This window comes from Bidens hawaiensis, unplaced genomic scaffold (genome assembly GCF_021521415.1).
Source record: "Bidens hawaiensis isolate Kalapana, Puna unplaced genomic scaffold, B.hawaiensis_p1.1 tig00043157_1, whole genome shotgun sequence".
NCBI classification, from domain to species: domain Eukaryota; kingdom Viridiplantae; phylum Streptophyta; class Magnoliopsida; order Asterales; family Asteraceae; genus Bidens; species Bidens hawaiensis.
In genome coordinates, this window is record NW_027497668.1 from 1 (window position 1) to 51,321 (window position 51,321).

At 41.9% G+C, this 51,321-nt stretch overlaps 2 protein-coding genes and 2 non-coding genes across 4 annotated transcripts; 3 read left to right on the forward strand and 1 right to left on the reverse strand.

The window, feature by feature from the left end:
- Nucleotides 1-18,008: 18,008 nt before the first annotated feature.
- LOC143594156 (small nucleolar RNA snoR1) lies at nucleotides 18,009-18,099 on the forward strand. Its single transcript, XR_013146272.1, has one exon. It is a non-coding gene; the product is annotated as a small nucleolar RNA snoR1 (small nucleolar RNA).
- A 103-nt stretch (nucleotides 18,100-18,202) lies between these two features.
- Nucleotides 18,203-18,328, forward strand: LOC143594157 (small nucleolar RNA snoR77). Its single transcript, XR_013146273.1, has one exon. It is a non-coding gene; the product is annotated as a small nucleolar RNA snoR77 (small nucleolar RNA).
- A 12,582-nt stretch (nucleotides 18,329-30,910) lies between these two features.
- Nucleotides 30,911-31,849, forward strand: LOC143594155 (uncharacterized). The gene is made up of 5 exons (XM_077073538.1): nucleotides 30,911-30,962; nucleotides 31,069-31,135; nucleotides 31,202-31,245; nucleotides 31,340-31,397; nucleotides 31,486-31,849. The coding sequence occupies exons 1-5, from the start codon at nucleotides 30,940-30,942 to the stop codon at nucleotides 31,534-31,536; spliced, it is 243 nt and encodes an 80-aa protein (XP_076929653.1). The 5' UTR covers nucleotides 30,911-30,939; the 3' UTR covers nucleotides 31,537-31,849.
- Nucleotides 31,850-33,081: 1,232 nt separating this feature from the next.
- On the reverse strand, nucleotides 33,082-37,043 carry LOC143594154 (uncharacterized). Its single transcript, XM_077073537.1, has 19 exons — nucleotides 36,587-37,043; nucleotides 36,258-36,512; nucleotides 36,040-36,164; nucleotides 35,907-35,951; nucleotides 35,730-35,811; nucleotides 35,567-35,635; nucleotides 35,309-35,479; nucleotides 35,168-35,233; nucleotides 35,030-35,098; nucleotides 34,828-34,946; nucleotides 34,494-34,727; nucleotides 34,331-34,422; nucleotides 34,134-34,210; nucleotides 33,961-34,038; nucleotides 33,833-33,887; nucleotides 33,712-33,749; nucleotides 33,553-33,611; nucleotides 33,409-33,460; nucleotides 33,082-33,295 (listed from the first exon to the last, which is right to left on the reverse strand). The coding sequence occupies exons 1-19, from the start codon at nucleotides 36,755-36,757 to the stop codon at nucleotides 33,248-33,250; spliced, it is 1,905 nt and encodes a 634-aa protein (XP_076929652.1). The 5' UTR covers nucleotides 36,758-37,043; the 3' UTR covers nucleotides 33,082-33,247.
- Nucleotides 37,044-51,321: the final 14,278 nt, after the last annotated feature.

The window sequence follows — 51,321 nt, forward strand, 5'->3', positions numbered from 1 at the left end:
AAATCCTTGTACATCTTATCAGCGCCAGGATGAACGGAATACCGAGATTTGTGCGCTTCACTCAGGATATCAGTGCGAAGATTCTCATCAAAGGGAATCCAGATGCGATTGAGATAGCAGAGAATCCCACTCAGATTAGGGACAAAATGCGCTTCCGCGCACACGCTAACTCGGCGCGAAGGTTGCCATTGCTGATGGATGCGCGCTGTGCGTCGCGAATGCGTGATTCCAGATTGCTCTGAATCGGCGCAAAGTGAAGCTGCGTGCGCGGCAAGATACAGTTAAGCTGGCAGGGTTTACGGCTGAGCGCATCGGCTACCACATTAGCCTTACCAGGATGATACAGGATCTCACAATCGTAATCGCTGATGAGTTCGTTCCATCGGCGTTGCCTCATGTTAAGTTCCTTCTGATCAAAGATATGCTGAAGGCTTTTATGGTCAGTGTAGAGGATACACTTAGTACCATAAAGGTAGTGTCTCCAGATCTTCAAGGCAAAAACAACTGCGCCTAGTTCGAGGTCGTGAGTTGTATAATTCTTCTCGTGAACCTTGAGTTGCCTCGATGCGTAAGCGATAACCTTGCCTCGTTGCATAAGAACACAACCGAGACCTTGGTTGGAGGCATCGCAGTACACGACAAAATCATCATTACCCTCAGGTAGCGCAAGGACAGGAGCTTCACACAACAAACGCTTGAGCGTTAGAAAGGCTTCTTCTTGCTTCGAGCCCCAAATATACGGTTTACCTTTGTGCGTTAGAGCTGTTAAAGGCAAAGCGATCTTCGAGAAGTTCGAAATTAAGCGCCGGTAATAACCAGCTAAGCCCAGAAAGGAACGGATTTCGGTAGGAGTGGTCGGCGTAATCCAGTTCTTGATTGCTTCAATTTTGGATGGGTCGACATGAATACCCATCTTGTTCACAACATGGCCAAGAAACTGTACTTCATCAGACCAGAATTCACACTTGGAGAGCTTGGCAAAGAGTTGCTCGGTTCGAAGCTTTTGCAATACCAATCGAAGATGTTGCTCATGCTCGGCCTTGGTCTTAGAATAAATCAGAACGTCATCGATAAACACAATCACGAATTTATCCAAGAAAGGCCTACACACCCGATTCATTAGATCCATGAAAACGGCGGGTGCGTTGGTTAAACCGAAGGACATGACCAAGAATTCAAAATGGCCATAACGAGTTCGAAAAGCAGTCTTCGGAACATCTTCATCGCGGATGCGCAACTGGTGATAGCCAGAGCGGAGATCAATCTTGGAAAAACAAGAGGCACCTTGGAGTTGATCAAAGAGGTCGTCAATGCGCGTTAAGGGATACCGGTTCTTAATGGTGAGTTTGTTCAACTCGCGGTAATCAATACACATGCGAAACGATCCATCTTTCTTTTTAACGAACAACACCGGAGCACCCCAGGGCGAAGAGCTAGGGCGGATGAATCCTTTAGCAGTCAACTCTTGAAGTTGGCTTGCCAATTCTTGCATCTCAGCGGGCGCAAGACGGTAAGGAGATTTAGCTACGGGGAAGCACCAGGGACAAGATCAACACGAAACTCGACTTCACGAGCGGGAGGGATACCAGGAAGATCATCAGGAAAAACTTCAGGGAAATCATGCACAACAGGGATATCGCGAAGCTTCTTCTTTCCTTCATCAGGTTTAACCACATGTGCTAAGAATGCAATACACCTTTTCCGCATGAGCCTTCGGGCTTCGGCGCAAGACATAAGTTTAAGACCGCGGGAGGGTTTCTCGCCGTAGATATGAAGATCACCATTTTCTCGAGGTATGCGAATCATCTTCTTGGCGCAAATAACTTCGGCGCGATTATGCGTAAGCCAGTCCATACCAATGATAACATCAAAGCTTCCAAGAGGCATGGGGATGAGGTCGATCAGAAAATCGTTTTCGTTAAGGTTAAGCGTGCAATCTTTAATCACTGAGTTAATTAAAACAGTTTCGCCATTAGCCAATTCAACTGAAAAATTTTCTTTTAAATCGTTGCGCGGTCGCGCAAGCTTCTGCTCAAACGCGCGAGAAATAAAACTTCGATCGACGCCAGTATCAAAAAGTACAGAAGCATAAAATCCGTTAAGCAAAAATGTACCATTAACTACGTTATTATTCGCTTGCGCTTGGTGCGCGGTTATGTTAAAAGCTCGTCCGCGTGTCACTTGGTTCGAAATCTGGTTCACCGGATTCGCTTGCGTAATCTGAACTTGTAGCCTCGGGCATGCGTTCCGGAAATGACTGGGATCACCGCAGTTGAAGCACGATCTGGGTCGTGGGTTTTGGTAGGTTGGTTGTGGGTTCTGCGGGTAGACTGGTGGTGTTGGCGCAATTGGATTGGCGGGAAGGACTCTACAGTTTTTTGCAAGGTGACCAGCGCGGCCACATCGGTTACAAAGTCGACATGGGACTTGAGGTGGGTGGTGGAGTCTACAGGTTGGGCAAAATGGGTGGTTTCCGGTGTAGGGTTTCTTAGTTGGCGGGGCAGGGAGTGCGGGATTGGTTAGGGCATAGTTGTGGACTACAGGGGGAGTTGGGTAGGCTGACAGGGGTTGAGCGGCGTATACTAGAGGTTGGTAGGCGGGTTGCTGGACTATGGGCGGGCTGGTAAGCGCGTAGACTTGTCTGCGCCTACGTTTCTGGTTATGGTTTGAGGGTTCTGGTTTGGTTTCTGCGGGTTCAGGGACAGTTTTGGTGGGTTTGGTCTTCTCAGTTCCCCGCAGGAACAGGGTTCCTGCTCTGACATGGTTGTCGCTGAGCACAGCGGCCAATTCGATGGCGTCAGAGAGGGTAACTGGGTTTCTGGCCCATACAGAATCTTGAATTTCCATGGGGAGACCCCCAAGGAATTTCTCTATGGCTCGGCGGGAAGGGGTAACAAGGTGAGGGACAAGCAGGCTTAGTTCATGGAAGCGCGTCGCGTACTCGCGCGCTTCACCGCTGTATTGCTTAAGATTCCAAAATTCCTCCTCCAGGCGCTTAACTTCGTTGGGAGGGCAGAATTCTCGCGTCAGAATTTCCTTGAATTCCTCCCATGTCATGCTAGAAGCAGCTTCTGCGCCACGCGCATGAGCTACTCCATTCCACCATGTAAGCGCCCTTGCTTCCAGGACACTGGAGGCATATAGGGTTCGTCTGTCTGAGGGGCATTGGGTGTGGAGGAAAGTGTTTTCAATCTTCTCGAGCCATTGGAGCATCACGGTGGCTCCTTCAAGTCCGGTGAATTTCGGAGGATTACCCGCATTAAAGGACTTAATGTTATAACCGGAGGTGTTAGCATTGTTTTGGTTTAAGGCTTGGGCTATTGCGGCGGCCATTTCCTGGGAACGTTGCTGCGATCGTCTGCGCGCGGCTTCTTTCCTCCTAAGATGGCGAGCTGATAGCGGAGGCATTCTATAAAAGTTTTAATTTTTAGTTAATATCTTGGTTTTAGCGCAAAGTATAACCTCGAAAAGCTTGGTTTCGCGGAGTCAGTTACTGTCAAAAGTTAAAGTAAAATAAATGACCCTAAATGCAGACTTAATAAAGGTAACAAATTCGAATCAAGAATCGACAATTCATGTATCACCATGACTTTCCGAATTCCCAATTTAAAATATACGAGCAAACGAGTATTGGAGATTGACGATTCATGTATCACCATGACTTTTCAATCTTCAATATAAAATATACAAGAAAATGAGTATTGGAGGTTGACAATTCATGTATCACCATGACTTTTCAAGTCTCCAACCTCAGAACATAATCGTAAATGGAAATTGAAAATCAACTATTCATGTATCACCATGACTTTTCGGATTTTCAAATCCAACAAACGAATATGTAAGTAAAATCAATAAAAATCGAAATTCAACAAAAATCGAAATATCGCGGAATAAAACATAAAATCATATACTGCGCAGGCGCGAGCATATTCATAAATAACGAGTAATTAACAATAAGCGCGCAAACATGAGATTTCTCTCATGCGCGAGAAGGGACTCTTAGGTATTCTAGGCCGTTACGTCTAACCACCTATCCTAAAGTCAACGGGCTCTGATACCAATCTGTAACACCCCGACCAAAGGTGGATTATACATCGGGGCGCCACATATTGTTTCATTACTCGTGACACTATTGGGTGTCAATATTTAATAAATACATTCATTCGCGCACGCGCAAAGTAGACATAAGATAACATAAATCATCATAAATCAATATATTATAAATCATAATATTCGAACAGCAATAACTTGTCTTGATACATTTTAATCTAGGTCCAAAATAAAGAAAACTTCCTACGTGTCCTCGAGCTCCAAAAACAGCTACTGCAAACCTGAACATGTGTTAAAATAAACGTCAAACACTTGCGTGTTGGTGAGAAATCAAGTTTAATACAATACATAGATAACAATAAATCTGCGCGCAACATGTGTATGTCTGGTTTTCAACAAGGGTGTAATCCGATCGGGACCAACTCTAAGATTCATACTCATAGACTGCCAGTGCTCACGATTGAGCTCACAAACAAGAAAGACTGTGCAAGTGTAAACAAAAGAGAAAATCATAAACGATAGTTCTCCCGTGTTCATCTAATGGTACCATGAGAACTGCGGAATAGACCGACAAGACGGTTAATGATCCACACATACAAATAAACAGCCAAGTCTACGTCCTCAACACATGGGATACTGCGCGACTAAAGTTCATAAACAGATTAAGACTCTAAGTTTGTACGAACACATGAACATCCCAAAACATTAAAATAAAAAGGGATTAGGTACGAGATTACTCACTTGATAAACGATGCGGTGCAAGATAAAGCAAGAACCAACTTTAAACAAGCACAAGTTAACCTATAAATAAGATTATTGTTTCAATGATTTGTTTTAAGTCTTGATTATAAGTTAGCATAATTAATAAGTAAATTATTATATATATATATTACCGGAAAAGCAGGGCAGAACAGGATAGAAGACGAAGGCAAAGAGAGAGGAGACGGCAGAGGAAGAACAACGGCAAGGAGCAAGAGAGAACAGGAGAGTTTAAGTGCTTTGTGTGTGTAGTGTTAGGAAATTAACATTATTATTTATAGGGAAACCCTAGGGAACACAATCCCTAGAAAAGGGGAAAAGATCTCCAAAAAATAAAAGATTCCAAAAGCAAAAGATATCAAAAGATATGGCAGCTGCAGGGGGCAAAGGAAAAGCTGACAGGTAACAGTAAACAGGCATGGGCGGGTCAGATAAAGGTACTGGTCAAGCATGGAAAAGTAGATCTCAAAAGATAATGTCAGCCACTTTTTCTGTCAACCAATGGGGTTGGTGCGCATGCTGCGCCAAAAGTGGCTTTTCAGACATAAGATAGGTCAGGTCAACAGCACAGAAGATAAGACAACACAAAAGTAAACGGCTGGATTAAACAGAAGAAAAGACTCAAGGGTTCAGCGCGAGAAAGCTTGAGCGCGAAGGCAGACACAGAAGGTCAAGAGTGCGCGAGCGCGAAGGCAGACAGAACCAACCTTAACGCGTCGCGGGAAGAACTACATTTCTAAGCGCGCCGCGGGAAGAACTTCAATTCTAAGCGCGTCGCGAGAAGAACTATATTCCTTAGCGCGTCGCGGGAAGAACGGTATCCATAGCGCGCCGCGGGAAGAACTAAAATCCTTAGCGCGCTGCGGGGACAGTTCGTCTCGCGTATCGCAGTAACAGGTGGTCTTCACGCAGGCTTCCTTGTAAGGAGTCTGGCGCGTGGAGCTGCGCAGACAACCTTAGGCGGGAAGGAACAAAGGACAGGGGTTCAAGGCTTAAGGGCGGGACGGCGACAAGAGGGAAAAGAAGGCGGAAAGAGAGAAGAAGAGGGACGTGACGGCGGAAAGAAAGAGAGAGAAAGAGGCGGGAAGGAAAATATATTATTATTATTAAAAGTAAAATATAAGTATAAATAAATATTAAATCATAAAAGAAAGAGATCGGATCAGAGAAACGGGTACCTGGGTCGGGTCGGATCGGGGCAGATGTCACACTTACGGTGTCTGTTTTGCAGGTCTCCTGAAGAACAATTCTCTGCTAGACCTCATCCCCGTGGGAAACATTACTTAACCCCCAGATTATCTATAATCTGTCTGGGGTTCACTTAGTGTTTCTTCATTGGCGCCATCCGTGCATAAAAAGCTAGAACTAATTTGGTTTTTTTTTTCAAAATTTCTGAAGAAATGGTTAACGTTACTCCGGTCCTAAGGCCAGTAACCGACCAAGAAACCCCGGTAACCACAACCCCAGCAACTGGGGGGAACACCGGCGGTTATACAATTCTTACGAACACTACCCCGACTACCCAAGCCGGGGCAAGTGCAGTAAATATTCCACTGGGGTTCACTGATGCCCAGTTGGAAAAACGAAGGATCCCTCGCCAAACACTTGATGAAGTGAAGGCGTGGGCCGAAGCACGTCAAAGAGAGTTCCAAGCTGAATTGGACGAACGCTTGCGTTCAGTTCAACAGGCTGACGAATTCGGCAGTACTCGCCAACACCTCAATATGAACAGTGAGTGCGAGTACTCAGACGACGAAAGGGAAGAATCCGATACCGACGCAAACCCTCGCCATAGGGCGAAAGGGAAGCGTAAGGAAACGGACTTCCAACCAAAAAGGAATTTTGGGGAAGCTTTTAAACCAACAAATGCGGAGAGAAACCCGCGTGACTTCTCCAAAACCTTTAGACCAACTGCTACGAATGCAGGAAAGTCAAAATTTGCAAGGGACATTGCGGAAGCAATCGCCCCGAGAAGTGCCAAACAAATGTCCAACATTGGCACTTATGATGGTCTATCCGACCCAGACGACCATTTGAACAGGTTCATTGCGGGGGCTACCGTCAGTAACTGGACGGAACCCACGTGGTGTTACATGTTCCAGATGACTCTGGTCGGAGCAGCCAGGGCATGGTTCGATCGTTTACCGGTCCACCACATATATGACTGGGCGGACTTTCAGAACAAGTTCAGCCAGCACTTCAGCCAGCAGAGGAAGTATACTGAAGAGCAGTGGACGATCCTCAACTGCGTTAGAGAGGAGGATGAATCTTTACTAGACTTCATCACCCGCTTCAACTCCAAGAAGCTGAGTCTGGGCAACATAAGTGAAGATCTTGTTCGCGCCGCTTTCATCCAGGGCGCCGAGTACCCAGAGCTTATCCGCACATTGACGGGTAAGGACGGCATGCCATCCACATGGGATGCCATCATGACGGCAGCAAAGCGCTTTGCCGAGACGGAGAAGCAGCTGGGAAGAGATCTTCCCCAGAGTACACACCTCTACACACAGAGGACAAGGGAGAACAACGTTAGGATCGCCCGGCAGAACAAAAAGAGGCGGCTAGGTATTTGGCAGTCAAGGGTAAACTTTGACACCTCATCTAGCTCTCGCCCTCTTGTTGGCGGAAGGGACAACACACACCCTTCAAGCCGAAAACACCGGTGGACGCCACTCACCAAGAGCGTCACGGAGATATTTGCCACCGAAAAATTGCCATGGCCGAAACCCACATTGATCCGGCAGCGACCTAATGCGGATCAAAGCAAATCCTGTGATTTCCATGGGACAAAGGGTCATGGTACTGAAGAGTGCACATCCTTGAAGGATATTGTTGAAACATTTGTCAAGGATGGAAGACTTGCACATCTCGTGGCATCAATCAAGAAGGGAGGAAGGAATGACAACCGGTACAGAGGTAACGGACGAAAGCCCGTCGACATCAGCATCAACATGGTTCATGGTAAGGTCAGAGGAAGAAAAAGACGAGTGACAGAACCATGCGCGTGGAAGGAAGCTGAGGTGCGCTTCCCGCGAGTGCCAGGAGGCCCCAGCAAAGAAGGCCCTATCGTCATCAAAAGCCAGCTGGGGCACTACATCACTTCCCGCACTCTTGCTGATAACGGCGCTTCGTCGACAGTGATGTACAGGCAGTTCTTTGACAAGCTGGATGACGAAGACAAAGAACGCTTGGAAACGGTCTACGCTTCAATGGAAGGGTTTGACGGCAGCACAAACACCCCCCTGGGTATCCTGTCTTTCCCTGTTACTCTTACCGATGGGAATCATTCACGCACAGAAGACGTGGATTTTGTCGTGATGAAAAAGCCACACCACACGTACGACATCCTATTCGGAAGAGACGGGATGGCAAGATTCAACGCCGTGGTATCTTCAGTCCACGGCATGATGGGATGGCCAACAGCTGAGGGTGTAGCGATGATCACTGGCATTCCCCAGGTATGCATCGCATCTGTCTCATCTAAACCCAAACCGAAAATGGCTAAACCAACCATCACCGAACCGGAAAAATGGGCCTTCAATGGCAAATACCCCGACCAGGCCGTTACCATTGGCCCAACAATCGTTGATCCCACCCGCACCTTACTCAAACGCTTACTGCAGAAAAACGCTGACATCTTTGCGTGGGCACCAGCTGACATGACTAGTGTACCCCGAAGTAAAGCGGAGCATAAGCTCAAGTGCGATCCGGCTGTTACGCCAGTCGTACAAAAGCGCAGAGTAATGGGGCCTGAACAAACTAACGCGTGTAGAACCCAAGTCAAGGAACTCCTTGACGCAGGCATCGTACGCGTTAGTAGATATCAAACTTGGGTTGCAAATCCCGTAATGGTACCGAAGAATGACAAACAATGGCGCATGTGCATAGATTTCAAAGACTTGAACAAAGCATGCCCCAAAGATTGTTATCCGTTACCAGAAATTGATCTTAAGGTGGATTCGTTGGCACCATTTCACCTTAAATGCTTCTTGGATGCGTATAAGGGGTACCACCAAATCCACATGGCTGTAGATGACCAGGACAAAACCGCATTTCGGACGCCCGATGGTACATTTTGTTATAAAATGATGCCATTCGGACTTAAGAATGCAGGGTCCACGTACCAACGATTGATGGACAAAGAGTTTCATGCCCAAATCGGGAGAAACTTGGAAGTCTATATGGATGATTTGGTCATCAAAAGCCCCGAGCCAGAAGCGATGTTGAAAGACATTGAAGAAACTTTCAACACGCTCAGAAAGATAAACATGAAGCTCAACCCGAGCAAGTGTTCATTTGGGATGGAAGAAGGGAAGTTCTTGGGAGTCATCGTTACTAAAGATGGCTTCAGAGCGAACCCAGAAAAGGTCGAAGCCATTGTTAAAATGGAATCACCTACCACCATTAAACAGGCTCAGACACTGAATGGACGACTAGTCGCACTTAATCGCTTTTTGGCAAACTATGCGGATAAGTCGTTCCCTTTCGTGTCAACATTGAGAAACTGCTTAAAGAAAACGCACTTCCGCTGGACACCAGAAGCGGAAGCAGCTTTTCAGGAGATTCGGTCACGCCTGATCGAACTCCCAACACTTACAGCACCACAAGCGGGAGAAGAGTTAATCCTATACCTTTCCGCAACAGATAGAGCAACCGGGGCAGTCCTGCTAGTAGAACGAAAAGGCATCCAGATGCCAATCTATTATGTTAGCCGTGTACTAACAGACGTAGAAACCCGGTACTCTACCCTCGAAAAATTAGTCTTAGCACTTATACACGCTTCACGCAGGTTAAGACGATATTTCCAGGGTCACCCAATCACCATTCTCACCAACTTCAAACTCTCAAACGTTCTAGGCAAACCCGAATTATCGGGACGTCTAGCCAAATGGGCAATTGAATTGGGAGAATATGCAATTAAGTACAAGCCAAGACCAGCCATAAAAGGCCAGGTCCTGGCCGATTTTGTTGCAGAAGTCCCCGCTTCGCGGGAGAAAGAGTGCCAGGAGGAGGCTCAACCTTCCCCAGCACAGGACATCAATGATGTCTGGCGACTCTACACTGATGGAGCAGCCAGTAACGAGGGTTCAGGCGCAGGGTTAAAATTAACCAACCCAGCAGGCCAAGAATATACTTACGCTATTCGGCTGGATTTTCCAAGTACGAATAACGAAGCCGAATATGAAGCATTCTTGGCCGGATTGAGAATTGCGCGTAAGATGGGAGTGAAAAACTTGGAAGCCCACGTGGATTCCATGCTAGTGGCCAACCAAATAAATGGGACGTACCCGGCTGTGAACGACACAATGGCCCTGTACCTCGCCCAGGCAAAAACCCTTATGCGTGATTTCAATGATTGTAAAGTCATACACGTCAAGCGTAGCGAAAACAAATCTGCGGATGCGTTAAGCAAGCTTGCATCACTAGCCTTCACCCACTTGGGAAAGGACATCCGCATTGAACTCCTCGAAGCACCATCAGTCCCGCACAAGGAAATTTGTGTCATCCAAACCGGTACAGAAACGTGGATGACACCAATAATAAATTACCTTGCAGCAGGAACACTACCAGAGTCAAAAACACAGGCAAGAAAACTACGCTGTAAAGCACTGAATTATCAACTCATCGATGACATCCTTTACAGACGTAACTTTCTTGGCCCACTTTTAAGATGCGTGGACAACCAAGATGCTGACTACCTCCTAAGGGAAGTACACGAAGGCATCTGTGGAGTTCACGCAGGTCCCCGCGCTGTTGTGGCTAAGCTAAACAATGCGGGATACTTTTGGCCGGGGATGCATATGGATGCACTGGCATACACCAGAAAATGCAGGTCTTGCCAGCTTTACGCACCCAACACGCATCGCCCGAAGAATGAACTTGTTCCAGTCACTTCTTCGTGGCCATTTCAGAAGTGGGCCATCGATGTGACAGGCCCATTTCCCACAGCAGCAGGAAATGTTCAGTTCCTAGTGGTAGCCATCGACTACTTCACCAAGTGGATAGAAGCAAAACCTTTAGCCCAAACAACCGCAAAACATATCAAAAAATTTATTTGGGAATTTATTATTTGTCGTTTTGGACTTCCACAGAATTTGGTGAGCGATAACGGCACCAACTTTGCTGACAAGAAGCTACAGCAGTGGCTGAAAGAACTTCAAATCACCCACACCTTTACCTCAGTGGCACACCCGCAAGGTAATGGTGAGGTGGAAAGAGCAAACAAGAGCATCGTCGATGGCATAAAGAAAAGACTCTTGGAACACAGATCCGGCTGGGTGGACGAGCTTCCGCACGTCCTTTGGGCAAACAGAACGCTGAAAAAGGCCAGTACGGGGGAAACCCCGTTCAGTCTCACTTATGGCACTGAAGCCATGGTCCCGGTCGAAATTGGTTTACCCTCACCAAGGGTCTTGATCCAGCCAGAAGACAATGATGCGGAAAGACGGTTAGACCTTATGCTAACCGAGGAACGCAGAGACTTAGCCGCAGTGCGTGAAGAGAGTTACAAACGACAAATGCAAAAGTACTACAACACGCGGGTAAAACTCTGCAACTTCAATGAAGGAGACTACATACTGCGTAACAACGAGGCTTCGAACCAAGAACGCCCAGGAAAGCTGGCCCCGGTCTGGGAAGGGCCATACGTTATCAAACAAGTTCTGGGAAAGGGCGCATACCGGCTCGAAAGGCTCGATGGCACTCCCATCCCAAGAACATGGAATGGAGCTCAATTACGCAAATGTTATATGTAGATCAATTCCAAACTTGTAAAGAAAAGGCCTAAGAGCCACTTCTAATGGAAATGATTCTCCTTTCACAATGTGTTGATAGCCTTACCTTTAACTTATGAACTTCCCATGCGCCGGTATTCACCGCATCAATGTGGGGAGAAGTAAGTAGTTGCGTGTGGAAGGCGGCAAAACCCGCATAAACACAACGCTAAAAATGTTAAAAAGTTCTAAGGAAAACCTACACGCAGGTCAGATGTAAGTAAAGTTTAGCCATCCTTGTAAGTGCAAGTGACGGTCTTACCCGCACAATCACGAACAAGGAAGCAAAACTTCAACCTATCATCTAACACGTTCAAAGGTTAACTTATTCTGAACACTTAGAAAATTTCAAAGGAAAAGATGAGGTAAACTTCCACGCAGGTTAAATGTAAGTTTAGCCATCCTACTAAGTGCAAGTGACGGTCCTATCCGCACAATCATGAAAGAGGAAGCAAAATAAACTTATAATTTACCACGTCAAAAAGTTAACTTATCTAAGTACTAAAGAAATTGCTAAGTTTAAACATGCGTAAAATAAACAAGGAGAAGGACAAACACATTCTTTATTTCATCGAAACTCAAATATTACAAACATTGCTGGGTGTATACCCGCATACAAAAGAAATACAAAAGCAAATATCTACGCTAGTGGTGGAAAGGGATCTTCTGGATCATGCTTCAGGACCACTTCCACTTGGACCCGCACCATCAGCAGAGTGTGGCGGTTCAAGAAAAGCTCTAAGGACAGTAAGCCCATCATCAGCAGCAGCGACTTCGTTCACCTTCTCCACCACCGGATGCGGGAAGGCGGCATACTGATTCACTGCTTGGTCATAAGCAGCTTCAGTGTCTACATCAAACAAAGGGAAGTTGGAAGGCGGGATGCCTTTCTCAACGAACCCTAGACCAAGCAGGAAGCCGGCCTTTTCCCCATCCTCATGAGAAGTGTTGAGGGCTGCGCTCATAGCATCGTCATAAGACGTCTCTGAAAAGACCCGATGCACAACCTACAAAAAATGTACAAGTATAAGAAACACTTCTATTTTACAAAGGAAAGCGTGAAGACATAAAGCTAAAATACCTGAGACAACGCTTCTCGAAGAAGCCATTCCTGGGCAACCAGAGCTTCTTGAAGGGCGGCTTGAGCTTGGGTGCAGGCGCGTTCGGCTTCGCTTTTATTAAGATCGGCGAGAAGCACATCCTTTGCAGCGGCCTCTTCAACGCCCTTAAGCTTCCGCTCGGTGTGGGCAAGCACGCCCCTCTGGTCCAGGATCTCTTGAAGCTTCTTCGCATCCTCCATAGCCAAGGCATCATGAGCCTGTTGAAGAGCCTCTAATTTGGCTTTAAGTTCTTCATTCTCCAGGCGGAGAGGCTCAGCAACAGCTTCAGCCTTGGTGGCCCTCTCGGTCGCGTTCCTCGCAGTCTCCTTAGCCAGCCGAAGCTGTTCATTAACAGCTTGTGCAGCCTTGGAACGGGCCTCGAGTCGAGCTTGAACTTCAACCTCGAGGGCCTTGAAGGCCTTCTCCTTCTCCGCAGCAACTGCGGTTAATTTTTGGTTCTCCTCCCGGAGAGCCCGCGCTTGAGATACTTCCTTCGCGCGAACTGCTTTTAACTTGTCGTTTTCACGACAAAGCAGCTCGACGCGCGGCTGCATCCGGGCCAGGAGAACCCGAAGCTCATTGGTTAGCCTACCCTCCTGGTAGCTAGCCATGGCTTTCCCCAACGCACCGCTGGGAGCTGCGTGACGAGCCCATTCCACGCACTCCACAGGGGTACGAAAGGTTGTTCCTCGGCGGATGTTCCATCGCGGAACATACACTTCATTGGAATCCGACACTGCAAAAGAAACAAAGCAGTTAGGAAAAGATGATAAAAAATATAAGGGCCAAAAGAACCCTACGCACCTGTAGGGTCAATGACAGGCCGATAGCCGCCAAACCCATCACCTGAACCTAAAGGAAATCCGTCCAAGAGGCCAGGCAGATGGGAAGGTGACAAAGATCGGCGAGAAGCCCCGCGCGTACCTGATGGACCGGCCGTCGTTGCCGGTGGCGGGGGCATAGTAGCAGCCGCCGTGGTCGCCGCCGTGGTCGCCGCCGCGGTCGCCATCGCGGAATCCGCGGCAATAGTAACCGCCGGCTCGGTGAAGGATGCTGTAAAAATTGCACTCACCGCCGGCGGTGACGTCATCTCGGCTGAAACAGTTGGCTCGGAGGGAGCGACTGAACCAGCGGAAGCAGGCGCAGGCGCCTGGGTCGACGCCTCAGGTAGGCTGACCGAGCCTACTGTCATCAGCGGAGTACTCCTCGCTCCACCCTGGAATGCGTCAACATCCACGCCTGCACAAGAAGATAAGTGTTTCAATAAATTTATGAAGTATGATAAATCTACAAAGATAAGGATGTTTGTACTTACGGGTTTTCTTGAGCCTGAACGTACGGACGGGCGGGGACGAACCCGATGGAGCCGCTCTCTTGATGCCGGTCACCGTCGTTGTAATTGGTTCTCCGGAGGTAACAGTCGTACCCTCCGGAGCAGTGGTCTTCTCACCACCGGGGTTCCCCGCCACCTCTTCACTATCTGACTCAGTGTCAGATAGAAGCACTGGATCGGCTGCGGAGGCCGCCTTCTCCTTCCCTTTTCCGCCGGCGGCCTTCTTCTTCCGCACCAACGGAGGACCATCTGCGGATTCCTCAGAAGAAAACGGGATGTCAGGAATTCCAACAGCGGGTACAGCATTGAGGGGTTGAGGATAGAATAACGCCTTACCTGGCCGCTGGTGGCTCAGGATCTCGTGGCCTAAGGGATAGACCTCTACGAACCGATCCGCCATTTGTTCCAGGATGGGCAACTCGTTCTCGTCTAGAGCACGAGTACCCATCCGCGCGGGACCGTCAGCTTCCCGCGGGTACAGGAGCGACTCCAAGTCGTTCCCCTCTGAAAGAAAATAAACAGTTAGAAGATAAACTCGTATAAGCAAAAAGAAACGGAGCATACCGTAAGGGATAGAGTTCGAACCGTATTCGAGGACGATTGGGATTTTTTGCGCATCCGCCTCTTTCCACACTCGGCTCATCCACAACATCACCATCCCGGACTCCGGAAACCGGAAAACCGGAGATTGGACCCGGGATATCTTCGAGAACCATTCCGCCTCCTGGTAGTTGGTGGCGTGAATGCTCGGAATTGCTTGGCCATTTTTAAACTTCCACGAACGGAGACTGCGCTCGGTTGCACAAATCTTCAAACCCTTTATACGGGTTGTCAGGGTATACCACCCCTGGATGCACCTCCAAGTGTAGAAGGTCATCAGGCGGTCAACATGGGGCTCGAGGCCCAAAATCCGGCACACCCACTCGAAGTGGCGAATCTTGGCGATCGCCATGGGGTGCAACTCGGTCAGATGAACACCGTGCCTCTCAAGGACACGGTAAACAAACTTTGTCAATGGGAACCTAAGATTCCCATAGACAAAGAATGCTGCATAAACCCCGATCTTGCCTCTGGGGGCATCGTACACGGTCTGATGGGGTTCAGGAAACTCAGGCTCGAAAGGATCGAGCATGAACTTCCTAACAACATACCGGTACTGATCGCCGGGCAGAGCACACTGGCACTCACCAGCAGTACTCTTGTCATCGGCCGAAGACTCAAGATCACGTGAAGACATTTTGCAGAAAGAAGAAAGCGATTTCGGGAAAATGCTTGCCTGAAAAGGGGAGTATTTGCCGGAAATCGCTAAGAAGAAGAAGAGAAGGGTGAAAGTGTGGATTGCAAAGAGCCCCCTCCCCCTTTATATACTAATCGCAATTAATGCGATGAATTTAATGCGGAGGAGAGAGAAATCGAAGGTGCAATGAAACTATGACACGTGGCAAAAAGCAAGCTGGCAACAGCTGTTGACAGGACGCGTACCACTAATTTCGCGGCCACGCGCCCGAAAAATCGAGCCCACGCGCCTGAAAAAGCGTCTGGAATGACCATGTACTGTCACGTCACCATAACTTCCTGCACGTCCTGACACAGTCAGAAGAAACCGTCGAACGACGTTTCAGAGGTTTGGACTGTTCTTATCTTTCCACCAACCTTTCGAATTTCAAAATTCAAAATTTAAAAATATTAAAAAGTGAGCGGGAAAATACCCCTTACCTTGGCGAACAAGTAACCATAAGCCGGGTGCGGGTACAGTGTTAAGGCAAAACCCTTCACATACCTAGCACCCGCAGGGAATTGAAGCCAAGAATACCTTGGCAACCAAGTAACCATAAGCCGGGTGCGGGTACAGTGTTAAGGCAAAACCCTCCACATACCTAGCACACGCAGGGAATTGAAGCCAAGAATACCTTGGCAACCAAGTAACTATAAGACAGGTGCGGGTACAGTGTTAAGGCAAAACCCTTCACATACCTAGCACCCGCAGGGAATGGACCCCAGTACCTTGGAAGTAAAGTAACCGTAAGACGAGCGCGGGTAGTGTTAAGGCAAAACCCTTCACATACCTAGCGCCCCGCAGAGAATTAAAACCAAGAAGTATCTTATGGGCAATGCTTGCGGATAGAGGAATAACACCCCCTCATAACTGGAACGTCGAGAATTATATTGTTTGAAACTCCGTGATGGAATTGGTGGTCTTAGCATAATTGATCACTATGTTGAAAACCACCAGAACCCCATGGAGAATATATACAAGTAAGACTCAACGCTCCTGACTTGCGAGAAGGTTACATACCTACCCGCATCATACCCAAAGATCAAGCAAAAAAAATCGGGAATTTTTGCAAGTGACATTAGGAAACCCGCGGGAAGAATCCCCACGGAGAACCTTAAAACTAAAAACCCTTTTCAAAACCCCTTGCTTAAAGTCCAAAAGTTCACCTCACTTTATTAAACATTCATGAGAAGAACATTGGACTGGGGGGACTTGAAGAGGTAGGTCCCAGCAGAGCCCAGTTGGTCCCGCAAGACTCACCTTGAACAGGGACGTCTGCGCAAAGGCCATCTGCTCCCGCAGGGCCCACCATGCTCAGAGAACCTTACGCGCAGTACGCAAGCTGTACACGCAGGGAAAGCCTCCCAATGGTGAAGTACCCTGCCTGTTCCCGCAGTTGCGGATACAAGCCATCAGGGAAGGCTACCCGCAGACAGCAGGGCTACACGCACAAGACACTAGCTACTTCAGTAGTCACATGAAGGAATGAGCAAGGCGGGAACAATCCCGCCTAAATGAGCCAGTCCGTATGATTCTGAAAGATCTTTTGTACTATACCTACCAAGGTATGGATAGGACAGACGATCTGACCAGAACAGCCCATGAGCCAATCACAGGGTGACAGCTCACCGACAACAATACGAGGAGGAGCACCCTCTAGTACTGTTTGTCACTATTAGCCGCTGCCTACTCACCAACCCTTACTGTGGGACGTGCGCAGCCTACAGTTGGTGGAATAGTGTTACTGTTGGCCGTAACCTATTCACCAACCAGCATGGCCTGCGTATAGTCCACAGTTGGTGGGACGTGCATAATCTACAGTTGGTGGAATAGTGCAGCCGACTTTGTTACTGTTGGCCGTAACCTATCCACCAACCAGTATGGCCTGTGCATAGTCCACTGTTGGTAGAACAGGAATACTATTCAGCCGGCTGTACCTTCTAGGAAACCTACCTTCGGCTATAAATACTCTAACATCTTGGAATGGTAAGGGCATCTGATATCTCAATCTTATCTAGCAATCTCTTAATATACACTTATATTCAGAGCAATCTAGTCTGATTCTCACGCCGGAGGGTGGTCACAAGGAGGAACCCCCCCTTCTCTGTGACGAGCTTACGGTGTCTGTTTTGCAGGTCTCCTAAAGAACAATTCTCTGCTAGACCTCATCCCCGTGGGAAACATTACTTAACCCCCAGATTATCTATAATCTGTCTGGGGTTCACTTAGTGTTTCTTCACGAGCTTTGCCTCGTTTAAGGCCTACAAACGAGATCGAGTCGATCTTAGGCTTTGTTTAAGGTTTTTTGTTTTTAAATATACAGAATAACAAAAGATGTATATAAAACGAATAATAAACACGCCATACCCAGTTTGTTAAAACAACTCACGAGCCAAACACTAGTTTTAGAACAAGAGTTCAAAATGGTCCAAGCTCGAGCTCAAGCCCCTCGTAAATCAAAATGGTCCAAGCTCGAGCCAAACTTAACAATATTTGTAAACAGCAAAAATAATACAATACGCCGGCTCATTTGGAACCCTAGTTTTACTGGGCCTTTGACAAAGCCCATTTGAAATCTACAAATACCCACTTCTACAACCTTAAACATCACAACTGAATCTGGAACCCTAGCCGCGTCTGGCAGTCTTTTGTTACTCGTTGATGAACATGTTTTGAAATACTTTTGTTATTTTTGTTTTTTTAAATTTGTTTTTATTGGCGAAGATGATTGATTGCTTATATTCTGACACCTCTTGTATGAGAACGGTGAAAGCTGTTCCTTGAGCACATATAGCAACACTCTGAGCCTTCATGAAACATTTTATTTTTATTTAATGTTACATAAGGTTTTAAAGTATAGTTTAAACCTGTTTTTGTAAATGTTTGTTAGTTTATTGTTGAACAGAAATTCAGGCAACCACCTTTTGTAAATCTCTCAAATGGTAGGTGTTGTTCTGTTCGTAAATCAATTTTTTTGCTCTTCAGATTTGTTGAGATTAATAGTCGATGAAGCTGGTCTAGTAAGCAAAATTACATTTTTGTTTTAAATTTGTTTTTAGATTTTGGATAATGTGGATTTCGGTTTAATGTCCATTGTAGGAGAAAAGTTTGGGGTTTGATGTACAATTTTAAACTAAGTTTTATACAAACTTTTGTATGATCTTAGCTTAACAATTTTAATTTTTGAATTTATAAATTTAACATCTTCAATTATTTCATGAATATGGAGATTCATCTTGAACATGTTACTTAAAGTTGCAGGTAGTTTTCAAATTTATTTGTTGGTGTTGTTTTATAGAAAATTATTATTTCAAAATAGAGAAATGTGACCAAAATTTTATAAAAATATACATGCCTATTTTAGCTTACATGTATGTAATTATTAATTTTTTGACCAATAAAAAGTTGACACTGAAACTGAATATTTAGCCGCCACTTTATGGGCACATAATGTTTTGAAAATTAAGTGGGATAAAATTTTTGATGCTTGTCAAAGACGTTTAAAGTTAGCATTCATTTTGAATGCTAAGTTTTTGAATTTTAGCTGTCTTCGAAATATGTCAATTTATTTAGTTGGCTTAAAATATTCTTTCTTAGCTGGTTTTAACTCGGCTTGTAGGCTTCATTTAGCTGTCTTATTTTTTTCATTTATCCATCTAATTTTAGCCGTCAAAATTGAATTTTTTACCAATCTTACTAAACTCCATTAAATATTTAGCTGTCTTTTATCCTTTTATTTTTTAGCCTTCTTCTTAGACGATGTCAATTTAGCCCCAAAATTTAAAACTTTTACAAACTCAGTTAATTTTAGGCCTTATTTAACTAAGTAGGTAAAAGTTTAATTGAGTAGGTGAAGGTTTTTAATTTTAGGCGCTAAATTTACACTGGCTAATGGATAAAACTCTGCTAAACATTTGATAGGATTAGTATGGTTGTTAAAATATTAAATTTTGACCACTAAATGAGAAACGGCTAGATGAAGTTTTTGTCCACAAGCCGAGTTGAAGTCGGTTAAAAAAGAATATTTTGACCCGTCTAAGCAATGTTTTCACGACCGGATCCGACCGGAGTTTGGCGAGGTTGACGGTCCGAGTCTGCATAGATGGCTCGCTTAAGTAAAAACCGGCTGGTCATATGCGGTCATGCGGTTAAAACGGAGAATCGGGATCGGAAATTGGACCGGATATGAACAAGAATGAGCTTGTTTTGTCGGATCTTGATTAAAAAAGACAGGAAGCATCGGATCTGGATTGAAAAAGATTAAAAGCATCGGAACTGAACTTGTGCATTGCCGATTTGGATATTGAACAACCGGATAAAGATCAGACGGTGAAGCATAGGGTGTCCGGGTTTTCATTTTGTTACCTTTTCAAGATGGGTTATTGGGTATTGACTTTAAGTTTTGACAACGATGACAACTTCTGTGTGAAAAATGAATGCGTAGGGTTTTCATTTTTGTTACCTTTTCAATTTGGGCTATTGGGTTAATAGTTAATATTAATACCAAGTAATCATGGGCTTATATATTTACATGCCAAACTAATATCATGGCCCATGTTAAAATCTAATGGATTGTAAATACTTAATATACATACATAAATAAACCTATCCGGTTCGTAAATCCGGTTCAACCGGTCTGACCGGTCCAACCAGTGAACCAGTAGGGTGTCTGGTTTGATTTCCAATCCGGTTATGAAAACATTGCGTCTAAGTGAATAGACACATATCCTAAAGCCGGCTAGAAGTCTATGATGTCGGCTAAATAACCATAGATGTTGTCTAAGTTTTGGCGCTTTTGTCACGTTTCGGATGTTTATAGGTTAAAAGTGGGTCCTGTTTACTTTTTAAAAATTTCTGTGTCATTAAAGTGGCGGCTAATGCTTAGCCGGTTTTAGTGACGTGTTAGGTGTTTATTGGTCGAAAAATAACGATTTGAGAGACGTAGAATAAAATATAAAATTTTGATCAAAGTGTCTATTTTGGGAATTTTCTCATTCTATTATCATGTTCCATGTCGGTATCCATTTTCAAGTGGTGTTTGGTAAATTTATCTATCATTCATGTTATGACTTGTGAGTGATTATAACATTTTTTAATTGATTTGTTTCATCTATTAACTGTAGTATGTGGTAATTAACAATTTGTTGAACTGACCAATTTTATTCTTAATGTTGGTTAAGAAAAATATATAGAGTCCTATAACCATTAATTATATTTAAATAAGAACTATCTATACTGCATTTTAATGTAAGTCTAAACCATAATCTCAACTCTACGAGGGTATTATGAATTCTAGATTTTCATTTCTGTGGATTTTGATTTCAAGTTCTTGAATTTAAATTGGAGCTCTCTTGGTTAAACCATCTAACCTGGCGAAGTTAGCCTCTTGCGCCATCTATACAATTGTTTTAACTATTTTGTTGGTTCATTAACAGTTTTGTATGTTCTGTTAGCAGTTATGGCTAATACTACAAAAGACGATGATTTAGGTCTAGTTGCTTTTTTGTTTGATGGAGTTAAATTGTTACCTGTTAAGAGGATGAAGTCGTCGATAGTGGGATATAATTTTGTAGATTTTTGTGAATATGATTGCTTTAGTTGAAAACCAATATGTCCAAGCTGTTATATTTGTAATTATTATTGTACCAACTATTGTATGTGTTAGAGCATTTCATGCCCAATCTCTAATAATTTAGAGTGAATTTTGAGAACCCTTTTCTAGTTCATTCTCTGTTATATGAATGAATTATATTAACTATCTTTGAATCACCAATAACTTTAAAAGTGAGATAAATAAAAATAATAATAAATTATCTATATATACTAAAAAAGACTTTTGGTGACTCCACATTAGAGGTGCACAAATCAGGTTCAACGGGAAAACCTGAACCGGTTCGAAACCGGTTTTTTCACACCGGGTTGTAAAATGGAACCGGTTCCAATCAAGAACCGGTTTGGTTCCCGACCCGAACCGATGCCCAGATATCCACCGGTTTTTTTTGAAATTTAAATATTATAGCCGTTAGGAACCGGTTCCAACGGCTATATAGCCGTTTTTGACCGTTGGAACCGGTTTTTTAACTACAAATAGGTTATTTTCTTACTATAAATAGCAAGGTTTGTTTGTGTACTTGTTAAACCACTTCCAAAACTATAAAACACACTCCAAACCACAATTAACCTTAAACCGACAACAAATGGCAACTAATGATGACGTTGTTATGGTGATTGAAACAACAAGATGCCCCGATGTTTGGGTTCATTACGATTTGTGTCTCATGACCGACTCACATGAGTTGCACGTTGCAAATATTGCTCGAAGTTTCTTAAAGCAAGGTCCAACTCGACATTACGAAAACATACGAATAAGTACTGTCGAGAGAAAAGAAGGTTGGAAGCTAAAATATCGGAAGTGGGAGAGTCGTCCGGCTTCACAACCCAAAAATAAGTATTCCCGGATTAAAACGACGGACTTTGTTTTTTATGTTTTAGTTGTTATGTTTAGTATCGTTTATGTTTTAATAATGTTTGTAATAGTTATTTTTTAAATAAATAAAATGTTCGTCGTTATTAAAAAAGTAACAAAAATTAGTCATAAGTAACAAAAGTAATTATAATAAAACAAATCAAAACTAAATATTAGTTGAACAAGTTACAAATAATTTTACCAAAACAAATAATTACAACTCTTCTTCGTCTTCATTCTCGTCTTCACCCTCGTATTCGTTATCGGAAGAAACCCCGTCCTCCGCCTCCTCATCATGAATATGAAGCTCTATTGGTATTTCGTCTTCAAAGTTCGCCTTGTGTTGTACACGATCCAACGCATCCAAATGGTCCTTTAGGCAAATGCAAACCTCTAGAGACTCGGGAGTTAGTTTTGTTCTTCGCATAGATAACACCCTCCCACTAAGAGAAAAAACCGATTCGGAAGCAACCGTTGAGGCTTGTACGGCAAGCAAATCACGAGCCATGGCAGATAGAATGGGAAATTCCTTTTGTTTACCTTTCCACCAAGCCAACAAATCAATATTGCGAATTTCGTCGACCGTTGCGCCCTCAACATAGTTTGCTCCACTATATCGACCAAGTTCGCTACTTGGTGTGTTTCCTCTTTGCCTCTTAGATGCCGATTCACGAATCCCATTCATCAAGTTTATAAGTGGGTCATTGCACGGCCTACTAGTTGTTTTTTTCACAAAAGACGATCTCGTGCTTGGACCATACATTTGAAAATAATGGTCATAAAGGTCTTGAAGGTTTTTGTTGAACTTGTCCTTCGCTTCCGTCGACAACTTCGGGTCAATCTCGTGCATACCTAAGTTGTCGAATATTTCCTCAATCGTTGTTTCAACCCCATTAACATTCCAATAGGGGTTTAATGCGGCGGCACAAGTAAAGACCGGCGGTATGTTTTCAAAATTTTTATGAACTTTTCTTTCATCACCGCAACAATATTTTCGAAGAGTTTGTTCTTCTCCGCAAAGCTTTTAAAAACACAAGACATATAGTACAATTCTTGCAAAACCCAACAACTAGTAGGGTAATAGATTCCCGATAATTTTGTTGTTGACTTTTTGAACACGTCAAGATACTCCAACAAATAACCGACTTGGACCCAAACACTTTCCGGAAACATATCGGCCTCGCGTTCTTCAACAAGATTGTTATGAAAAGCTTGTAAAGTTTGGCGTTGGGCAAAAGCACACTTTAACATATGACAAGTTGAGTTCCAACGGGTTGGAACGTCCCAATTCGGCCCCAAATACTTTATTTCAACCGACTTGCAATAGTTCTTATATTCAAGATGTCTTCTTTTACCACTTTTGAAGACATCTTGTAACATAAGTCTAAAGTATTTTAAATCATCACAAATGTTTTCATTGTCAAGACCTATTTGAACAACCAAGTTGATGATATGTGCTACACATCGGACATGAAAAAAATCCCCGAAACAAGGTGGTGAATATTTAATGATAAATTTTTCAGCCGCCTTAGTATTGTTTGAAGCGTTGTCAAACGAAATCGAAAATATTTTGTTTCTCAAGTTGTAAGTCATTATAACTTCATCAAGTAATTCAAACAATTTTTCGGCGGTATGTGGGAACGGGAAGTTTTCAAAAGCGATGGTGCGTTTCATCAATTGCCATGTCACCGGATCAACCCAATGAGCGGTGACACATATGATTGATTCGGGCAACCCGTGTGGTGCCGACCAAACATCGGTAGTTAAACTAACCATGGCTTCTAAAGAATGAAAAGACTCGATTAACTCTTTTTTAGCACACTCCCACAACCTGATACAATGACGTCTTAAGGTAGTACGACTTACATGTGTGTATCTCGGTTGTAGAGTTTCGCGAATCAACGACGTCAACTCCGGGTCATCAAAGTGGTTAAACGGCAAACCTCGTTGAATAACAAACTTTGCCATTCTATCTTGAACTTGAGTCGTGTTGTAACGAAATAGTGTACCATCTTTACCCAAGTCAATTTGATCGGTCGTGCCAATCCATTTCAACGTCTTGCAATATGGCTTCTCGATGTGCTTTCTCAAAGTAGAGTTGGAATCGTGCTTTAATATTGAACCACATAGTTTGCAACGAGCATTTTGATAAACTTCGTCATCCACAATCAAATCCCAATTCTTCCATATGTCTTGGTTGCGGTTATGGTTGACTACCGTAACAACCCTTGGGTCCTCCGTAACAGGAACGGGGGCAACAAAAGCACTTTTCTTAGCCTTCTTGTTAGTTTTTTTGATAGGTGCCATAATAATATTTAGTTGGATGGTCGGGTAAAGGAACGGGTTTGCTAAAGGAGTAGTATTTTAGTTTGTTTTTGAGTTTGGTGGTGAAACAAGTGGTGGAAACAAGTTATATATAGGTTTGGGCATCAAAAACCGGTTCCAACGGCTATATTACCGTTGGAACCGGTTCCAACGGCTAATTGGTGTCTAAAAAACCGGTTCCAACGGCTATATTACCGTTGGAACCGGTTCCAACGGCTAGTTTGACTTTTGTTTGACCCTTCAAAAAAAACCCGTCGGGACCGGTTTTTTCAGGTATGAACCGAACCGGTTCCAATTAAGAACCGGGTAGGAACCGGGTTGGAACTGATACTGACATACAAATAGGAGAACCGGGTACGATTTTCGGGTACAAAAATACCCAAACCGGGTATTGTACCAACCGGGTTGGAACTGGAACCGGTTCCGGTTCGGTTCCACCAGTTAGGTTCCGGAACCGGTTTTTTTGTGCACGTCTACTCCACATAGTAGGTTCTAGGAGTTACTTAAAGCTTGACTCCACATATCTAATGTATCTATATATACATTAGATATTTGTGAAGTTGTAAGTTGGTCCTGTCCACTGTCTTCGGTTACTTAAAGCGTGTTTTGTTTTCTTAGCCCCAGGTTCGATTCCCTTCAACTGCAGACAACATATTTTTTTTTAGTTATTTTTTAGTCGTGTCACTTTTCTTTGTGTCATTTACCAAACAGTTTTAAAACATGATTTTTTTTAATTTGTTTCAATCCAATTTAAAACATGTTTTCGACTAACGGAACGGCCGGCAATTTTATTATTTTGTTTTAGTTTCGGTATCGTAACTAATGTGATGAAACCGACCGACCGAACTTGTGTAGACTCAGCGCCTCAAGGCTCGAGTTTGATCAACATCTGTGTTTTACCAATCAACGTCACCCCATTGGTCTACCTCAATATTTTTTGTTTTATCCCTGGTACTGTAACAAACGTAACCGAGCAAATTTATTTGTTTTAGTTTTGTTACCGTAACGAACTTCATGAAAATTGTCCAAATTCACGTTGACTCGCCCGCCTCAACGAACGGGACCGACATTGCTCGGGATTTACCAACACCCGATTTTACCGATTGACACAGCCTTATTGGCCTGCCTCAATAATTATAATGTTTGTGTGTTTTGTGTTTGTTTTTGTTCCGGCACCGTAATGAATGTAACCGAAAGCACGGAAACCGACCAAATTTACATAGACTCATTGCCTCAACGTACGGGATCGACAATGTATAGGTTTACCAAAGCTCCATTTTTATATTTTTTGTTTTTGTTTTGGTAGTGTAATGAACGTAACCGAAACTGACTGAATTCCCGTCGAGTTATCGAGTTACCGCCTCAACACCCAGAATCCACGCAACGTGCGGGATAATTACTAGTTAACTATAAAAACAAGACAAATAAATAATATCCATATATTCACTATCTTTGAATCACCACATTAACTTTAAAAGCGAGACAAATAAAAATAATAATAAATTAACTATAGACAGAATTACAAATTTTGTTCTTTAAAAAAAGTCAAATTACGGTTCATGTACTTTTTTTAGTTTCTTTGCAGGCGGTGTCTTTTAAACATTTTTTTTCTACACGTTATGTCCTTTACGCTAACTGGGTTAGAAAAACGCAGTTAAATACCCTCACGTGAGACGCATGTGAGTGCATTTTTGTTTATTTCGTATGTACTTAAGTGTAACCGCAATGTGCAAGGAAAACCACCACCACCACCACCACCACCACCACCACCATCCACCACACACCGCCACCATCCAACCTCCAACCGTCATCTCCACAAACACCACCATCTATGCCTTCCCTCCCCTTCTCTGTATGGTTTCTTCATCCCTTTTTAAGATGAATCCGTCAGAAGTGACCCCGTTACCGACGCCACCATTGAAGATATGGAACAACTAGCGTTGAAGACGAGACTCCGGAAGACGGTCTCCTCCAGAAGATCTTGAACAATTAGAGTTGAAGATCCAGAATCCAATGAATGGCTTCGATTAGGGTCCGATTTGGGTGGAAGACGGTTAATTAACTTCGATCAGGGTTCCGACTTACCGGAATACAGTCCGATTTGGGTGGAAGATGGTTAATTAACTTCGATTAGGGTTCCGACTTACCTGAATACAATGAATGGACTTTGTTTTAACGATGCTTGGTTTCCTTTGTTCAAATTAAAAACCATACATAGTGAAGAGGGTTGTAGTGGTGGCTGGAGGGAGAAACTAATGGTGTGTAGGGCAGCTATGGTGCTGGGTCTGGTGGCTATGGACAAAAGGGAGAAGAGAGGGGAGTGGGTTGGGTTAAAATAATATATGTATTTTCTTTTAATTATTAAAATATTTTGTTAATATAAGGGTAAAATGACTAAGTTGCCCTCATGTGGGTAGGGTCAAAGGTGTAGGTTAGCGTGAAAAGACCAATATGCCCTCACATGTGTCTCACGTGAGGGTATTTAACTGAGTTTTTCTAACCCGGTTAGCTTAAAGGACATAACGTGTAGGAAAAAAATGTTTAGAGGACACCGCCTGCAAAGAAACTAAAAAAAGAGCATGGACTGTAATTTGATCTTTTTTAAAGGTCAAAATTTGTAATTCTGTCTTAACTATAAAAGCAAGACAAAATAACAAATTAACTATCTTTGAATCACCATTAACTATAAAAACAAGTCAAATAAAAATAATAATTTAATAAAAATAAAAAAAAGGATACAAATAGAGAATGGAATGTGAGTGTTTTGAAAAACGAGTAAATTTATGAAATAGTTTTTAGTTAAACTTTTTAAAAAAAGTATATAGAATAAGTACTTAATCTGTTTATTTTTCGGGGTTAGATGATAAAAGTTTGCACTTACAATAATTGTCCTTACGCTTGGAGCATTCACAACCTAGCAATTAATTTTTGTAGTTTAGGGTGTTTTGGGTAAAGAGACAGTGTTTTTGTAAGATGGTTGGGAGTAAAGGAAAGAAATTAAATACACCACAATGGTTTTGAAAATAAGAGTAAACTGTGGTTTTTGTTCCTGAATTTTGTTTAAATATACCGTTTTAGTTCAATAGTTTTAAATATATACTATGTTTGTTCATGTAGTTTTATTTTACTTGCAATTTAAAACCGACCCCACTACTCCCGTTAAGTTTAATCGTAAAACTCATCAGCGTGTCTCTCACGTGAGAGACAATTCTGTCATTTTTTCCCCAAATAAACCGCAACCCTAATTCGTAAGCCCACTTGCGTGTGGAACAAACGTGTAATCGACGAAAAAAAGGCAAAAGTGCTCCTCTCGTGAGGGTCAAGCTGATGGGTTTAATGATCAGACTTAATGAGTTTAGTGGGGTCGTATTTAATTGCAAATGAAATGAAACCAAAAGGACTAAAATCGCAGATTTGAATCTATTGTAATAAAACTACAGATTTGGACAAACCACATAGATGAAAACCGTACTTACTTTAAAAATTATCTGAGTTGACTCTCTACTACATCGACTTAACTTCTATTCGGTGATTGCCCATCATCAAGAACTGCCATTGATAACAAGTTTCTTTTCTCGCGCATTGGCAACCATTGGCAACAATTGCACCGTCTTTATTATGTCCATTGCTCATGATTAAAGTTTCAAAAACATGCTCTACCAATTTTACTTTATTGCTATAGAATTAATGTTACTTTCACTAATATATCACTCTTTGTCCACGTATCTATTCAACACATTCTTTTCATTTTCATTTCAAGTTTAATATAAACTTACTTTATTAATTTATCTTAGCTAAGTTTCAGACAACTTTAACTTCTTTTGAGACTCTCATGAATGATAACACCCGTAAGATCATAAGTAACTAATTATATAAGTTACAGATAAATATAACTATTTGTGTGCAAATTTAAGCCCTGAGACTTAACCCTTATTTAAATCATGTGTAAGTTCAAGCCCTGGGCCTTACCGCATCAATTGTTGTACATTAGCCTACTTTGATTCTCGATTCAATCTCCTTTCTTCGGGCTTCTTTAGCGAACTACAAGATAAAAAGTAACCATGTTAGTTCAACTATATGTCTTTGTAATATGTTAGGGGATTTATTAACGAGTTTAAGTTCTTCAAGAATATGCCAGAGCGAGGCCGATTTTGCTTCTACACCGGTAACTTTTCCTGCAAAATCGTTGATTGAACTCGGGTCCTTCCATCTACACTGGTAACCTTTCCTGGTTGCCCCTTGAAGTCATTTTTTAATCTCTTCCCACATCTCTTTGGTTTTAGAAATGTTTACGAATACTGATTGGGATAAACGTTCGATGGTGGAGCACCTTAAGTTTGAAAACGATACCATAATTTAAACAACACTTATCAAGTTAAGTGCGTCTGCTTATTGTCCCGAGGACTTTATCATCATCCACATTCTTGTCCATGGATATTAACTAGGACAAAACAACCACACAAGTTAGTTTTATAGCATATAAGAAGCATAGTAAAATGATATGGATCAAAATAAAATCAAAACATGACAAAAAAAATGCCGGAGAAATAGAAAGGAAGTAGCCTACTCCCTTCTTGGCGTTGCCTTTGCCCCGAAGGGTATGTCTCCTTCATCAAAACTCAATTTTTGATCTCCAGCCTTGCTCGTTAAATCACGTGATCTCCGTACATGCTGCTAATCGTTATAATCACATAACACGTATTATTTCACATACTTTATAACCATTTACACTCGATTTAGATATACAAGAACCATTGCTAATCACAAGAATTCTATCTTGTAATACCTAATAACATAAACGGGTCAAATCATTGTTATTAACAATACCATCAATATTAACTTCATCAAACTGGTCAAAATAATTAACCATGTTGAAAAATCCTATAGATATACATTCTAATCATCAATCACTTAACATCATTTTACATTTACACTTGATATAAAAATGTATTATTTCACGTGCTTTTAACCATTTACACTTGATTTAAATATCTTGTAGATATACATTCTAATGGTCTAACCATCAAACAAAATGTTTTTCATTGAATATACATATAGTTTTTCATAAAAATACATATAACCTTTTTTTTAAAAAAAAAAATAGGCCCTAACGGAGTGTCGGCTGGGGGATGTCGACCACTCAGCCCTCCCTGGTCGACGTATTGGGAGCTAGCCCGTTGTCCTACTTTGGTTTAAAAAAAGTTTCCGCGTTACTTAAATGATCGCAACTGTCCTTTATATGAAACCTTCACGTTTGCACTATCTCTACTTGGATTTCTTCGATGTTTGCTATTGTGAAAGTATTTTAGAGAGAGAGAGAGAGAGTAGGGGTGAAAGTGATTCCTTCGTATTTGGACGAGATTAGGGGTGTAAACGAGCTAAACCCGAGCTCAACTTAGCTTAACAACTAAACGAACTTTATTTGAGACTCTAAAAAACGCACGCAACATTTCAAACTTTTTATCAATAGAAGTATTTTTATTAATTCAAGCTCAAGTAGCTCGCAAACTCGGCTCGGCTCGGCTGCACCCCGAGACGAGATTAAAGAAGGATCAATTTTGATCGAAAGCAAAATTTACTCTTCAACTCCTTCCCGTTTAACTTGTTGTTGAAGCTTCAAGTCGACTGCTTGCTTGCTTGCTTCCATGGATGATGCTTCAGCTTCAACCTATTCTTCCCCAGTTTGCCACAACAAGTTTTCAGTCAACATAAAGGTCCAATATATCTCTTTTAATTTACCAATTGTATGCCTGCTAATAATCAAAATGTTAACTTTTTACATAGAGATATTCAAGATTGATCTTTTTTTTAAAAAAATTTTGGGTTTCTATCTTTTACTTGGTAGTAGCAGCAGATCGTTTATTAATATGTACAGTTCATGAAATTGGCCATTTTTGCCTATGCCCACCAACTGTTTGTGTTAATGCCTCTTCTGTTTTCTTTCTTTTTATTTAAATCAAAAGCATTTGCATCTTTATTTTAAGACATTAGCTCGTAAATTCTCTATCGCTCTGACTGCGGGAGAGTATTGGAACCTATTAGGGGTGTGTGTGGTGGTGCGGTTTAGGGCTAAAACCGAACCGAAAACCAAGTTTGTGGTTTTTTTTGTTTTCCAAATCCATTCGGTTTTTCGGTTTACGGTTTTCAGGTTCGATTCAGTTTTTCGGTTTTTCTAATCACGCCAAATAAAATTGACCCAAGACATTAATATTGGGCGCAATAGTTTATTTTAAAAAATTAATGGTTACTCGAATATTGAACATTTGGGCTAGAATATATAATATGATGAGCTAATAATAAATTAAAAGATTGTTACATTCAAGATTAAAAATAAAGTCATAAATTCAATAACATTTACTTATCAGTAGGTTCGGTTATAAAGGTTTTCTCGGTTTTCTTGGTTATTTAGGTTCAGTTTGGTTTTTTCAGTTCTTCTCAAAAGACAAAACCAAAATTTCGGTTTTTACTAAAGTCCAAAACCGGGCCGTCGGTTTCTAATTCGGTTTGGTTATTCTGGTATTTTCTATTTCGGTTAGGTTTTTTTGTTTTCATGCACACCCCTAGACGTAACCTATATAGTATTTAGGTTTTAGTATTGAGCCCACGTGCCCAGTTTATCTCTATATGTTGTAATCATTTATTGAATGAAATCAATCAAGCATTTCATATTCTTACAGTAACAAATCTTATTTATCTTGGCAGGAAAGTAAAATTGATGTAGTCATTTGTAGCTATGAGGATCAATTCTTGGGAGTGATTGCTTTATATTGATTTTGTTTCCGTTTGAAATATGCTTTCACGGGTGCATTTGTAAATCTATTCATCACTGCCAGGTTGTTGCTACTCAGATTGGGACTATGGGGACCATGATGCATGCAAGGTAATATAGGAATAAAGTCGGTTTTATATCTGATTCTTTCACTGGTTTGTTGTTTGCTTGTGTCGTGAGCTATTAATTAATTTTGTGTGTTGATTGTGGACTACAGGAAGGAAGAAGGGATGTTGAATACTCCTACTTTTAATGTGTCTGTGATATTTGGTAAACGAGACGAGGTAAGGCGGCTTATAAAACTTTTCTTTATCATACTGGCTTGGTCACTGAAATGTTTTAACCTGCAGCCGATGCTACTGGCATGCGCTCGCCAGCTTATTGAACATATAAGGTATGAATACATTATTGTTTTTTACATTGTTTAATTAGAAAAATCTTAAATATGTTAATTAACCCATGGAGCTATATCTTCTGATCTGTTTCAGCAATTCTGGCTCTTCAAAACCATTGACACTTTCACTTGGTCTCAAGGATCATTCAACGGTAGCTTTCTAACTCTTATTACAACCTAAATTGCTTTTAGTAGAGAATTTTAAGATTTGTAATTTCAGTCTGTTGATTCATTCTTCAGGAGGTTCTTAAAGGAATTGTTTCTGCTGTGATTGAGAACCGATTGTGGTGAACCGTATTTGCTACACTAAGAAACGATTTGAGGATGCTCAAGATTGATCTCTATCAATGCACAATGATTAATCTGAGTTTTCTTGATCTTTGATTCTTTGGAATTTGTTTCTTGAAAGAAATTTGTGTAATTGAATATGGCAATGTTTGGAGCAAATCATTAGGATTCAGAATTTGTTTTGTCTGCATTACTAAAGAGTTCTAGTAGCTAAAGTAATTAGTTGTAAACAATAGACAATTTGTTTGTCTTTCCATTATACTTTTAACACTCAAAAATTGATTAATTTCACTCGTTTTATAAACTTTTGTAGACCATGATAAAGGGCACAAAAAACTCGAACCCGGAACCGAACCTGAAAGTTGGAACCGGTTTTTTTTATACCGGGGTTTTTAGTACCCGACCCTACCCGTAAGGTACAGATAAGGTATGCATTTCGGTACTAAAACCCGAACACGAGCTGGACCGGACCCGATTTATACCCGGTAATACCGAAAACCCGAACCAATTGCATACCTGGAACTGGGTTTTTCCAATACCCGAAACCGGGTATTTCAAATACCCGATCTATACCCGAAGAATACCTTAAAAATACCCGAAAAATTACCCTAAAAATTGCAACCTTGTAAAAAATCCAATCTATACCCGAAAAAAAAAGCCCGAAAGAACCCGAAAATAGGGTATTCAAATAACCGGTTTAGAATTCCCGATTCTATACCGGACCCGAACCCGATGCATAGGGTCTGATTTTTAGAGACAATACCTGGACCCGAACCCGACCAGGGTATTACCAATACCTGATTTTCCAATACCCCATCATATCCGAACCCGATTTCATACCCGGAATCGGGTATTTGAAAAACCTGATTTGTGCACCTCTAGACCATGATGAACATTAAACAGTTAGGGAATATTCACAAATCCAACCAATACCCTCAACTAGTGAGACCAGAAAAAGCTCAAACTTATTTTGAACATTGACTTTAAAGGGTTAAAACAGGAAACTAATAGAAGTAAAGGTTTTATTTATATAAATCTGATTTAATTTTTTCTCATAAAAATTTGAAAAGAAAAAAATCAAATACCATTCCCCGGACCCGCCGGAACCGCACAGAATGCATGGTTCTGTACCCGACCGGGAACCGGTTCCTATCCACACCTGACCTGCGGGTACGGCCTAGTTTTGGGTTTCTCCCCGGACCCGCCGGAACCGGGTCAGGTTTTGACTAGGTAAAGGTGGAACCGGTTCCGGCGGGTCCGGGGAGAAACCCAAAACTAGGCCGTACCCGCAGGTCAGGTGTGGATAGGAACCGGTTCCCGATCGGGTACAGAACCATGCATTCTGTGCACCTCAACCTGCATGAATGCTTAAACTAAAACCGCGGTCGAACAAATGCAACATTATAACTTCAACCACAAAATAAAAAAAAATAAAAAAAAAAGCTTATCAAACAAATCTTGTATTTAAGTCAAACTGCAGAGTACTAGACAAGCAACCATCTTTGACTGTAAACTTTCAAAAGCTAAATAAATTATACTAGGAAAGTAGGAATTGCTACTCCTAACTTCTTGCATTCCCCTTCATATTCACATTAAAAAAAAAGTTAAATACCACGAGACTCGACGCACTAAAAAAAGCGATAGAAAGATGACGACTTTGAGTCTGCGTTGCCAAATTCCTACCAACTGTTCGTCATTGTCCTTGTCATCATGATCATCCTTTGATGCTGTTTTTCTTCACCTCACTCACCTCCTTTTCCAACTGCAACCAAAAATCGAACAATTTATAAGATTACTTTGTCGAAATTTACTGAAAAAATATGACAGGAAGTGAAAACAGGTCAACATGATATAACAAATAAGATGTAAACAAACCTGAACATTTTTCATTTTCTGTTTTTGCAATTCCTCAACTAGACTGCCAACGCTGCACATTTTTAGGCGGTTATTTAAATGACAAACGTGCAAATGCATCATAAACCATTCAACTTGATCAAATCGTGGTACGGATTTTAGTACCTTTGTTGTAACTGTATCACCTGAGGCTGCAATTCTTTCTCCCTTGGAGTAGGAGGGATCTACACGTGATTAACAAGTTATTAACTAACATTTTAGGGATTAAAGCATGAATTACAAAATAAAAAAGAACTTGTTTAGTAACAGGTTAAGACTCATTACTTGTGAGAAGTCACTGTTGCCTGTCTCCACTGCATTTCCTGCATTGAGAAATGCACATAAGTTAAAACAGAAATTGATGTGAAAAGTGAAAATACACTTTTATTTCGGATATAAAAAAAACCTGAAGAAGAACCATGATTTTGTTCCGCAAACTTGATTAATTGAAGTATTTCTTCCTGAAAAAAAAACATATAAGATATCAGATTTGTAGTCCATTGATGAGATAAATTCAAGAATTTGTTTGCATACCCTTTGTATGGTGTTATGGTGCAAAGATGGAAGTAGTAAGGCAGATGGCACAGCTGAAGTTGGAGTAATAATCGGAGCCTGATTGGAAAAAAAAAACACAATGGTTACAAATTTGTTATTTATATGTATATATGTACATGTATATGTGATATGCATATATACAAAGTGTGTACCCTAGGGCTCATATCTGCTTCAGTGACTCTAAAACGCCCTTTCTGCTGAACCACGACTCCTTCTGATAAATTTTCCACTGCAGCAGGCCATAAAATTTTAAAAAGTGAAAAAGAAATAATAATAATAATAATAATAATAATAATAATAATAATAATAATAATAATAATAATATTAAGACACGTTAATGAAGACTTACCAGATAAAGAGTTGGACATATTAATCCTCTGAATATGTTGTAATGGGCCACTGCTACTACAGTCAACTTGAAATTTTAGTAGGTGAGGGTCCCTTCATATTAAATTGAAAATTAATTACATGCCAAATTCGTATCAAAATTATTTATTTTAAAAGTGAATTACCTTTCACCATTGCTGACAAACTTTTTAGGATAAATAACATTATCCGGTAGCAGTGAGCCGCTCATAAATTTTCTTGGTCCGGAGATGGTCGTTTTTTGTAATTTTATTTGTCCAAGTTGCTTAATTTCATCTTTATCGGTTAGTTGGTCGCTAGCTTTTAGTGATAGCTGTGCAGGTGGTTGTTCGATTGGACTAGCAGTTGCCACATCAGCTTCACAGATATCAAAACATTCCCTGTATTAATGTACAACTTCGCATGAGATGACCAGGAAAAAACTCACAAATTGTGAATCAAGATACAAAAAAAACAAAATAATAAAACATATAATCTTACTGAACAATTTCATCAGCTGTATCTTGAGCTTTAGCATCTAAATGATTATTATCGATCCCATTTTGTTGGTTTGAAAGTTTCGGTTTTTCTATATTTGAAATTTCATCATTATCGTTTATCTGTCAAAATGAATTAGTGTAAAAAAGTGGAAGACCAAGTGTTTTATGACAAAAACTAATGTGTTACGAATTTGAATACATACAAGTGCAGCTTGATTCTTTATGTCATCCAAGTTAAATTTCCAGGCACTAATTCCCCGTATATACTCTTGCTGCATGTTACAAATATGAAAAATATAATCAGTTTGTGAAAAAGAGTAAATGATTACAACATTTATTACCTGTGACAATTGTTCCATATCTTCATATAATTCTTTATTCTGTACAAGAAGATCGGCTTCTTTGGCCTAAAAAAATGTTAAAAAAAAGTTAATAAGTAGAGTAAATAATCACGAACACGATTAATAATAACAGGAGTTCACCTTTAGTATCCTAAAACGATCACCTAACGGAGAAAGACCGTCAAGAATGGAACGTTCTAGATAATCAGCGTTTTTTGCTTGTTTAAAAAATGAGTGCTTTAAAAGCTTCTCCGAAGAGGGACGCTTTTTCGGGTCTTTCACTAAGCAAGCAGAAACCATATCTTTAAAAGACTAAATAAGAAAAAAAAAACAAAAGTCAGCATAAAATTCTGGTAAGTTTTATATTTTATTTCTTGGGACATGAGTCACGACACACACCTTTGAAAACTTTTTGTCCCGTTCATAATCAAGACCCGGTGGCGCATTTTGTAGAGTCATGAGTAACACCTGCAGGGTAAGATGTAAGAGGTTTAACATATATTTTAATTAAAAAAAAACTTTCTTTTGGTAACTTACTAAATGAATATAAATATTTCATTACTTTCATTGGCGGATACTTTGAAAAAGGTGCATGACCATGAGCAAGTTTGAGCGTTGTGATTCCAAATGACCAGATGTCTGCTCTGTTTACATGGAAGATAAAGTTATTAAACGAGTTAAATAAAAAAAAAATATGTACGTCTAATAATAGTAAATAAACAAGTGAATCGTGATTTACTTGAAATCGTATCCGTGCAGTTGCTGCATAACTTCAGGTGCCGTCCTAATATAAAATATTCAAAGGCGTAATAAATATATTAAAAACAAATAATGAAACTCCATTTATTACAAACATAACCATAAAAACATACCAACAAGGAGTTCCCACAAAAGTGTTTCTTGAACGTTGTCGGTCGCCTGCATCAAACATGCATGCTGATACCCCAAAATCTGCTAACTTTATGGAACCGTTAAAATCAACTAATATGTTTCCCGCCTGCACAAAACATCACTACATCATTATTGACCATGTTATTAAAAGTTAAAAACATAGAGCGCACACGCTTTTATTAAAAATTTGGTGAATTACCTTAACATCTCTATGAATATGACCATGCGCGTGAAGATAAACCAAGGCTTTAAGAACCTCACGCAAAAAGGTAGCAATAACGGGCTCTTCAAAACCATCTGGAAAAGATGATTTCATTATGTGAAGGCATGATCCACACGACATATACGGCATAACAACCCAAAGGTTGTGACCCGTTGTAAAGGAGCAATACGACTGTAACAAATTCGGATGATTTATCAAGCTCATTGTATGTACTTCCCGACGAATACCATCCTAATTCAAATTAAACAAAGTGTTAGAAATCATAGTAAAATATCAACCAATACTAAAAACAGAAACCAACATACCAGATCATTGTTACATTTTTCCAAATCAAGAACCTTGATCGCAACTATCTCGTTTAACGGGACACAAAGTGCTCTATACACGGATGCACTTACTCCTTCACCAATCTCCTCATATAGCTTGTAATCCTTTGCATTAACCGGATACTTCTTTTTCGCAGTTCCCATAGTCATTACAACGATTAAACAAAAAGATTCACCCTAAAATAAAGCTAAATATGCAGAATCTCGCATTAAATCAACATTAAAGAGTCCTTCCACAACGGTAACGTCTTTCAAATATAATATATGATTTTATCACCCCGCAACAGTAGGAACAAAATTAAGCCAATTGTATTATTAGCATGATTGTAAAAATCCCACCTAGGCGCCGACTAATCCCCAAGTAATCGCTAGTCGGTACCCCACCGACCAGTCGCCGATTACTCTCTATTTGGTCAAAGTCGGTCAAAATTCAAAACTTTATACATATGTATATTTTAAAAATTACACATAAATTCCAATCGGATTAATCCCCAAATAATCGCTATTTGGTCAAATTCAGTCAAAATTCAAAACTTTATATATATGTTTAAAAAATTAAACATAAACTTCAATCCGATTATTCCCCAATTAATCGCTAGCCGGTACCCCACCGACCAGTCGCCAGTTAATCACTATCTGGTCAAATTCAGTAAAAATTCAAAACTTTATATATATGTACATTTAAAAAATTACATATAAATTTCAATCCGATTATTCCCCAATTAATCGATAGTCGGTGCCTCACCGACTAGTCACCAATTAATAGCTATTTGGTCAAATTCAGTCAAAATTCAAAACTTATACATATGTACATTAAAAAAATTACATATAAATTCCAATCCGATTAAAATACCAATTAATCGCTAACCCCTACCCAACCGCCAGACTCTGATTATTAGTACCAATTTGAACCCATAAATCTAGCTCGAAATCATAATCAAATTAGGGCATTTACAAAACAAAAATGTATAACATTGTCAAAATCTTTAATTTTCAATCAATAGATTAAAACTTAAAAATTAAAAATCAAAACAACCCAAAACTCACATTACTTTTGCGATTAAAATCAACTACAAACATGTTTCAATTCATCGATCGATTCAACACTTTCCGCAAAATCAAAGTAAAAAAAAAATACCAACTTTGTAATTTTAATTTCGAGAATGATACAGCAAATTAAAGGGTATATAGATATATAGAACATTAACATCGATGTCAATCGAAAGATAGAAAAAATGATAAAGGGTGTGGGTGTGTGTGTGTGTGTGTGTGTGTGTGTGTACGAACCTAGGGATTTGAAGCAGTCGTTGGTTCCGTACGAGACAACTTGAGACAAGAACTGAATATTGACTTATTATTACTATTACTATTGACTAGACAAACTAAACCAAGTGCTTGCCACTGCTCATGCTGCTGCTTATTACAAATTACAAAATAATTATTATAATAATATTATTACGAAAGTTGTTGTTAAACGACGTCGGAGTCGGGTATAAAATATTGAAGAGGTAGGTCCCAGCAGAGCCCAGTTGGACCCGCAAGACTCACCTTAAACAGGGACGTCTGCGCAGAGACCAACTGGATCCGCAGGACCAACCATGCTCAGAGAAGTGACGTCCTTACGCGCAGTATGCAAGCTGGTCCCGCAGGAAATGCCTCCCATGGTGAAGGACTCCGCCTGTTCCCGCAGCCTCGGATACAAGCCATGAGTGAAGGCCACCCGCGCAGCATGGCTACACGCACTAGGCACTTAACTCTCCCCAGTGTCACCTGAAGGAATGAGCAAAGGCGGGAGGGGGAAAACTCCCGCCTAAATGAGCCAGTCCGTATGATGGAGGATCTTTTGTGTGATACCTGACGAGGTACAGACAAAAGATCTGACCAAGAATGCGACAGCTCACTGACAGCAGCATGGCAGACAGCACGCCACAGCACTGTGACCAATAGCCGCCGCCTACCCACCAACTCCTGCCATACCACGTGCCTAGCCTGTTGTTGGCAGAAGAGGAAGAGTGCACGACACGCCTGCTCTGTGTCAGCCGCTACCTATCCACCACTCACAGGCAGGGCACGTGCATAGGTTACAGTTGGTAGCGTGTTGGGCCGGCTAAACCCCTTGGAAACCTACCTTCGGCTATAAATACCCCAAATGGTATGACCATCTCATTTTATCATATTATCATCATATATACCTGATATCTGCTCTAGCAATCTCTTAATATACTTTTATATTTAAAGAGCAATCTAGTCTGATTCTCACGCCGGAGGGTGGTCACAAGGAGGAACCCCCCCCTTCTCAGTGACGAGCTCACGGTGTCTGTTTTGCAGGTTATCAGAAGAACCATCTTCCAAGGGTCTAACCCCTCGTGGGAAACAGCTCTCCAACCCCTAGGTTACCAGTAATCGGTCGGGGTTCGACTGGTGTTTCTTCATTGGCGCCATCCGTGCATAAAGCTAGAACTTCATTTTTCTCCAGTTTTTTCAAACTTCTAGAAAGATGGTTAAAGAGACTCCGGTAACCACAACCCCAGCTACTGGAGGGAATACCGGCAACACAGTTTTTACAAACACTACCCCGGTTACCCAAGCCGGGGCAAGTGAAGTAAATTTTACGAACACTACCCCAGTTACCCAAGCTGGGGCAAGTGCAGTAAATAATCGCCCACTGGGATTCACCGATACCCAGTTTAAAAAACGAACAAGACTCCCCCGCCAAACTCTCGAGGAAGTTAAGGCATGGGCGGAGGCACGACAAAAGGAATTCCAAGCTGAGTTGGACGAACGCTTGCGTTCCGTCCAACAGGCCGACGAATTCGAAGAATACTTGGACAATGACTCGGAGGAATCCGACTCCGACGCGAACCCTCGCCATAGGGCAAAAGGGAAGCGTAAGGAAACGGATTCCCAACCGAGAAGGCATTTTGGACAAGCCTTCAAACCAAAAAGCACAGGTGGAAGTCCACGAGACTTCTCCAAAACGTACAGACCGAACGTTGCAAATGCGGGAACGTCCAAATTTGCAAGGGACATTGCGGAAGCAATTGCCCCAAAAAGTGCCAAACAAATGCCCAACATAGGCACTTATGATGGTATGTCCGACCCAGACGACCATTTGAACAGGTTCATAGCAGGGGCAACCGTCAGCAACTGGACGGAACCCACGTGGTGTTACATGTTTCAAATGACGCTGGTGGGGGCTGCTAGGGTTTGGTTTGATCGTTTACCGGTTAACCACATTTACGACTGGGCAGACTTCCAGCAGAAGTTTAGCCAACACTTCAGCCAGCAGCGAAAGTATACCGAGGAGCAATGGACAATCCTCAAATGCATACGGGAAGAAGATGAATCTCTACCAAACTTCATCACTCGCTTCAACTCAAAGAAGTTAAGTTTGGGCAATATCAGCGAGGATCTTGTTCGCGCAGCCTTCATCCAGGGCGCGCAGGACCCAGAGCTTATCCGCACCCTAACGGGTAAAGATGGAATGCCATCCACATGGGATGGCATCATGACAGCAGCTAAACGCTATGCGGAAACGGAGAAGCAACTGGGTAGAGACCTTCCGCAGAGCACAAACCTGTACACCCAGAGGACGAGAGAGGACAACATCCTCACCGCCCGATTGAACAAAAAACGGAAGCAAGGCATTTGGCAGTCAAGGGTAAACTTTGACACCTCATCCGGCTTACAGCATCGATTGGGTGAAAGGGATAATGTAAAGCTGCACCGGAACTCCAGATGGACGCCACTTACCAAAAGCGTCACTGACATATTTGCTACTGAAGAGCTCCCATGGCCAAAGCCTCCAGTAATCCGACATCGTCACGATGCTGATCGGAGCAAGTACTGTGACTATCACAGAACAAAAGGCCACAACACTGAAGAATGCATAGACGTAAAAGACATGGTCGAAACATTCGTCAGAGATGGGACGCTCGCACACCTCGTGGCGAAATAAAAGCTAAGCAGGCAGGTGCGTGTGGAACCATGGCTGGGGTAAACATGAATAAAAAATCAGCTTCAATATGGAGACTACATGCTGCATAAAGAACGAGATCCCGAAACAGGTGCGTGTCGGCTCGATGGCACTCCTGTCCCAACATGGAAGGGAGTTCAATTACACAGTTTGCATGTAATCAATTCCAATTTGTACAGAAAAGGCCAAGAGCCACTTCTAATGGAAATGATTCTCTTTCAAACGTCGAAGCTGATGATTTACATTTATACTTTTGTACACACTAATATGCCGGTTTTCACCGCATAATTACAAAAAACGTCATTGCATGGGAAGGCGGTCCTACCCGCACGAACCCAAAAAGCATGATAAACCTTCACGCAGGTCAGTTGAAGGAGAAAAAAGTTACCATATGAAAGTGCTGGCCTATCCGCATGAATCATTCGAGGGAACTGCACCAACCTATCAACAACCGCGCGTGGGACAGTTCAAAGTTCTTAAGAGGAAAAGGTAAACCTATACGCAGGTCAGATATGGGTAAAGTTATGCCATCCTACTAAGTGCAAGTGACGGGTCTACCCGCACAATCACGAAAGAGGAAGCAAAACTTCACACCTATTATCAGCCACGTTCAAAGGTTAACTTATCCTCAACAGGCAAACCTTCACGCAGGTCAGTTGAAGGAGTTCAATTATTCCATTAAATGAAAGTGCCGGTCTATCCGCACGAATCATGAAAGGAAGATGAACACTAACCTATCAACAACCGCGCGTCGAACGGTTAAAACTATCCAACACTGGTGACGGCATTCACATTACGTGAAGTCGTTGCATGGGAAGGCGGTCTTACCCGCACGAACCCAATAACGTGGCAAACCTTCACGCAGGTCAGTTGAAGGAGTTCAATTATTCCATTAAATGTAAGTGCCGGTCTATCCGCACGAATCATGAAAGGAAGATGAACACTAACCTATCGACAGCCGCGCGTCGAACGGTTCAAAACAAAATTCTTAAAAAGGTAAGAAAAACCTACACGCAGGTCAGGTATGGGTAAAAGTTTTGCCATCCTACCAAGTGCAAGTGACGGTTCTACCCGCGCTATCACGAAAGAGGAAGCAAAACTTCACACCTATTATCAACCACGTTCAAAGGTTAACTTATCCTCAAAAAGTAAGAAAAACCTACACGCAGGTTAGATAAAAGTTAAAGTTTAGCCATCCTACCAAGTGCAAGTGACGGTTCTACCCGCACAATCACGAAGGAGGAAGCGAAACTTTAACCCACTATCAACCACGTTCGAAGGTTCTTATTCTAAACACTTGGAAAATTGCTATTTTAAACTAAGTATGCAAGTCATAAGTTTATAAAGCAAAGAATCCAATGAAAGGAATAACAATCGTATATTTCAATGATATATTACAACAGTGGCCGGGTAACTACCCGCCTAAAAGAAATCTATACAAAGCTAAGTCTATCCTAGCAGTGGGAAGGGATCTTCAGGATCAGGCTTCAGGGCCACCTCCGCTTGGACCAGCACCGTCAGAGCGCGGCTGCCCAAGGAAAGCCTTAAGGATGTTTAGCCCATCATCAGCAGCAGCAGCTTCGTTCACCTTCTCCACCACTGGATGCGGGAAGGCAGCGTACTGGTTCACAGCTTGGTCATAAGCAGCTTCAGTATTAACATTGAATAAAGGGAAGTTGGAGGGCGGAAAGCCTCTCTCAGCAAACCCTAGACCAAGCAGGAAGCCAGTCTTCTCCCCATCCTCATGAGAAGCGTTGAGGGCTGTGCTCATCGCATCGTCATAAGAGGTCTCCGAAAGGACCCGACGCACAACCTACAAGAGAATACAAGTTAGAACATTTTCTAATTACGAGCAGAAAGCGTAAAGAAAAAGTTAAAGATACCTGAGGCAACGCTTCTCGAAGCAGCCATTGGAGGGTAGCTTGACTTTCTTTGTAAGCACGTTCGGCTCCGCTCTTATCAAGGTTGGCAAGTTGAACTTCCTTGGCGGCAGCCTCTTCGACGCTTTTGAGTTTCCTTTCAGTGCGGTCAAGCACCCCCCTCTGGTCAAGGATCTCCTGCAGCTTCTTGGCATCTTCCATTGCCAAGGCGTCATGAGCATGCTGAAGAGCCTTTAATTTGCATTTAAGCTGCTCATTCTCTTCGCGAAGCGGCTCAGCAACAGCTTCAGCCTTGGCAGCCCTCTCAGTTGAGTTTCGCGCAGTCTCCTTGGCCAGCCGAAGCTGTTCATTCACAGCTTGGGCAGCCTTGGAGCGGGCCTCGAGTCGCGCCTGGACTTCAACCTCGAGGGCCTTGAATGCCTTCTCCTTCTCGGCTGCGGCAGCGGCCAACTGCCGGTTCTCCTCCCGAAGAGCCCGCGCTTCAGATACATCTTTGGCGCGAGCTGCTTTTAACTTGTCGTTTTCACGACAAAGCAGCTCGACGCGGGGCTGCGTCCGGGCCTGGAGAACCCGAAGCTCATTGGTTAGCCTACCCTCCTGGTAGCTAGCCATGGCTTCCCCCAACGCACCATGAGGAGCAGCGTGGCGAGCCCAATCCACGCACTCCACAGGGGTGCGAAGGGTTGTTCCTCGGCGTATGTTCCATCTTGGAACATACACTTCATTGGAATCCGACACTGCAAAAGAAACAAAGGCAGTTAGGAAAAGATGACAAAAATATACAAAGGAAAAAGAACCCTACGTACCTGTAGGGTCAATAACAGGCCGATAGCCGCCAAACCCATCACCTGAACCTAAAGGAAATCCATCCAACAGGTCAGGCAGACGGGAAGGTGGCATAGATCGGCGGGAAGCCCGGCGCGTACCTGATGGTCCGGCCGTCGCTGCCGGTGGCGCAGGTATAGTGGCAGCCGCTGTGGTAGCCATTGTTGGCGTCGCCTCCTCAGCAACAGTAATCGCCGGCTCCGTGAAAGATGCTGTAAAAATTGCACTCACGGCCGGCGGAGACACCTTCTCAGCTGGAACAGCCTTAGGAAGGCTGGAACCAACGGAAGCAGGCGCAGACGCCTGGGTCGACGCCTCGGGAAGGCTGACCGAGCCTTCCCTCATTGGCGGAGGAATACTTGCTCCAACTCCACCCTGGAATGCGTCAACATCCACACCTGCACAAGCAAAAGTGTTAGAAAAATTTATTTGAAACAACAAATCTAGACAAGAATTATGGGGGCACTTACGGGGTTTCTTGAGCTTGAACGTACGGACGAGCGGGGGCGAACCCGATGGAGCCGGCCTCTTGACACCGGTAACCGTCGTCGTCGCTACAGCCTCCGGAGCGGTGGTCTCCTCACCACCGGGCTCCCCCGCCACCTCTGCACTATCTGACTCCGAGTCAGATAGGACTACCGGGTCGGCCGTAGAGGCCACCTTCTCCTTGCCTTTCCCGACGGCAGCCTTTTTCTTCCGCACCAGTGGAGGACCTTCTGCGGATTCCTCAGAAGAAGAAATGTCAACTCCAGCAGCAGGCACAGCATTGAGAGGTTCAGGGTAGAAGATAGGCTTACCTGGCCGTCGGTGGCTCAGGATCTCTTGGCCTGGCGGGTAAACCTCCACGAACCGACCCGCGGTCTGCTCTAAGATGGGCAACTCGTTCTCGTCCAGAGCACGAGTACCCATCCGCGCGGGACCATCTTCCTCCCGCGGGTTCAGGAGCGACTGAAGATCGTTCCCCTCTGAAATCAACAAGAAAGTTAGAAAAAATCGAAGTCAGCAAAATGAAACAAGACGTACCATAAGGGACAGAGTTCGAACCATATTCAAGGACGATCGGAACCTTATCCGCATTCGCCGCCTTCCACACCCGGCTCATCCCCAGCATCACCATCGCCGACTCCGGAAAACGGAAAACCGGGGAATGGACCCGGGATATCTTCGAGAACCATTCCGCCTCCTCGTAGTTGAGGGCGGGAAGGTTCGGAAGCGCCTGGCCATTCTTGAACTTCATGGCGATGGGGATGGCGCGAGCGGATATGAAGAAGAACTCTCTTCTCCACGAGCGAAGACTCCGCTCGGTGGTACAAATCTTTAAACCCTTGATACGGGTTGTAAGAGTGTACCACCCCTGGATGCACCTCCAAGTGTAGAAGGTCATCAGACGGTCAACGAGGGGCTCAAGGCCCAGTATCCGGCACACCCACTCAAAGTGCCGGACCTTGGCAATGGCCATGGGGTGCACCTCTGTCAGGTGCACACCGTGCCTCTCCAGAACACGGTACACAAACTTTGTCAACGGAAACCTAAGGTTTCCGTAGACAAAGAATGCAGCATAAACCCCGATCTTGCCACTAGGGGCATCGTACACAGTATGGTGGGGTTCAGGAAACTCAGGCTCGAGAGACTCGAGCATGAACTTCCTGACGATATACTGGTACAGATCGACAGGAAGAGAGCACTGGCATTCGCCAGCAGTCTTCTGGTCATCAGCATCATGAGAAGGCATAGTGGAAGAAAGATGAAAAGAGATTTCAGGGTAATGCTTTACTGAACAGAAAAATTCACCGGAAATTACTTAAGAGATGAAAGTGAAAAGTGTGAATTGCAAATAACCCTCTCCCCCTTTATATACTAATCGCAATTAATGCGGTGAATTTAATGCGAAGGAGAGAGAAATCGAAGGTGCAATGAAACTATGACACGTGGCAAAAAGCAGACTGGCAACAGCTGTTGACAGGACGTGTGCCAGTAATTTCGCGGCCACGCGCCCGAAAAATCGCGCCCACGCGCCTGAAAAAGCGTCTGGAATGACCATATAATGTCACGTCACCATAACTTCCTGCACGTCCTGACAGTCAGAAGAAACCGTCGCGCGACGTTTCAGAGGTTTGGACTGTTCCTATCTTTCCACCAACCTTTCGAATTTCAAAATTCAAAATTTAAAAAGAAGCGGGAAAATACCCCCTTACCTTGGCGAACAAGTAACCATAAGACGGATGCGGGTACAGTGTAAAGGCAAAACCCTTCACATACCTAGCACCCGCAGGGAATTGAAGCCAAGAAAACCTTGGCGAACAAGTAACCATAAGACGGATGCGGGTACAGTGTTAAGGCAAAACCCTTCACATGCCTAGCACCCGCAGGGAATTGAAGCCAAGTACCTCGGCAACCAAGTAACTATAAGACAGGTGCGGGTACAGTGTAAAGGCAAAACCCTTCACATACCTAGCACCCGCAGGGAATTGACGCCAGGAATACCTTGGAAGTAAAGTAACCGTAAGACGAGCGCAGGTACAGTGTTAAGGAAAAACCCTTCACATACCTAGCGCTCCGCTGGGAATTGAAACCAAGAAGGATCTTCTGGGCAATGCTTGCAGAAAAGGAAATAACATCCCCGCATAGCGGGAACGTCGAGAATTACGTTGTTTAAAGCTCCAGGATGGAATTGGTGGTTTTAACATAATTGATCACTATGTTCAAAACTACCAAAACCTCATGGAGAATCCACACAACTGGGACTCAATGCTCCTGACTTGCGAGGAGGTTACAGACCTACCCGCATCATACCCAAAGACCAAGCAGGAAACTCGGGCATTTCTGCAAGTGACAAGGACTTCCCATGGAAAACCTTACAAAACCCTTTTCAAAACCCCTTTTAAGTCCAAAAGTTCACCTCACTTTATTAAACACGCATGAGAAGAACATTGGACTGGGGGGACTTGAAGAGGTAGGTCCCAGCAGAGCCCAGTTGGACCCGCAAGACTCACCTTAAACAGGGACGTCTGCGCAGAGACCAACTGGATCCGCAGGACCAACCATGCTCAGAGAAGTGACGTCCTTACGCGCAGTATGCAAGCTGGTCCCGCAGGAAATGCCTCCCATGGTGAAGGACTCCGCCTGTTCCCGCAGCCTCGGATACAAGCCATGAGTGAAGGCCACCCGCGCAGCATGGCTACACGCACTAGGCACTTAACTCTCCCCAGTGTCACCTGAAGGAATGAGCAAAGGCGGGAGGGGGAAAACTCCCGCCTAAATGAGCCAGTCCGTATGATGGAGGATCTTTTGTGTGATACCTGACGAGGTACAGACAAAAGATCTGACCAAGAATGCGACAGCTCACTGACAGCAGCATGGCAGACAGCACGCCACAGCACTGTGACCAATAGCCGCCGCCTACCCACCAACTCCTGCCATACCACGTGCCTAGCCTGTTGTTGGCAGAAGAGGAAGAGTGCACGACACGCCTGCTCTGTGTCAGCCGCTACCTATCCACCACTCACAGGCAGGGCACGTGCATAGGTTACAGTTGGTAGCGTGTTGGGCCGGCTAAACCCCTTGGAAACCTACCTTCGGCTATAAATACCCCAAATGGTATGACCATCTCATTTTATCATATTATCATCATATATACCTGATATCTGCTCTAGCAATCTCTTAATATACTTTTATATTTAAAGAGCAATCTAGTCTGATTCTCACGCCGGAGGGTGGTCACAAGGAGGAACCCCCCCCTTCTCAGTGACGAGCTCACGGTGTCTGTTTTGCAGGTTATCAGAAGAACCATCTTCCAAGGGTCTAACCCCTCGTGGGAAACAGCTCTCCAACCCCTAGGTTACCAGTAATCGGTCGGGGTTCGACTGGTGTTTCTTCAAATATCTACCGAATCTTTACTGTTTTTAAGGTTATATGCATCCCTTGCTAATTTGGGTAATATTGTTTAGATTCATACATTTTTTTCAACTAATTTTGTTAAAGATAAGCAAGAATATATTGTTAGTTACTAGGGTGATTATTTTTTCGGTTTTACGAGTCATAGTTGTGTAAGCGTCGTGCTAATCTTCTTTCTTTGTGTTGTTACGATTTTGTAAGATTGATCCTGAGTGGATTACGGTTAAATCTTTTTTTTAATTGTTTTTTGGATGTAAAAGTAAAAAGGTGATGTTGATTGGAGATAGGGTTCAATTATTAAAGTACAGCTTAATATTAATGATTGAGAGGTTACGTTTTGTTTTCTAAGTAAGGAAAATCAAATCAAGATTTGAAAGATTATGACATCGTATCCAGTGTTAGTTATGCGGTTAAAAACAATGATCGCGCCAATCAATCATGGACATTAGTTGCTAAAAGTAGTCGTAGGGGTTGTAATGAGCCGAGTCACTTATGAGCTACTGAAAATTGACTTTATAAAAAATTTTAATTGAGATGAGTCCGAATTTTCGCCTAGAGTGAAGTATGTTAAATAATTGAGAGGTTACATTTTGTATTCTAAGTAAAATTAGAGTCCGAGCTTTTATAATTTAAACTTATCAAGGCTCATGAGTCAAACAAGTCTGTTATTTATACAAATATAATAAGTATACAACTCAGCTAGTAAGTGTTTTAAATTTGTTATGTATATAATCATTACTGGTAGGTGGCATGCAATTCGCAACCGATTCGTAAGAGTTAAATCTAACCCGAATTGTCTTAAACACTGATTATATTTGGATATTAGTATTTAAATAACAATAATACTCCCTTCGTACCATTATAAGTGTCATGGTTTGAAAATCATAAGGTTCAAGGTCGTTTGAATAATTATATTTTTTGCTTACCAAATGATAATAATGTCTTTGAAAATTTGGTTCATCAATATTGTTTATTAATGTTAGTTGTGTGTGTTTAAAGATAAACTTGAAATTTGCCTAATAAATTTTGAAATTGAAAATTTGTAATTGAACAAATAAAAATAATATAAACACTTTTAATGGGACAGAAGGAATAATTAAATATTCATTAATGTACATAACTTAATGAATTAAATATACAAGAATAAACATTGTATACTAAGTACTAACTATTAATTGTTACAAGATACAACTTTGCCCATAGAAAAAGTTTGTATTATTTACTTAATGTGGTTAATTAAATACGCATTAATAAATACATGAGATACTAACTATTAATTTTTTAAAGAAAATTTTATCCACTAAAAATATTTTATTATTTAAAAAATAAATGCATCAAGTGTTGTGTCATATGCATCAAAATTTATAAAACTTTTAAAATATAAAATTCTTAACATACCCCTCTTATAATGTATTAATTTATTATAATATTATATAGTATAGAAATATACAATAGATAATATATGTTAGGGTAGGAATATAATATAGCATAGTATAATACATGTCTCAAAATAGTAATATAACATAGTATAGACAATGTTGTAAAAGTATGTTTATAAGGCCGAGTACTCGCTACAAGGTATGTCGTTGATGAGAGTTTCTTTAACCCCGCATAATTACTAAGAATCGTCAAATGTGGTCAACTTCAGCCATAATCACATCTAGTTTGTGGGCTTGAGCCAATTTTGACTTAAAACATAAAACATAATTCATATTTTCGTAATATTAAACAACCAGTATCATTTTTTTTAATAATGATTGGCAATTTTTAGAACAATTTATTATTTAAAAATGTATATTTCTTATTTATATTATATCGATCATATTTACATGTTTTGTTATAAATGTTAGTAAACTAATGATATTTGACATATATATAATGTCCAAAAATTTAGTTTCTTTATATTTACCATGTTCGAGTACTCTCCAAGTACTCCGAATACACCCAACTCCTCAATCAACCGCTTAGGGTTCGCCTAACGGCTTTTACGACTTTGAGTATAGATGTGAATAATATTTGTAACGCTATATATAAAAACTATAACCATAAACATATATAAAACTAAGTAACTAACTACATTTGTAATAAAATGATTAATAAAGACAAGTCAATCTCAAACTAAACACAAATATGAAGGATTACTTACAAGTTGAACTTAAGCTTTTAAAACAGAAACTAACGATCGTATGTTTTATGTTTAGACGAGTTAAAACTCAGCCCAACTTGTTTAAAGCGTTCAAATATCACAAGTCTCCTGTCAATTCATGAAAAAGCCATTAGAAGTATATGGGCCTGTAACTAGGCCTTTTTTGTTTTGATTCTAATATCTGTTAAGTGTAAAATAAGACTTCTAAAGTTAAATTTTAAGTGCATATCGTGTCATGACTCATGATCCACTGATCACTACTTTTTCTCATTGACCAGTCTAGTCAATTTTTCCTTTTCTCTTCTTTTATGTGCATTTATATAAAATAAAAGTTATCAAGTAGTCAACTAAATTCATAAGAAATTAGAGCATATTCATAATAGTCCTCTATAATATATGAGTGTCTTCTTTATATTTTATGGAATAGTTATGAGTTGAGGGAAAAAAAGTTATTGTTAACGAGGTAAACTTTGAGAAACACCATTCACCCTATATAATTTTAATATCTTTTTAAAATGGTTGTAAGTGAAAGAGAAAGAACAAAAAATGATAAAGGTATAAAAATATTATTTAATTAAAAATGAGAAAAAATAATGACTTTTAGTATAATTATAGAGATAAATATAAATTATCTACTGGGATACTCTTAAAGTATTTAATTATTTTTGTAAACTGACAAAAACAAATGGAATGGTAATGAGAAAGGATTACTTAAGAAATATGAACAATCTTTGAGCATCCGGGATTCCGGGTCTACCTTATCTTATTTTAACGATTTAACAAAACATAGTCGCCCGAGTATGCTCATTGCCAAAAACCAGCCACACCAACGATGGCAGACAACTCTAGTGATCCAACCTATCACTAATTCAGGCCCAACTACACTAAACAAAATTATTAATTTTCCGAAGCTCGGACAAAGAAAAGCACCCTTAATCTTGTCACTATGACGAAGTCTTTGGCGATCGACTAAATCTGAAATAATTTACATAGAGAAAGCAGATGAATAAAATCTAGGTTGTAGAGATGAAAAAAAATGAGAGTCCGATGACAATACCCTGAAATATTAGAGATGGGTATTTGGATACGAGATTGAAAAAATTATATATTTAGGGGTTCTCGAACACAAAGAAAACATTATAAATGAAAGTTGTGAAAAGTGTGATAATTTATGTAATAATATGTCACACCCTCAAAATCCACTAACGGAGTTTTACCGTCAGAGGGTGTGAACTGGCAAGATCGGAATCATCAGTTATAATCAAACCATAAAAACGTTTAAATGCAAATAAGTGCGGAAGCGTAAAAACCTTAATTCAAAAGCTGCGTCACGCAGGACGACTTAAAACCAAAGATAACTGTTAAAAATAAGTTTGCAGAATAAAAGTGTTTTCATTTAATGCATGCTCCTAAACCGCGCGCCCGCCTCGGCTACCTGAGAATAACATACTAAAAGTGTCAACACAAGGTTGGTGAGTTCACAAGTTATATAAGATAAATCGTTTCAGTGTTGCGTAACCACGTTACGGCGTTTAAGTGTTGCGTAACCACGTTACGGCGTTTAAGTGTTGCGTAACCACGTTACGGCGTTTAAGTGTTTTGCATTACCAGATAGTGTTACGTCAAATTATATATCGATAGGTAGCTAATCTATACAACAAGTATCGCTAAGTGGTTCGAGACCGAAGCTGACTGTTTATCAAGTGCCCGTCACCAGGTCAACCCAGACCATGGTAAGTGTTAGCCAAAATTACACCCACTCAACCTCCAGTTGAGCTTAGCGTCGGGTGGGGTTTGTCAAACCCAGTAGTACTACTCAACAGTGACTCGCTATTCCAAATATTAACCGGTTCGATGTGTGGGACTTCAAATGTTACGTTTGCCGCTTAGCCTTTACAAGTGATATATAATTTATAACAAAATCTTAAATATGCGTTTATCTCAGAAAATGCGTTTATCGGAGTATGTTATCTCCCCCAAGTGAAAAACGTTT

Bases quoted from the DNA above. Each gene is read 5' to 3' on its own strand.
- LOC143594154 (XM_077073537.1), bottom strand. From the start codon at position 36,757: ATGACTATGGGAACTGCGAAAAAGAAGTATCCGGTTAATGCAAAGGAT. The intron at 36,513-36,586 runs GTATGTTGGTTT...AATTTGAATTAG, and splicing joins AAAAATGTAACAATGATCTG to GATGGTATTCGTCGGGAAGT. The intron at 33,888-33,960 runs GTATGCAAACAA...TTTTTTTTTCAG, and splicing joins ACCATAACACCATACAAAGG to GAAGAAATACTTCAATTAAT.
- LOC143594155 (XM_077073538.1), top strand. From the start codon at position 30,940: ATGGGGACCATGATGCATGCAAG. The intron at 30,963-31,068 runs GTAATATAGGAA...TGTGGACTACAG, and splicing joins GGGACCATGATGCATGCAAG to GAAGGAAGAAGGGATGTTGA. The intron at 31,246-31,339 runs GTATGAATACAT...GATCTGTTTCAG, and splicing joins CAGCTTATTGAACATATAAG to CAATTCTGGCTCTTCAAAAC.